The 70,334-nt window shown below is 53.6% G+C and overlaps 1 protein-coding gene across 3 annotated transcripts; it reads right to left on the bottom strand.

The window, feature by feature from the left end:
* Positions 1–21,591: 21,591 nt before the first annotated feature.
* STK35 (serine/threonine kinase 35) lies at positions 21,592–65,903 on the bottom strand. Of its 3 annotated transcripts, none has more exons than XM_047068344.1 (4): positions 65,581–65,903; positions 64,393–64,990; positions 51,340–52,089; positions 21,592–26,167 (listed from the first exon to the last, which is right to left on the bottom strand). In XM_047068344.1, exons 1-3 carry the CDS (start codon positions 65,884–65,886, stop codon positions 51,377–51,379), a joined length of 1,617 nt encoding a protein of 538 aa, XP_046924300.1. In that variant the 5' UTR covers positions 65,887–65,903; the 3' UTR covers positions 21,592–26,167; positions 51,340–51,376. The 3 variants fall into 3 exon arrangements, with proteins under 3 accessions (XP_046924300.1, XP_046924302.1, XP_046924301.1); XM_047068346.1 differs by lacking the exon at positions 65,581–65,903 and adding an exon at positions 65,066–65,094; XM_047068345.1 differs by lacking the exon at positions 21,592–26,167 and adding an exon at positions 50,172–51,170.
* Positions 65,904–70,334: the final 4,431 nt, after the last annotated feature.

Here is a 70,334-nt window from a genome sequence, read left to right as displayed (position 1 = left end):
GTAGAGGGGAGACAAATCAAAAAAGCAGGCAAATAACTAGAGTGACGTCAGAGGGCGATAAAGGTCTCGGGTGAAGGGTAGGGATGCGTTTGGACCAGGAGGTCAGAGGGCGCCCCTCCAAGGAGGTGGCGTTGGAGCTGAGACCAGAAGGACGAGGAGGAGGAATCGGGTTGAGCAAAGCTGTGAGAGACAGTTCCCAGCAGAGGGAGCCAAGAGGGCCCAAGGGCTGGCTGGTACGAGTCTGAGTTTGAAGAGTTTGGATTGTAGTCTAACATAGAAAGTCCTCAGAGTTCAAATACAGGAGTGATATGATGTTTGGGTTACAGTTTTTAAAACTCTCTGGCCAGTGAGTGGAAGATGATTTGGAACTGAGCAGGGTAGACAGTAAAGAGGCTACTGCAATAGTCCAGGCAAGAGCTACAGCAGCTGGGCCCCTGGACCGCGGTGGAGCTGACCAGAAGGACACAGACTCACGCACTTTGGATGGGGCGCTCGCTGACCGCGGGGCAAGAGGAGGAAGCAGGGGCACCCCTGGGCTCTCGGCCTGGACTGGCCCGGACCCCTGAGTGGGGGGCAGCTGTGGCAGGGGCAGCTTTGCATTTTATTTTATTTTATTTTATTTTATTTTATTTTATTTATTTTATTTTATTTTATTTTATTTTATTTATTTTATTTATTTTATTTATTTTATTTTATTTTATTTTATTTTATTTTATTTTATTTTATTTTATTTTATTTTATTTTATTTTTAAATATAAGTTACTGTCACATTGGTTTCCATACAGCAGCTTTGCATTTTAAAGGCTTGCTTCTGGGGCGCCTGGGTGGCTCCGTTCGGTTAAGCGTCTGACTCCGGCTCAGGTCATGATCTCGCGGTTCGTGAGTTCGAGCCCCGCGTCGGGCTCTGTGCTGACAGCTCAGAGGCTGGAGCCTGCTTCAGATTCTGTATCCCCTCTCTCTCTGTCCCTCCACCGTGCTCTCTCTCTCTCTCAAAAATAAATACACATTTAAAAATTAAAAATAAATAAATAAAGGCGTGTTTCTGCCTGGGGTCTCGCTCCCTGGCTCCTCTGACCAGCTCAGACCTCCAGGGGCCGGTCCCTCCTCCAGGCCCTCCTCCCGCCTCTGCCTCTGCGAGAGAGACTTCCTGGGGCTGGAGGTTCGGGGCTGGAACATTCTGCTTGGATCCTGCTGGGGGTCATCAGCTCCAGGCAGCTCCCCCCTCCCAGTATTTCCGGCTCCTTCAGTCCCTCCTTGGGGGGGGGGGAACAACACGGGCCTTGGAGACAGACTCACGAGACTTGACTCTCGGAACCCCCGGCCCCGTGTCGTGGGGAAGCCCGGGCCCCACGGCGAGCCGCTCGGCCCAAGTCACCGCTAACACCCCACGCGCGGGTGGAGAAGGCAGATTCCAGCCCCAGCCCCCAAGCTCCCCCAGCTAACACCGACAGGAGGGGGGACGCTGGTCTCCGTGGCATCCTGGCTACCTCCCACACGCCTGCACGCAGTGAGTGTTGCTGTTTTAAGTCACCGCGGTCGCGCGGCAACAGGTTGCTGAGACGAGTAACCTTGTGTCCCGGCTCAGCCCACCTCTGCCACCAAAGCTGCGCTGAAACCCCGTCTTGGCCTCTGGCCCTTCTGCCCCTTCCCCTCCTCGGGCCACAGTCCAGGGGCTGTCCGCTGACCCGCTCCCGGGCAAGACACGTGGCCGGGCTGGGTCTCGCTTTCCTTGCCTTCCTTGTACAGAAGGGATGACAGTCCCTATTTGCCGAGGGTCTTGGCAGGATGAAAGGTAGTAAGGACTCCACGGTCGTACCTGGGTGCTTCTAGGAGATGCTAGAAGGTTGGGGGCGGGGAGGACCTCACGGAAATACCCCTGCAGGGGGGAAGCCTGGCTTCGGAGCCTCCGAGGACACGCTGCCGGCCTCGTCCCACACCCCGGGGGCCGAGCTGGTCTGGGCTGGTGACGTGGGCCACAGCCAGAACCCCTTGCCACCCACGGTGTGTGAACGGTGCCTGTTGCTAGGCAACAAGCCTCAGTTCCGGCCCTGAGTCCCGAGGTCAGCCGCCCACCAGCTGGTCTGCTATTTCTGGGCCGTGGGGGCTGCCAGGGGCCTTCCAGATTTCTCTCCTCCATCGGGCCGGGAGGGAGGAGGGGGCAGGCTGTGCTTTGGGGACTCCGTAAAGCCGTCATGCCCCTGGAGAGGCAGACCCGGGAGAGGCGGGGATGAGGACTCCCAGTCTGCCATCGGGTTTGGGGACCAGTGAAAGGAGGGGGCTGGGGGCTTGCCAAGGCACAGAGCGAGGCAGCAAGGGGGCCCAGGCCCTGGAAACCCAGGTCTACCTTCTACTTCCCATCCTTACTGCAGAGATGATACAGATGGGACAGAGAGGTCAGAGGACCGACCCAAGACCGCACAGCAAACAAGGGGCAAAGTGAGAATTCCAGTCCCATGTTTCTCTTCCGAGGCATCGTTTCTGCTGCTTCTGTTTTGCAGGCGGGTCTCCTTGGAGCCTCAGGTGTCTGCACGGCGGCGTCTCCGGGGCCTCGGAGGGGAGGCCGCAGAGCAGCTGGGCTCACCAGTGGGACTCTGAGACTCCCCCTGCCCCTTTCATCCATTTTATTTGGCTCTCGCGCGGAACAAAGGGAGCCTAAACCGTTTCGGAAAAATCCCCGACCGCTTCCAGCACCTCAATCACATCAGCAAGAAAGCCGAGGCCCAGAGAGGGGAAGGGGCTCACTCCGGGAGCCCAGCAAGGGCAGGGTTCCTGCCCCCCAGCCAGAAGGCCGGCCCCGGGGGGGCGGAGACTAGGTCCACCTCGCCTCTGTCTCTGTCCCCGCACACAGCGCGGGGCGACGGCATCAGGAAGGATGATGTCGGGTCCTCACAACATCCCCAAAGGGGGCATCTATCGGTTTTGGCCCAGTACCTGTCCCCCCTCCCTAACAGTGCCCCTATCCCCTCTGGGGGATTACCTTTCCCACAACACATGGAGTCTTAGTCATGTGACAGATCCCTCAGGATGACTTTTGCAGTTCTCGTCTCCCACTGCAGCACGCAGAATATAATGATGATGATAATAATAATAATAATACGAATTAACTTATCAAGGACCTTCTGAATGCCAGGTGCTGTTCTCAGGGCTTGACATGCATCAGGTCATTGCATCTTTGCAGTTAACCCAGCTCGTTTCCGGAGGGCCAAAGCAAGTTCAAAGACTAACGTGCTCCTGGGGAGCAGACTGGGATTTGAGCGGAGGGAGGCTGGCTCCGGGGGCCTCATGCTTTATCTCTGCCCTGTGGCTGTCTTTTCCTTGGGCTTCTCACTGTGACGCTACAGCCCAGGCCCGACACGTGACCTCCTTCCGCCCTATGGGATTGTGACTCTGAGGATGGGGGGGATGCAGGGGTGGAGGGACGGTGGACCTGCTCATGCTGTACTCAGGGCCCTGACAAATCTTCTAGCAACCGTTCCGGTTCCTGCTCAGACCAAGCCTGGTTCTCCGGGCTTCCCCTCAATTCTGTGATCCTCAGTAATCTCCCAGTGAATTCTCCTTCTACCCCCGAACCAAAGGACCTACCAGATACGGGACCAACAGCTGATGTAGCAGTGAGCTGCTGCTGTGGAACAAAACAGCCCCTGAAAAATCAGTGGATGCAACAGCCGGCAATTATTTCTCACAATCCTATAGGTTATTGGGAAGTTCTTCTGGTCTGGACCAGCTCATCTGAGACTAGATGGTTCGCTTGGTCCCCTGCACCTGCCTGGCAGTTGACGGGCTGGTTGGTCTGGGGGCTCGAGGCTGGGACGGCTCATGTGTCTCGTGCGGCCTCCCATCCTCCAGCAGGGCTGGCTCAGGCTCGATCACGTGGTGGCCTTGGAGTTCTAAAGAGGAGCGCGCGCTCTGCAAGCCTCTGCGTGTGTCACATTTGCTGTTGTTCCATTGGCCAAAGCAAGTGACGAGGCCATGCCCGGAGTCAGGCGAGGGAGGACTGCAAAAGGGCACGGACGGGAGGGCGGGGATATGTGTGTGGCCATTTGCACCATCTACCAGCGGCGGGAATGCTCTTCAGAGGCGGGTGCTGTGACTGTGACGATCGCTTTTGCACAGACGAGGCACTGAGGGCAGAGGGGACCGTGGCTGTCCCGGGGGCACACCGTGGGGTAGCGGCAGAGGCGGGATTTTCCAGACCCTCTGGAATCCCTCACCTCAGCCTCCCTGGTGAAGGCAGGGGCCAGGTTTACCTTCCTGATGTGAAACAAGCTGATTTAATAATCCTTCTCGCAGTAAGGAAAAGCTACAGTGAAACATTTGTTGTGTAAAATTAGCGGGTCCCATTTCCCGTGTGGAGTGCTGACCTGGGATAATTGCCTTTATGCACAGAAAAATAAGAAAGGAACCTGAAAGCGCTTTCCAGAGCCCAGAAAGGTCGCCTTCTTTAAGAAAATCAATTACCTATTCCCACTTCAGAGAAAACACTTCACACACACATTTTACATTCTAAGTAGAATTCAGCGCTCCCGGCTGAAATCTACCTGAAAATTCTTTTCAGGGACCGAGCGGCCAGACAGAGGACCCCAATTACCTTGGCTATCGACGTTTCAGGTGGCAAAACGCAGTGGCCGTCTCCATAATGAACTGCTTTTTTCATCCAGAAGAAAACCCCGAAGTGTAAAAGAAGCCTTGGGTTGGGATCCTCCGCCCTCCGCCCGGTCTGCTATCGACCAGGGTTTTCTGTCCCCCTTCCCCCTCCCAGAAACACTCAACCGTCTCCTGTAACAGGCTCGGAAGAAACTGCCTTCTTCTGCGTCTGCACAAGCTCTGACATCGCACAGACCTGCGTTTAAGCCTCGTCTGCCGCTTTCTAATGCCTCCACTGCTCCGGACCTTGGTTTTTCTCATCTGTAAAATGGGTGCAGTCACAGCGCGTCACAGAGTCGGGCACAGCGGTGGGTGTCGTAAGGAGCCATTCCAGGTGGCGGCACTTTGTACAAGGGCAAGGGCAAGGGAGTGGATGCTCGTCAAGCACTTTTCATGTTCCTCGAGTCTTAGCCCCTCCCCAGTCCCGGCTGGCGGACAGTGGAGGGTAAGGTTAGGCTCTGGAGTAGGACTGCCCGCTTCAGAGCCCGCTCACCAGCCAGCGGACTTGAGAGGCAAGCCGGCTCACTTATTTGTGCCTTGGTTTTGTCATCTGTATAACGGGGCCATCCACAAGGTACCTCCTTCCAAGAGTAGATGCAAGGGAGGGGCAGGGTCCTCACCCACCCAGGGATGGGAAGAAGAGTGTGGGTGTGCGTGGGAGAGCAGGTAAGCTCTTTGGAGGTGCCCTTGAGTGGGTGGGTGGGGCTAGGGGAACACCAGGGTGCAGGGCGAGGTGCTGGGCAGGTGGCTGTGGCATTGGTACACAGAAGGCGCACGGAGGTGTCACTAGCCCTGTAATGAGATGGGGGGAGCTCTCTCAGAGCAAAGGGCTGTGAGTGGCCGGAGGGAGAGTGTGCAAGCCCTGGCCTGGGCCACAGCCTCCCAGGAGAGGAAACCTGTTCCGGGGGGTGGGGAACAGAGACCACTCTGCGCCACCCTGCCCCGGGGTTCGTGTCCTCCCCTCTCATGGAGCCCCCGTTTCTCTATCTTTACAATGAGGTCAGCACACAGCTTTCAGGGCACTGTGGCCCTCTGAGATGTTTCCGTAGGTAAGGGCATGCCCGGGAGCGGGGACGAGGTGCCAATAGATGTCATTAGTGCACCTTGTCACCGTCTCGTCTCATCCGCTGATCCCGGGGGCCCTGCTTTCAGGATCGCCCCCGACTCTGACCACTTCTTGGATCTCCTGGGTCCCCCGGCTGCTTCCCCGCCCCCTCCCCGCCGGCCTCTCACCCAAATCTATTACCAGCGTGGAAGCTGAGAGACCCTTTGAAAATGGAAACCGGGTCCTGTCACCTGGCTCAGAGCCCTCCAGAGTCTCCCCGTACCACTGGGAGGAAAAGCCAAAGACCTTGCAATGACCGACAACACGCCCTGCGTGGTCTATCGCGTCCCACCTCATTCCCACACCCGCTTATTCTGCTGCAGCCCCCCCTAGCTCCCGCCCCACCTGGACCTGCCACTCAGGGCCTTTGCACTTGCCGCACCCCTCCCCAGCCGTGGCCTGGCTCACTCCTTCCTTCAGGTAGGCCTTGCCCCCCCCCCCATCCCCTCTGCGGGGAAGCCTGCCCTGCCAGCCCCATGCTTTCTGTCCCGTTGCTCTGATTTCTCTCCTCTTTCTTTTTTTTAACTTTTGAAAATCTTTATTTTTGAGAGACAGAGAGAGAGAGCACGAGCAGGGGAGGGGCAGAGGGAGGCCCAGAACCCGAAACAGGCTCCAGGCTCTGAGCTGTCAGCACAGAGGCCGATGTGGGACTTGAACTCACGTGAGATCACGACCTGAGCTGCAGTCGGTCGCTTAACCGACTGAGCCCCCCAGACGCCCCTGATTTCTCGCCTTTAAAGCGCTTACCGCTCGCTGCATGCTTTTGTTTGTCTCTGTTTCCCTGCTCTGGGCTGTTAAGTGCCGGGAAAGCAGACGCTGAGGGCATGGATGGTTCTGGATCCCCAGCACCTGGTCTGGGCCCGGCCGACTGGCCCCTCTGTGACTGGGACCATACCAGTAGCTCTCACTCGCTGACCTCTGAGGGGGACCCACCGCTTCCTGTAACTCTGTGAGGTCCGTTACCCGCACAACTTCCTGGTAAAAGAGGACGCCGAGGCCCGCAGGGCCACCTGACCTGACCTGGGTCACTCTGTGGGGAAGAAGAGGCCTGGGGCGCTGGGTTGCGCCCCTTGAGGCGGCTCAGGCCTGAGTCCCAATGCAGGAAACGTCAGCGGGCACTTGGGCTGGGTTCCAAGCGAGCACATGGAACCCGGGGCGTGTGTGGGCAGGTGGACAGGTGAGCTGGGTCTTACAGGGTCATCAGTGTCCAGGTGGGGCACACCGGGACCCGAGCTCCTCCCGCGCCCCAGGCATCCGTGCAGGCTCTTTTCAGAGCCAGTGGGCAGGCTGAATGGGCGGTGGGTCCTGTCGGGGCGATTAGAGGGCACAAAGCTGAAGGGTTGGCAGCTTGGGACGTGGCCTGGGAAGCTTCTCTGGGCAGACACAGAATAAAGGCCCTGCGTGCCCCCGTCACCCCTGCCCAGTGCCAGATTATGTAATGTGTTGATGCTGCGAGTGGCATCCACCCAACCCTCTGAGAACTCTGCCCACACCCCAGGAAATGAGTCTCAAGAGACTGACCCAGATGGCTCCCGGCTCACCATCCCCCAGCCCGTCCAGCACACGCACACGCGCGCACACACCACCGTCCGGAGGAGAGGGGAAACCTGGCCTCGGACGCGGTCGCTCGAGAAACCTGTACTGAGCACCTGTCGTGACAGCAGGCCTTCTCCGGGTGCGGGGAGTACAGGAGTGAACACGACAGACCAAAATGGCTCCCCTCGGGCAACGGGCACTCTAGCGGGGAGACGGCATGACAAACCCCTGGCAGGGTGAGGTGGTGACAGGTGCTCAGGAGAAATATACAAAGAAAGCCAGCAAGAGGGACCAGAGGGGAGGGAGGGAGCTGAGTGGATATCGGCTACGGGAGGGGGAGAATTTCAGGAGAACGAGGAGGTGCAAAGGCCCTGGGGCAGGGGTGTGTGGCTGGGATGTGTGTTCTCAAAACTGATGCAGAAGTGTGGGGGACTGGCGCAGCATGAGGGAGGTGAGGAGAGCACTTGGGCAGGATGGGGACGGGAGCCGACCAAAAGCCTGTCAGTGCCTGTGTGCTGTAGAGAGGACTTTGGTTGTCACCTTCCATGAGACGGAAGCCATCTGGATAGGTTTTAGTGAATGGATCTTGGGGTAAACATAGTCCCGGAAGCAGACGTAATGTCACTCATGTACAAACACAGCTGGTGGCCTGGTACCTCTTGAGGACATCGCAGCCTGCCCTTGTACTGCCCGCCCCTCCCTCCCCCCAACTCACCCACGCTTTATTCTGAGCTCCAGGGAGCTCTCACAGGGAAGAACCCGGCAGGAGGGGATAACCGTCTTGTCCCGCTATCATGGCCTGATAGGACCCAGCAGGGCTGTGGCTGCTATGAGGAGAAAGAGGCCTCCAGGAGGGTGGTAAGTCGGGAGAGGCCCAGGTATGGCCTGGTGCTCAAAGGTCTGAGCCCTAAGCTGTCTCTCCAGCTGGTAAGACCCTCTGGGCTACCTACCCTCACCGGTTCTCCTCCCTTTTTTAAAAAAAGTTTATTTATTTTGAGAGAAAGATTTCGCGCGTGCACGAGCAGGGGAGGAGAAGGGAGAGAGGGAGAGAGAGAATCCCAAGCAGGCTCCGTGCTGTCGGCCGAGAGCCTGACCTGGGGCTCGATCTCACGAACCACGATCTCCTGACCTGAGCCGAAATCAAGAGTCAGACGCTTAACCCACTGAGCCACCCAGGAGCCCCTCTCCTCCCTTTTTTTTAAAAATGTTTATTCATTTTTGAGACACGGAGAGAGACAGAGAGTGAGTGGGGAGGGACAGAGAGAGAGAGGGAGACACAGAATCCGAAGCAGGCTCCAGGCTCCGAGCTGTCCGCACAGAGCCTGACGCGGGGCTCGAACCCATGAACCAGGAGGTCATGGCTGGAGCCAAAGTCTGAGCCCCCCCAGGCACCCCCCTTTTATCCCTCCTATTTTAAACTGTAGTGTTTTCATACCGACAGAAGAGTTTATTAAAAGGCTCGTACAACGAACACCCACACACCCTTGACCCCAGTTGTTTGCACGTGGCCCCATAGGCTCTCCCTCTCCTTCACCCTCCCTTTCTCTGTCTCTGCAGGGGTCAAAGAGAGAGGTACAGCTATCATAGCATTTCATCCCTAGATGCCTCGGCACGTACCCGTTTACCACCTAAAAATAAGGCCATTCTTCTATACAACGAAAACACCGAAATAACCAAAACGTTGACCATTGTCCCAATACGATCGTCACACTCAGTATGCAGTCTGTCATCAGACAGCCCGTATCCGGAGTTCTCCAAATGGCTCGACGATGTCCTCTAGAGCTGTTTTTCAATCTAGGATTCCATCCAGGAGCAGACCCTTCATTTGCTGGTTACATTCTTTTAGTGTCAGATCAAGAATGAATAGTGCCCACTGTACTGCCCACACCGCCTTTTTTTTTCTTTTTTTTTTCTTTCGTGACACGGACATTTTTTAAGAGACAGCCCAGTTGTCTTGAATGACCCTCCATTTGGGCGTATCTGATTGTTTCCTCGTGATTATGTTCGGGCGGAACATTTGGGGCAATAACACAGAGGTGAGGTCACAGCACGCCCCCCCCCCGCCCCCGCCCCCCAGGCCAGGGCGTTACATAAGGAGGCATCATGCCAGCTTGTCCTATCTTTAGTGTTGTTAAATGTGATCATTCGATTAAAGTGGTTCCAACAGATCTCTCCATTGTAAAGTTAATCTTTCCCTTTGTAAATAAGAATCCGTCTGTGTAATGAATTATGATGTCTGAGACTGTGTGAATGTCCTGTGCGAATTCCCCCACAAATTTTCACACCGTGATTTTTAGCAGCTACTGAGACCTTGCCTGAATCCATGAGGGCCTTGGGTGGGGGGGGCTGCAATGTGGAGAATTTTCTAGTTCTATTAACCTTTCTATATTGTTCGGTAAAGGAAAGTCTTCCCCCACCTTCTTGTAGTATTACGATGCACTTAATAGATTCTTTTTTTTTTTAACGTTTATTTATTTTTGAGACAGAGACAGAGCATGAACGGGTGAGGGGCAGAGAGAGAGAGAGGGAGACACAGAATCGGAAGCAGGCTCCAGGCTCTGAGCCGTCAGCCCAGAGCCCGACGCGGGGCTCGGACTCAGGGACCGCGAGATCGTGACCTGAGCTAAAGTCGGACGCTTAACCGACTGAGCCACCCAGGCGCCCCAATAGATTCTTTTATCATCGTTACTATTCAATGGGTTTAAAAATCTGTGATGATCCCTGTTCTTTTTGATGTCCTGAGTTTGGCCGGTGGAAGTCCCTTCAAGCTGACTCTTTATGTCCCCCAACAATTTTTTTACGAACAACTTTATTGAGGCATAGCTGACATAGAATAGATTGCATGTATTTAAAGTGTACAATTAATACGTTTTGACATATGTCTACACCCATGAAATCATGACCGTGTTCAAGGGAGCGAACACTCCAAATGCTTCCTCGTGCCTTTCCGTCTTCATCTGGTCACCTTCCCCTCCAGCCCTTCACCGTCCCCAGGCCACCACTGATCTGCTTTCAGTCATGTCAATGAGCTTGCAGTTTCTAGAGCATTCTAGAAATGGAAGCACCCTTCTGTGCTCCTTCACGTTAGTTCCTTCCACTCAGTGTCATCGCCGGGCTCCTTCCCTGTTCCCGTGGGTCCCCAGACTTCATCCCTTGTGTGGCATCCGTTCCGTCGGATGGATATATCGCAATGTGCCCACGTGTCGCTATGGTGATCGACATTCTAGCGGTTTCCAGCTGGGGACTCTTACAAATAAAGCTGCTATGAACATTCGTGTAAATCTTTGCAAAAGCATATACTTCTCTTCCTCTTGCATAAACACCTAGGAGTGGGATGGCTTGATCATCTGGGAGGTGTGCATTTAATCTTGAAGAAACCATCAACGTGTTCCCAAGGTGGTCCTACCATTTCGTATTCCTGCCAAGCAGTGTCTGAGCTCTGGTTCCTGCATATACGTCCCCCCCAGACTGTCGTGGTCAGCGTAAATGAACAGAATTGCAGCCATTCTATTCGGTGTGCAGTGACATCTCACTGCGGTGTTAAGTGTCACGTTCGCATGTTGAAAACTTGAAATACTCCAACTTCCCTCAGCGACCAGGGATGTTGAGCGCCTTTTCACACGCTATTCGCCCTATGTTTGCTCTCGCTTGTTACACGCCTACTCAAATCTTTGGCCAGTTTTGTGCTGGGTTGCTTTCTTGTTCTTCGGTTGTGAGAGTTCTTTAAATATCCCGGATGCGAGTCCTTGATGACATCTGGGTAAAGACTTTCTCCCAGTTTGTGTGCTGTCTTCACGTTCTACGAAGCGTCCCTGGAGCTGCGGGAGTGTCACGTTTGGATGTAGTGCTTCTTCTTCTATGGATTGTGTTTTCGGTGGCAGATCTAAGAGATTCCTGCCCAACCACGGACCACAAAGATTTTCTCCTGCGTCGGTTAAGCGTCCGGCTCAGGGCATGATCTTGCTGTTGGTGAGTTTGAGCCCCGCATGGGGCTTTGCGCTGACAGCACAGAGCCTGCTTGGGATTCCGTCTCCTTCTCTCTCTCTGCCCCTCGCCTGCTTGTTCTCTATCTCTCTCTCTCAAAACAAATTTAAAAAAGGAAAAAAAAAGGCAGTACTTTCTCCACTGCATTGCCTTTGTAACTGTTGAAAATCAGTTGTCTGAATGTGTGAGTCTATTTTTTTTAAGTTTATTTATTTATTTTGAGAGAGAGAGAGAGAGCAGGGAGGGGGAGAGAAGGGGGTGGAGAGAGAATCCCAAGCAGGCTCCACACTGTCAGTGCAGAGCCTGACTCTGGGCTCGAACCCACAAACCATGAGATCATGACCTGAACTGAAATCAAGAGTCAGTCACTTAACCCACAGAGCCACCCAGGCGCTCCTGTGTGGGTCTATTTTTGGACCCTGTTCTGTCTTGTGATCTATATGTCTGCATTTATGTCCTACTGTTGTGATCACTATAACTTCATAATAATTCTTTTTTTTTAAATTTTTTTAACTTTTTTTATTTATTTTTGAGACAGAGAGAGACGAGCATGAACGGGGGAGGGGCAGAGAGAGAGGGAGACACAGAATCAGAAGCAGGCTCCAGGCTCTGAGCCATCAGCCCAGAGCCCGACGCGGGGCTCGAACTCACGGACCGCGAGATCATGACCTGAGCCGAAGTCGGCCGCCTAACCGACTGAGCCACCCAGGCGCCCCTTACTTCATAATAATTCTTAAAAGCCGTCGGTGTTAGTCTTCTAAGTTTTGTTTTTTTTTTTCATATCTGTTTTTTTTTTTTTCAGTTTATTTATTTCAGTAATCTCTGCACCCCGCATGGGGCTTAAACTCACAACCCTGAGATCAAAAGTCACATGTTCTTCTGACTGAGCCAGCCAGGTGCCCCCTTTCAGATCTGTTTTTGACCATTTTAGGTCCTTTTCATTTCCACATGAATTTTAAAATCAGCTTGTCAATGTTTACAGAGAAGCTTGCTGGCATGTTGGTTGGGATTACACTGAATCAATCCATAGATCGATCTGGGGAGAACTGCCATCTTAACATTGAGTTTTCTCATTCCTGAACAGAGTCCGGTGGACTCTCATTATTCACAGTAGTCACGGTCTAAAAAGTCTCCGTGAATGTTGAATTAGTGGATACCGAACCGTGGCTTCCTGGGGAAATATGACGTTAGCTCCCTGGAGCCTCCGGTCCCATTTTTGCCAATTGATCGATAAACAGCCTTGTTTTATGTGTGTTTCTGTCTCAAGGGAACTTAGGTAACATCTGTGGTTGATTTATGACCATCGAACTCACAGCCAACAGCGCTATTGCTCACGCCCGAGTGAAGTTTAACACGCACATTTTCTCAGCAAGGCACGTCACAGCCTTCTTGCACAAAGGACCTTCAGATAGCACTCGGTGGCCGTTTTTAAATCACGAACAAAAAGTACAAACGTGAAGAGCATACCCCTAAAGAGATTACGGAAAGGACCCTGGCTCACTTGCTTATGGTCTGGGAGCAGGGACGAGAAGGCAGAGAGCATTGCCTTGTCTGACCTCAGCTAGGAATGTGCATCGGGCTCCTCAAATGTTTTGCTGCCCTGCGCGTGTCTGGGAGTTCACTGCGACAGCACCGCCATTATTGATTTGGCGGGCACGAGTACGTCTTCGCGAGCGCGTGAATTCGCAAACGTGGAATCTGCGAATAATGAGCACTGACTTATGTCCCTCCGCTTATTTAGGCTTTCCTTCATTTCCCTTGACAGTGCTTTGTCGTTTTCACTGCCCAAGTCTTTCGTATCCTTTGTCAGATCGATCCCTAAGTAGTTCGGACTTTCTGATGATACTGTAAATGCTATTTTTTTTTTTTTGTTCCTGTTTCAATCCTCGATTATTCATCGCTGGCATGTACAAATACAGTTGACTGTTGTGTATTGATCTCGTGTCCCGGAACCCCGCCAAACTCGATCAGCTCTAGCGGGTTTTTTTTCATGGATTCCCTCAGATGTGCTCCAGAGATGGTGATGTCGTGTGCTGATCGTGACATGGTTTTACCTCTTTCTCATCTCGTGCCTCGTCTTGAGTTGTAGTTCTTGTCTGCTGGCACTGGCCGGAAACTCCAGAAAAGGTGGAATGCCAAGAGGGGACGTCCCTTCTTGTTCCTGATGTAAGAGGGAAAGGATCCCGTCTTTCAACTTGAGGGGTGATGTTGGCTGTAGGTTTTTTTCACAAATGCCCGAGGGAGGATGGCGGGGTTTAGACCTTGTTGGAAAAGGCATAGGGCCATCACCAGGTAGCGGGAACGTGCGATGCCTCACCAGGCTGGAGCCGGTCTGGGATTTCTGGGGGGAAGCCACAGGCCACGCTCCAGAGGGTATGTGTAGGGGGGAGCAGGCCTTCAGCCAACTGCCAAGGACAGCGGGAGACTGGGCGCCGGCCGGGCGGGTGACCTCCAGACTCCCTGGGCCGCACATGGGCTTGGAGAGAGAGCACTGTTGTGTCTGGGAGACTCTCCAGGCCACAGGCGACTGTGTGTGGGTCACGGAGGGGCTTTGGTTACAGGAGGGCTGTAGAAAGGTTATCACCGGGCTGAGGCCGCAAGGGCACAGGCGGGTCACCTTCTGGGTCTATGTCAGGTAAGAATCCACCGCAGGACCCCCAGCCCCACCTCCCAAGCTGAAATTGCAAGAGGCCTTTCTTTTCCTTCTACAACGGCCCCCCGGAGTCCTCTGCTGAGATCTTAAAATCATGCTCACTTTGCAGGAGAAATACTTAAAGGAATTTTGTTGCTCACTGTAGAGTATTTATGGAAGGAGCCATCGGAACCGAGGGGCTGTGAATTAACTGATACGGGTTGCCGGGCGGGGGTGCGCCTGGGTGGCTCGGTGAAGCGTCTGACTCTTAGGTTTCGGCCCAGGCTACGATCTCATGGTTCGTGAGTTCGAGTCCAGGGTTGGGCTCTTGTCCTGACAGTGCGGGGCCTGCCTGGGATTCTGTCCCCCTCCGTCTGTCTCTCTGCCCCTCCCCCCCTTGCTCTCTTGCTCTCTTTCAAAATAAATGACAAGAAACTTAAAAAAAACAACAACAGGGGCGCCTGGGTGGCGCAGTCGGTTAAGCGTCCGACTTCAGCCAGGTCACGATCTCGCGGTCCGTGAGTTCGAGCCCCGCGTCGGGCTCTGGGCTGATGGCTCAGAGCCTGGAGCCTGTTTCCGATTCTGTGTCTCCCTCTCTCTCTGCCCCTCCCCTGTTCATGCTCTGTCTCTCTCTGTCCCCAAAAAAATAAATAAATGTTGAAAAAAAAAATTAAAAAAAAAAAAACAAAAAAAAAAAAACCAAAGCAACAACAAAAACCAAACCTGATATGAGTGGGCAGAACTCATGATCTTCACCACTCTCCCAAGCTGGCTGGGGTGGGAGGGTCTCAGAATAGGCAGGGGTAGGCAAGGGGTCACAGGAACTGTCCCGGGAGGCGAGCTTGGGGCCCTGAGAGCAGAGAACTGGCTGGACTTTGCAGGCATCCAGGGCTAATCACCTTTTGTTCCCTGATTACTGCTCATTCGATGACCCAGGAAAATAAAGGACGACTTTTCTGTGCTGGAATCGGTAGCCTCCTCTCCCAGGCCCTGTCCACAAGGCCCGGCTGGGCTGCCCGTCCAGAGTCACGGGACACAGGCGTCCACAGGCGGCGCCCCACCAACGGAGCCGGGGCCAGACCCCGGGTCTCCTAGGTCCGTGTCTGAGCCAGGGTGCCCACCGTATGCCCTCTGCGGGTCCTGCCCCGACGCCACACCTCTGCCCCGTTCCCTTCGGGATGGTCTGCTTGTGACACGGAGCTTGGCACACCGTAGGGGCTCAGGAAACATCCCTGTGGCGAAGGAATACGGACAGGTCTGGATGCATCTCATCTCTGAATCTCCAGGGAGCAGCCGAGAACGTGCTCGGTGAATGGTCAGTGAGGGCAGGAAGGAAGTGGAGAAGGTATGGACAGGCTTGCTGGGTCCATTGAAGAGATCGGAGGGATTTTTTTGGCAGGGTTCCAAGCCTTTTATTTGTATTCATTCCTTTAGCTCTCCGAATCACCCTGTGATGGTGTTTCTCGTCTTCTCCATCTTAAAGGTGAAGACGACAAAGCCCAGAGAGGTTAAGGACATTGTCCAGCAACACACAGGAAGTGGCAGACGTGGGACTCTAACCCAGGCCCTGGATTTCAGAGCCCGCTCTCCATCGCCTTTAAAAGAAACACTGGCGGGGCGCCTGGGTGGCGCAGTCGGTTAAGCGTCCGACTTCAGCCAGGTCACGATCTCGCGGTCTGTGAGTTCGAGCCCCGCGTCGGGCTCTGGGCTGATGGCTCAGAGCCTGGAGCCTGTTTCCGACTCTGTGACTCCCTCTCTCTCTGCCCCTCCCCCGTTCATGCTCTGTCTCTCTCTGTCCCAAAAATAAATAAAAAACGTTGAAAAAAAAAATTAAAAAAAAAAAAAAAAGAAACACTGGCTCTCCGCCCGTCTCCCCTGGGTCCCCAGCCCTAGAGGGTGGCGCTCCATACACATGCGCTGAAGAAATGACAGGCCGGCAGACAAGAACGCAAGGCTACAGCTTTCCGCATCGGGCAGTTGTGCTGGTGGCACCACATGGCCGTCACCCCAGCTCTGCCTGAGCCTCCCTAGACGCCCGCTGGCTAATTTGGTTATCTCTTTTCTTTTGAACCCAGGTCCGCAGAATGGTAATACTTGACCTTCCTTAGCATCAGCCTCCCTCAACCTCAGTAACAAGACGGCGGCCGCCTCTGTTTCCCAGCCTCCTTGGCACCGGAGGTGGGCATGCTAAGCTCCAGCCAGTGCAGTTCAAGCAGAAGGGGGGGTGGTGTGGGACTTCAGGGAAGTTTCCACGGAAGGAGGGGGCAAGCTCTCTTCCTCCCTCCCTCCTTGACGTTGCCCGGGATGAGAACAGGACGCTCCCGCAGCCATCTTGGGCTGGGAAGTGACCTTGAGGGTGAGCCACTTGCTGAAGAGGTCAGGACGGGAAGGCAGGAGGAGAGGGGATCCCCCGTGACTTCACCGCGTGGCCAGCGCGACAGCGCTTGGATTGCCGCCTCACCCTTTCCTTCACGGGAGAGAGAGACCCAGCTTCTCTCCTGCTTTGGCGGCTGCTGCTTGGGGTCACCTGTTGAGGCAGGCACACCGAGTCCTCACAGCCACGGTGTGGTTACGACGCCCGCTTTTCATAGGAGGAAACTGAGTCCTGAAGAGGTAAAGCAACTTGACCCCAGGCGGTCTCACTGGGGGGCCTGCGGGCGTATCCCCCAAACTGCAGGTGCCTCCCAGCGGAGTGCTAGATCTGTGCTGGATCAACACTGGCCGCAGAGTGCCTGGGCTCCGGCCAGACGGGCACCAGGAGCGAGAGGGCTTTGGCAGTGGCCCGGTCTGCTGGCTGGGGCCACTGCTCTCTGTGTTCTCACCACATTCGAGCCGTCCGGGCCAGGGCCCTACAGCATTTTGGCAGGGGGCCCGGACCGTGGTTATTAAATTCCTCATACTCCGATCTGCCCTCAAGGAACCAGCAGACCAAGCAGAGGCAATTATTGGAGGCTTTTGCAGAGGGAAGTCACTCCCGCCCCATGGGAAACCGGATGGGGTGGCTAAAGTCCCCTGATGGGGAATTAGGATCTGAGAGCTGCAGAAATGGTCTTGTTTAGCTCTCCAGAACCCTGACGTCAGGAGACGTTAGTAGGTGTTCGATGTGGGGGCATCGGCGAAGCTTGAGAAGCTGGGCTCATACGGACCTTCTCAGGGCCTTTAGTGGGCACTGGGACATGGAGGGGGTATGAGACACACAACATTCCTTAACAATATCTGTACTCTGAGTGCTTTCTTTCTTTGGAGAAGCACCTTAAAAAGGATGTTTTTTTGCCCCTCCAAAAAATATTATCAAGGGGCGCCTGGGTGGCTCAGCCGGTTAGGCGTCTGACTTCAGCTCAGGTCACCATCTCGCAGTTCTTGAGCTCGAGCCCACAGGGGGGGCTCTCTGCTGTCATCGCAGAGCCCGCTTCAGATCCTCTGTCTCCTTCTCTCTCGCTCTCTCCCTGCCCCTCCTTCAAGGCTCGCGCACGTTCTCTCAAAAGTAAAGAACAGTAAAAAATAGTATCGATAGATACCATTTACGGATCATTTATTTCACGTCAGGCACCACGCTATGGATGACATACGCATTATCTCATTAATTCTCAGAAACACCTATCAAGTGGGTACAGGTGTCGCTGCCATCTTCTAGGTAAGAACAGGCTCAGAGAGTAACACGCCAAGGTCGCGAGCCTGTACGTGTTAAAGCAGTGATCCAGACCCTTCTGTCCGATTCCTAGCATCTACCGTACCATTCGGCCCCGGAGAGGAGAACTTGCCACACCCCACACAGCCGGCAGGAGACCTTGCTGGGTCTGGATCCAGGGACACAGCCCTGAACTGGTTCCATCGGTTATAGGCCATGCTGTCCACCGTCGGCCCTGCTCACAGACGCTCGCCCCCACCCTGTAGGCGCCCAAGCAGGTTCCTTCCCCTGGGGCTGTGTTCGTACTGATGCAATCTGATCTCATCCATCTACCTACTAAATATGTATTGAAGGCCTACTATGGGCCGTGTCAGGCACTGTTTAAGGAGAGATTATTTACATATACACACACACTTGCATGGGTGATGCATATATGCATGCTATACGAAAGCTTCCTCCTAGTGACAGGGCTACCCAGAAACAGAGAGCATGTTAAAGAGATGGTGACAGTGGTGAGGTGTTTCTTTAAATAAGGAGGCCAGGGAAGGTCTCTCAGGTGTGTAAGCAGAGACCGATATGAAGCGAGGAGGTAATAATGTACTGCAGGCAGAGGGGAGAGCAGGTGCAAAGGCCCTGAGGTGGAAATGTCCCGTGTGTGTGTGTGTGTGTGTGTGTGTGCGCTTAAAGGACAGCAATCAAGCCCAGCCCGCCAGAGGGTAGAGCCTGGGGGTGGGAGGTGCTGGGCAGCAAGCAGGTCTGAGGAGTAAGGGGAGGAGGTGGAGAAGCGCCTTATATAGGCCAAGGAGAGGGTCTGGGCAATATCCTACGGGCAATGGAGAACTACAGAGAGTTTTGCGTGTTGGCCCGTTTTGAAGCTTTAAAAGGAAATCTGTGGTGTTGGGGGCTGGGTTGAGGGCTCGGTCTCAAATGCCATAGACCCTCCTTGGGCTCCTCTGGGTGGGACGTGGTGCAGGGACCTCCCAAGCCAGGGAGGTGCTGCAACTCTTCAAGCGGAAAGACCAGTGAAGGGCGAGGGTGCCGTGCCGCTGCGGTGGGTTTGTCCGGGCCTCGCAGGCTCAGGGCCCAGGCCGGGCAGGTCGGACGAGCGTGGCCTCCTGCCTTCAGTGGGTCTCCGTGGCCTGGCTCCACGGCCCCCGGAGCTCCCCTCTTTCCCGGTCCGGCTTCTCTGTGCCCTGCTTCCTCTGGCCCTGGAGCGCCTTGCCGGCAGGGCCCATCAGGTTCAGGTCTGGAGGGGGAGGTCAGTGAGGCCCCGCGGGGGAACTGGGGGGGACACGCCTCTCTCTGCTCGTGTGGCCAGTGACGCAGACACACTGGGAGCCCCGGGAGCCTCTTCGTTTGTGAGCCCTGCCCTAGTTAGCCCCGGTGCCGGGGACACAGGGCCAAGGAGGCGCCCTGAGGAGTGCCCACCATGTAGCTTGCTGGACAAAACTTTAGTCTTGCCAACTACCCTATGCAGGGGATAGTTACTCCTCTGCAGAAAGGTCATCTGCCTCAAGGTCAAGGGAGCCAGTAAACAGAGTCAGCCTGCGTTCTTTGAACTCTGCTAGGCACCTCGTATTCGCTGGGTCAGGACCGAACTACCTATTTGCTCTTCTCCCCTTGTCTGCCGTCAACAAATCGCACAAGGGCGTAGACGTCTTTACCACGCTAGGAGAAGCACAATAAAAAAAGGAGGGTTACGAGTGGGGGCCAGGGTATGGGGAGAGCAGAACCCTTGTGCGTCCTTGGAGGGAACGTAAGATAGTGCAGCCTCTTTGGAAAACAGTTTGGCAGTTCCTCAACAATTGCACAGGCCCCACAGGCCCCACCAGTTCTGCGAGATACGCGTGTGCCCAGGGGAATTAAAACCTTGGGTCTGCACAAAGCCTTGTCCACGAACGTTCACGGCAGCAGTATTCTTAAGAGCCCCCGGACGGAAGCAATCCGATGGCCATCGAGGACGAAGGGGTACATTCTAGAACGCGACGTTTCCCCGACCACAGAACACGATTCCACAGTAAGCGGGGATGAAGCCCGGATGCACGCTAGGACACGGGCGGGCCCTGCAAACACTGGGAAGTGACAGGAGCCAGGCACAAAAGGCCACCGGGTGTCTGATACCACTCACACGGAATGTCCAGAATAGGCAAATTCACCGACGAAAGGTAGATCAGCGGTTGCCCAGGGCTGGGGGCTCGCGTTTGGGACGGGGCATGAGAAGTGATTGCTAACGGGTGTGATGTCTTTCCTGAGGTGATGACAACGTTCCGGAATCGGCCGTTGCGAAAGTTGCGCAGCTCTGGATATATGAGAAGCCACGGGCTCGTGCGCTTCAGAAGGGTGAATTATCTCGACCAAAGTTATTAGAGAGAACTTGTGGGTCGTCCTTCTCCGAAGCTTGCAGGCTAAGCACGGAAGGATCCTTTGCAGGAAGCTCTGTCCCCCCCCACCCGCAGCCTCTCAGACACCAAAGCCTGGGCCTGGAATGCAGTGTGCCCACTCTCAGATCAGGCAGGAAGCCTGACTTATCTGTTCCTCTAGCGCACATTCCAGAAGCCTGACTCAGCCTCCAGCACTTTTAGTATTCCTGGGTCAACAAGGTCCCTCCGTCCCGAGTCGGAGGCCGAGTCGTGGGCCCCACGAACACCACCACCGGCCCGTACGGATTGATAAGCTTTCCGGAGGCCGCATGGTACCTTATCAGTTGGCCGACTCCGGGAAAATCCCAAACCTGTCTCCCTGGGAAGAGGGAACTATAGAAGCATTTGCTGGGAGCCTAAGTGCCGGGCCCAGTACGAGGTTCCTATTTAGTCTCGGGTGCCCTGGAGGTAGCGATCATCACCTCCATATTGCTTGCGGACCTCACTTGTGCGGCCAGACGAAATCACCCGTTCCTGCCCGCCAAGTGGCATTAGTTCCCTTCTTCCCCGGTGCGCCAGGCACTCAGCCAGCAGTCTGGATTATTCTGGGCCTCAGTGTCCTCGTCAGCAGAGGGGCACACACCCCGAATCTGCCACCAAGGTGGCGACTGAAGCACCTGCCTTTTTTTTTTTTTTAAATGTTTATTTACTTTTGAGAGAGTGTGAGTAGGGGGAGGGGCAGAGAGAGGGAGACACAGAATCGGAAGCGGGCTCCAGGCGCTGAGCTGTCAGCCCAGAGCCCGACGCGGGGCTCGAACTCGCGAACCTCGAGATCATGACCTGGGCGGAAGTCGGACGCTCAACCGACTGAGCCACCCAGGCGCCCCGAAGCACCTGGCTTTTAATTAACGCCAGTCCCGTGGAATTAACTGGCTGCTGTTGGCCAGGCAAAGGGAGAGCGGCTCTATGGCCAACCAGTGCGGCCTAGCTCGGAGAGAGCCCTCTGCTCTCCGGACGTGTGTGGTACCCCCTCAGCTCGCAGAGGTGTTCTGTGCTCCTCTGTCAGCACACCTCCCCCCCCACCCCCCCAGAGCTTTTCAAGGACAGTCCCCTGTCCCCTTCCCCCTGCAAGACCCTCCTTATCTCTACATTAAAAATCCTGAGGGCCGGAGTACCTGGGTGGCTCAGTCGGTTCAGCGTCCGACTTCGGCTCAGGTCATGACCTCACGGCTCAGAGGAGTTCGAGCCCCACACCGGGCTCTGTGCTGACAGCTCAGAGCCTGGAGCCTGCTTCGGATTCTGTCTCCCTCTCTCTCTGCCCCTCCCCTGCTCAAGCTCAGTCTCTCTCCCGCTCTCTCAAAAAGAAACATTAAAAAAAAAGGAAATCCCGAGGACAGAACTTTGTGGAAGCAGTGTTGGGGGCTGGAAGGGCGTTTGAGGGCCTGGTAACACTGGTCGCGGCCCTGGAATCCCCTGGAACCCCTGTGGCGGGCTGGCCAGGCTGGATGGGGTGGGGTGGGAAGCCCGCTCACAGGCCACCAGGGAGATTTCTCACCCAGCGGCCAAGGTCTTCTTTCTTGTCTGGTGCTGTGCCCCGCCCCCCACACCCACCCCGACCCCGGGCCCGGGGAGCCACCGCACAGGCTGGCCTCTCCCTCCCCCAAACAGGTGGCAACAAAACCACAAAGCACTCGTTTCCAAATCACGTATGGCTTCTTTGACCCCATCAAATAACTTTATTCACACAAACGTCCCTTAATTTACAAAGCCTCAGTCATTCATACACATTAGGGGGATCCACAGTGTTCAAGGAACTTAAATATAATGTATCATACCAACCCGAGTAAACCAAGTACAAAAAATAGTCATATAAAGTTGTTCACACGTAGGTCCTAGATTACCAGCTTCTGTGCAAAACAAGAAAATAAAGAAAAATAGATTTATCAACTAGTATTCGAAGCTAACTTTGTGCCTGGGCTACTTCGTGCCTCCCTCACCCCCAAGTCAGCCCCACATGAATGTGAAATCGCCCGCAAATGCTCCCCTGCTCTGCTGAAAGACGTCCCTGGGGCACGAAGGATTTCTTTACAATGTTCCTGAACATTCCTTTCCTCTTGTGGCCTCTCGCGGAAAGTGGGGACCCCCTCCCCCCTGGGGCAACCGACGGCAGCTGGATTCACTTCTCCATGGGTGGCCGTGGAGGAAACCCTCATATCCCTCCTGCTTTCCCTTCTGAGGGCATCGCTCTAGACAGGAGTCGAGTCCCTGCCCACCAAGCCCGGCGGGCAGGAGCAGAGACCGGCCCAGCGTCCCAAAGGCCTGGCCTCAGCCCCAAGCTTGGCTGTGGTCAGGCTGACCGGTTCCTAGGTGGCTCCAGTAGTGCTGTGTCTGTCTGGGGGCCACCGGACAGGCCAAAGAAGGGGAGAGGAGTTGGGGGAAGCAATCGCCCAGGAGCCCCTGGATGTGTTTTTGGGGGAAGGGGGGGGCGCGAGCAGGATCGAAGGTGAGAGGCGCACTTCGGGGGCAGGGCCGGAAGCCCAGGCAGCAAGGGGCAAGCTGAGGGCAGAGAGTTGGGGGGTCCCCTCCTTACGGGGTAGAGGCCCAACTCCTGCGGTTCCAACTTTCCACAAGAGACTCTGAGGCTGAAACCCAGACATCCAGCCTATTAAGATCCGTCTTCTAAAAAGGTGAACTGCGACAGCATAGAAAGAACGTTCCCACCATGCCAGCTCTACCTTTTCTTAGACTCAAGCAAAAAATAACCTAACACTGGTTTTCTAGGAGCCAGCTGATATGTCAAGGAGCAGAGAACCTTGGAGGAAGGGAATGGTCGAGGTGGGGAATGTCCAGGGGGCAAGAAGGCTGCGAGGAAGGTGGTGAGTGGGTAGTCTTAGCACCGCGGGGTCAGGGTGCGCGCCCGGCCGTCTCTGCCCTCATTTGCTCTGGGACCACCCCTGGCAGTGCCGTAAAGGAGGCCAGGCCCCGTCAGGAGGCAGATCTCCGCCAGCGTTGGGCACGTTTCTCCTCCAGCTGTAAACAGGGTATTTCTCAAGTAAACATTGAACACACTTCCTCGGAAGGGCAGCCGTCGGGGGCAAGCCACGTCCAGGTGGGAGGAAAGAATTCCCACCCTCCTGTCCTGATGCCTCTGGGAAGAGAGGAGGCTAAGGCCTGGTCCTCAGTCCCCGGTGCCCAGAAAGGGGTCAGACGGAGCCAGTCTTGAGCGAACAGATGGAGGCATCCTCCTGGCTAGAGGTAAGAGGGAGGGGACCTGCTGGGGGGGTGAGAGCCAGAGTCCAGTCGGTGGTTCTTTTGTCCTCAGCTAAAGGACACCCTATGCCTGGCCGCAACCCTCGGGGTGGGATGGGGCGAGGGGGCAGGGGGACCCTTCCTTCGTGGCTCTCTGTGGGCAGGAATGAGAGTGTGACAGACGGGCACGACATGGACACGGACAGGGAGAGGGATGCCGCGGGCTTCAGGCGGAGCCTGCAGGTCTGGTCAAGGGAGGGCAGTGGAATAAGGCACTATGATCTGTCTTGCTGAGTCCTCGAGCCGAGGGGGGAACTGAGCCCCACACCCACAGGGCTCAGGCCCAGAAGCTCCGTCCTCCGGGCTAACCTTTTCACAGATCCAAGAAGAGAATGACTGCTATTTTAAGGTCTGGAAACTCCTAGAAGTTGGACGGGCCTTCCGAAGGCGGTGGCATGGAGAATGAGGTGCCCCTGAGCTGCTGCGCAGGTGGAGAGGATGAAAAGGCAGGAAGCTGACGGGTGGGGGAGGGGGGAAGAGGGGGAGGTGGCCGAGGAAGAGGATGGGGCTCCTCGGGTCCAACCCTAAGCTGGTCCACTGGCCGCGGGCAGAGCCGGCGCTCTCTTCGGGGTGGAGAGGCAGGCACTTGGGGCTAACGAGCGGGCCATCCTGAGCCAGGGAAGGAGGCCCCGCCACCAAGCAAGGATCAGCTGAGTTCTGCGAGGGAAGGGCACGCAGAAGCCGGCTATCCCTACCAGGCCACCCGCCTTGTCCAAGGGCACAGACACCCTGGGACCTACAGGGGCTACTCTGATGCCAAGAGAAGTAACAAAGGGGGACCGCGGCAGCTCCGAGACCTCGCCCAGATGGAGGGAAGGGACCTGGGGAGAGAGGGGGAAAAGTCGAGCAAAAGGTAAATACCTTGTTAGGCCTGAGCCTTCCCAGGGACTTGAGGGCAGGGGCCGCAGGCAGGGAGGGCAGGGGCCGCAGGCAGGGAGGGCTGGGGTCGAGTTCGGGGACTGTTTTTCCCATCCGTTCACATACAGAGACAGCAGCCCCCCGAGGGGAAGTGGGGGCTGGGCGACAGGCAGAGAAGGGGAGTGTGCTGTAATTAGGGACACTGCGCTGCTCAACCCCGAGGCGCCCGAGAGGAGGAGACAGGAGGCAGGTGGGCACAACGGGTCTCACCAGGAAGGGAAGGGCCCGGCTCGCACCTGCAGCCCTGCTCCCAGCTGCCAACCACCTGCTCGGGGCGGGGGGGGGGGGGGGCCGTGGGGAGCAGTACGAAATGTGTTGCGGGTTGCAGTCTGGGGGGTGGCGTCGTGTGGGTCTCTCCCAAACTCCTGGGGCCAAAGGATGGCTGCTTTGGGGTCGGGGGGGACCCCCACCTTGGTCACACACCAACCCGAATGCCCTCCAACTACCTCCCCCTATCGATCCTATGCTGGTTTAGAGAGAACAGAAAACAAACGTGAGACAATTCCTTTCCCCTTCCCCCAACACCCTTTCCTGCTTGGCCGTTAGGGGGTGAAAAGCCTCTGAAGTGGCCCCAGCAGCTTCTGGGTGACAGGGACCACACAAGGCCAGTCCCCGTGCCCCTGCCAGGGTTCAGAAGCCCGAGAGGAGGGAGCTGCGAGAGCACTGCCAGAGAGCATGGGCGGCCAGACAGACCACAGCCCGAGCAGACACTGGTGGTGAGGTCCACGGGGTGGCGCTGGGGAAGCTTTAAGGTGGCAGGTCACAAACGGGCACCTGACAGCTGCAGGGGGTCTACCCTGTCCCCTTCTCTGCTCTCGGCAGGTCCCTTCTTTCCTCACCAGACACGCTTACGCTGAGTGGGGACACCTAACAGTAAGTCCCTAGGGGTGAGGAAGACGGCACCTGACCCTGTCTCCGGCCGTGATACCACAGGCCCACACGCGGGGCACACCCTTCACGGGGAGAGGACAGTGGCAGGCAGTTCAGGACACCCTGTTCTTATGGCAATGGTCACAACGGGATCTCAGGGACTCAGGCAGTCTCTGTGACAACGGGGACGTTTGGCGGGCACATGTGGGAAGGGGGGACGATCCAGGAGGCAGGAGGTGACGGGCGCTGACCTCACAGGAATGACAGCTGCCTGCGGAAGACCCGGCCGTGTCCCAGGTAGAGGTTTGGCACAATAGTTTTTTCCTGGGGGGGGTGGAGGGGGGGTCTTCCTCAGGGAGGGAGACCCGATAACAGAAAGGTAGGCTTGTCGAGCTGGGCGGGGCTGACACTCAACCACTAGGAAGCTGGGGGAGGGAGGAGAGGGGGGGAGTTACCTCCATCCCCCCACCTGCCCCCGCCGCCCGCGGACTCCCACCACTGCGTGTCCTGCGTGGCCCAGAGTTTCCAGAAGCCGAAAGAGAACAAACCCGCAGTTTGGACTTTCTTGAGTTCTCCTGGCCAAACCCTGTCTTCCTCTTCCAGGTGGTTCTTCGCCTCTGATCATTTCTAAGGCCCGAGGGCGAGCGAGGAGCAGCACGGCAGTGCCCGCGTCTGGTGGGGGACACGGAAGGACAGCCCGCAGGCCGCCTCCTGTCTTCACGCCCCCGTGGTGGGACCGACCCCCCGCCCCGCTCTGAGGAAGTGAGGTGTTGGAAGCAGAACCGGGGGGATGGGTAAAACCAAGAAGACAGAGGGAAAATAAAGGAACAAAACAAAATAGCTCCCTAACCCCTTATAAAAATTAAAAATGAAATTTACACATATGCTTTGTCCGTGTCGTTTCTCCACAGCATTAGTTTCTTGCTCTTCTGAAGTCTTAATCGTTTAAATTAAAAAAAAAAAAGAAAAAAAGAAAAAAGAAAAAAAAGGACAAAAAATGAAATAAGATTAAAAAAAAAAAAAATGAAGCGAAACTAAAAGGAGGGGGGAAATCCCAAACAAAAGCTTCACATTGTCGGAGATCCAGCTGTTGGGAGATCGCCAACCGACCAAGCCGCCGCCTGCATGCTCTGCCGTCCTCTGTGTGAGACGTGATGAGACTGTGGGTCCCGAGGATCAACCTGGAGGACAGAAGGCAGGGGATGAGTGGACCCAAGGCTGGGGATTTAGGCTCCAGCATCCGACCACAGGACGGCAGGACCTGTCATGTGCTGGGGGGCCGGGGAGGTTCCTATATTCTCCCCCTGCTAGGGAGTAAATCTAGTTATGCTATAAACCCGCCCTGCTGTAGGGACACATTATTCTTTCTTTTTAATTTTTTTTAAATGTTTATTTATTTTTGAGACCGAGAACGAGTGGGGGAGGGGCAGAGATGGGGAGACACAGAATCCGAAGCAGGCTCCAGGCTCTGAGCTGTCAGCACAGGGCCCGATGCGGGGCTCGAATTCGTCAACTGCGAGATCATGACCTGAGCCCAAGTCAGACGCTCAACCCGCTGAGCCACCCCGGCGCCCCGAGACACATTATTCTTTCTCACAGAGGGAAAATGAGGCACAGGTTAAATTACATGACTGACATCATGCACTGACCGAGGGGCAGGCCCTGGCCGGGAACCTAGGCTTGTGGGCTGCAGCTACAACTCCGATCACGAACTCCTTCCCTATGCTATTAGGAAGAGTTGCCACGGGACCCCAGCTGTCTGTCCCTGCAGGCCCTGGCCCACTGTCCTCCTCGCCCTGATTGTGCCTCGTGGCCATGCTCTCGAGTTGACTTACCCTATCTCACAGACAAGTGAGGTTCGGGTCCCTGAGAACCTGTATGAGGTCTGAGAACCTGTAGCGAAGCTCTCAGGTCTCCAGAGGATACAGCATCCCACAGCCACGGACGAACAGGGGTGACTCGGGGCCGTGGTTTAAGAATGAGGCTCTGGAGCCAGAACCTGCAGTGGTGAACAGGTCCTGCCACTTGACCATGGGGTAGATTTACGTCCTCCGCCCTGTGGTCCCATCGCCTGTACCAAATCGCAGGCTATGATGAGGACCAAATGAACGAATACACGTGACATTAGAAACAGTGCCTGGGGCGCCTGGGTGGCTCAGTCGGTTGAGTGTCCGACTTCGGCTCAGGTCATGATCTCGTGGTTTGTGGGTTTGGGCCCCGCGTCGGGTTCTGTGCTGACAGCTCGGAGCCCGGAGCCTGCTTCGGGTTCTGTCTCTCCCTCTCTCTCTGCGTCCCCTCTCTCTCCTTCAAAAATAAACATTAAAAAAGAAAAGAAAGAAAGAAACTGCGCCTGGCCCTATTATGATTAGCTGTTGTTTGGGAACGGCCTTGGTGCCAGGTCTCGGGAGCAAAACCAGCCACCAGCCTTTCAGGGACCTGTTTTCTTGGAGGCTGAGAACACAAGAGCCTACGGAGATTAGCCTTGGGCCAGCCCCTGGCTCCAGCCCGGCTGTCCCCGTCTGAGCTAAGCAGAACCCTGTCCTAGGCAGGCCGGGCACCCAGGGCAGCAACGCTCCATCTGTGTGGCACACGGCCTCATCTCGGGGTTTTGGAGTGCCTGCTCTCACCCTGAACAACTGAATCACACAAGTCTTCCACAACACGCTTGAAATCCCTCCAAATCCCCCCCCCACGGGCCTCACTGTTGGATACGCTCCGTCCGGCCTGAAAGGTCTGCCCTCCCCGCCCAGCGCCCTGCCCACCGTCTCTCGCTGCCCGTGCAGCCCGACCACACAGGCCTGTCGTCCTCAGGTCCCGGGGAGATGCCTGGTTAGTCCTCACGAGAGGCCGTGGGGTCCGGCAGTTTTAGACAATTTGCTTCCTGTCAGCCTGTTTCCTCCTGGGCAAAATGGGGGTGGGGGGGTGCTTCTTTAAGGTCTGACTTGAGTAATGACTGAAAACTACCTTGCCCACGGTGGGAACTGACTTACTCCGTGAACCTGTCCTCGTCGCTGGCCAGAAATCGCGAATGTGTGAGATCTGAGCAGGCTGTAGTCCTGTGACCACCAGAACTGCTCCTAGCTGTGGGTGAGGGGAGCAGGGGAGTCCCTGCTGGAGAAGTGCACCGGCGCCTTCTGGAAAGCCATCTGGCCACGTGTTCTCAGAGCTTCAGATGGGTGTAAGACCTCTAGACCCCAAAATTCCACTTCTAGACCTAGTTTAACGGATCATCTTAAAACATGAAAAGGGCTTTACGAATAAAGATGTTCACTGGAGTGTTATTTAAGTTTTGACGCAACAACACACAAATCCAAAAATGAAAGATTGAAGCCAATGATCCATCTACTCAGTGATATAATTACAAAGGAAATGAGGCTGCGTGGTGTTTTGAACATACTTCCCAGGGTTAAGAAAGAAGCAGGTTACGAAGTTCCGTGGCAGACGGTACGGCCATCGCTGTGCAACAACCAAAAACCTCCAAGTGGATGGAAATTGGCACGAAATACGTCGAAACGTGGTACTTGTCACAGGTGTGTTTTCTTCTACCCCCACGTAGGAGAGAGGACACGTCGCGTTTTCACGCTTTACTTTGTGATGGGAAAAATCTCGCACTCTAACGGATAAGAAAAGCGGGCAGCCCCCAAGGAAGGTTGGGGAGGAGCAGCCCAAGACGCCAGACCCAGGCTCTTTTCTGGGCTCTTCCACACACAGTGCACGGCGAGAAATTGCCACATCTGTCAGGTGCGGTTAGACCGTGCAATTCCTCCTCTAGTTCAAGGCGAGGGAGGGGGCTCCCGGGGTCTGTAGATGAGTCAAGTGGAGAGTGCATTATAAAGGCACTTTTCGGAGGGCTTGGGGGGAATCTCACCATCCAGGACATCCTGAGTCCTTGTAAAATAGGACAAGAAAAGCCCGGGAAATTGTAGGCTCGTGTGTGATCTCCTAAGATAATCTTTGGGACCAGTGACGACCAGTTTCAACCCTGCCTTCCTCCCTCCCCTGGCAGGACGCAAGCTGAGGACAACCTGCTCGAAGGGATGCCCATCAGCAGAGAGGTGGCCCACGGCAGCAGCAAAGCAGTGGTCGAGGAGGCGGAGAGATTCAGAACCCGGGACTCCCTTGTATACACTGAACGAGCAGAACCAGAGTGTGCCCATGGAAGGTCAAACCAACAGCACAGCTCTCCGCAAGCGCTCCCGAGACACCAGCGTGTAATGACCGCTGTGATCACCGGGTCCCCTGCCAGGAAGCCAGGCGGACATTTCCCACCGGCTCCTCCCCCCTCCCCCTGCTTTGGCACTGGGTCTGGTCCTCCCGGTAGGAGGTCCCAGGACGGCCTAGAGGTCAGGGTCTGCTTCTTCTCTGGGGTGGCGGTGGGGAGGTGGGGCGGGGGCAGGGACAATGAAAGTAAGAGGGCTGTCTTCCAGGAAGAGGACCTTGGTTTTGGGTTTCTCTCCCATCTCCCATGACAGAAGGTCCTCCGACCCTCTTATGGAGCCAATGGCAGCGGCCACATCAGAACACAGGATCTGCAGTCACGAGTGGGAACGGCTCAGACCACCCAGTTCCGGGTTAAAGCAGCAGCGGACCCTCCCGGGCACCTGCTGGAACAACGAATGGGCCCCCGGGCTTCATCCCAGCAGACGTCAGACCCAGATCCCTGACTGCCCCTTCCGTTCTCAGCTTCACCCAGGGGCTGCCTCATCCCTCCCAGTGGAAAGCTTACCTCTGACCACAGAGCCCTCTTGGGAGGAGGCTGGGGCACAACGAAGAGTCGTGTGTGATTAACCTACAGATGACATCAGCAGCACACTGCGCTGTTCGCCTCCCTGGCCATCTCATTCGGTGAGGATGACTGCCCCATTTTAACAAGGGAACAGGCCCAGAGAGAGGCCACAGTTCACCCCCCGCCACAGAGCTGCTGAGCAGCAGACGCGGCACCGAATCCAAACTTCCCCAGTGTCCCTGCCCAGTCTTTCCGCTCTGACGGTCCGCACTTGGTGCTCCCAGAGCTGCCTGGCCGGTGGCTTCCGACAGCCCGAGTCTGCGATGGTCCTGGGTCGGGGGGAGAGGGGCCGGTGATCCGGGAAGGCGTGTTGGCAAATCCTGCGCTTTCTTATTTCGGCTCTCGGATGAGGGCCCCTCAGCACATCCAACCTTATTTCCCTGTACTTATCGTAACAGCAATCACTCACGGGCACTAACATGCACATTCTACGGGTTTTATAGGGAACAACCTATCAAGGGTTCAGCTCTCTTACGCTGTCAGTTCAGCTCTCTTACGCTGCCACCCAGCGTGTCCCCTCGCGGAGCCCTCAGCCAACCACCCGGTGACGCAGGACCTATCGTCACCCGGTTCCAGAGAAGCTCAGAGAACAAGGACTGCACGGCGAGGGGGGCAGGAGGGGAAAGGGTTTGGGCCTAGGTCGCCCCCCCCCCCCCCCCCCGCTCCTGCTCATAGCATGTCACGGTCACGGGAAATCCCTTCCTGGAGCGCTTACGTGGAGCTTAAAACCCATGTAATCCCTTCATTTATGGACACGGTCACCCAGGAAAGGGTTCACGGACGGCCTGGCTCAGGTACCGCCGCACAGGCCTGGGGTCTAGAGCCCATCACGGGATGCGGTGTTCCTCTGCCAGCAAAGCGGTTGTCGGGTCTGATCAAGGAGACCGGGGAGCAAAGTGCTCCCATTAATGCCACCAGCAGTTTGGACAACGGAAGTGGGGGCGGGGGGAGCGTGGTGGCAGCGAGGATGACAGTGCAGGATGGATGGGCTCCCACGTCCCCCCCGCCCTGCCCCCCAGGACGCAGACGCGGAACACCCGGGTGAAGAGGGGCCTGTCCAGTACTCCAAAGGTGCGGCCTTCCTACTCTGTTGATGTCAAAAGGTCATGTTTTGATGGAACCAGTTGGGACTGGTTGGTGATCCCCCAACTCCTATACTCCACCTCCTCCTTTCAAACTGCATGGGGGTCCTTCAAAATGCGCAGGTCTGGGAGCCGCAGGATTTAAAAGCCTCCAGGAGCCACGCCTACGTTTTAACTCTGTATTTTCACTCAAATGCTCTATCGGGGAAACAGCACAGGCTGAGGTGGGCGGTCCTGGGTTCAAATCCTGCCTCTGCCGCTTACCAGCCATTTTTAATCATCTGAGCCTCCTTTTTCCTTACTGGCTGATGGGGTTTACCCTTTCAGGGTCTGCCGCGAGGATTCAAGGGAACTGCCCGTCCCAGCACTCGCCATCGGGCGGGACACCAGGACAGGCTACCGTGTTGTTAGCTGTGTTAACAGTCACTGCGGTTCTCAGACCCAACTGTACAGCTTATCCAGAGATGGGGCTTAATTCAGGAACTTTCTGCCCCATAAGTTCCATATGGAGATGTAACATGAAGGCAGCGGATGGAGTAGTGGAGGAGAGGGGCGCTTTCCAAGCACCTTCTCTGAAAGCGAGCCCCTGCCTCAAGGAGTGTCAGCGGGCAAAGGTACCCTTGGCACCCTTCAACCTGCTCAGGCCTCAAGATGGAGTTTTAATGTTTATTTTTTGAGAGAGAGAGAGAGAGAGAGAGAGAGAGAGACAGAGAGACAGACACACAGAGCGCGAGTGGGCGAGGGGCAGAGAGAGAGAGGGAGACACAGAACCTGAAGCAGGCTCCGGGCTCTGAGTTGTCAGCACTGAGCCCAAAGCGGGGCTCGAACCCACGGACCGTGAGATTGGACACTTAACCGACTGAGCCACCCAGGCGCCCCTCCTCTCATCTGTTCAACAGAAAAGGAAACCATCTGGTTGGCAGGCCCATACACTAAACACAGCACAAACTCAAGTTGCAGTGTTAAGAACTCAACTCTTACCCAAGCTCTCCACGCAGTCCGGGGTGGTGGTGTCACCATGGAGTTAATGATGCCTCTGACAGCTACACACCACGCAAGGCCTCATCAGTAATGTTTCCTTTGCCCCCAGCGAGGGGCCGTGTAGGAACCGTCTCCACTTTACAGATGGGCAAACCAAGGCTCAGGGATTCGTTTTCAGCCTATCATATGCCGCGGAGGCACCAGAGGCAAGAGGACGGCAGGGTCACAGAGGGGCAGTCCCCTCCCAAGTAGGATCAGCTTCAAACCAAGTCATTCCTCACTTGTTTAATACACCAGAGCCGCTGGCTTTTCTCCTATTCAGCAATCGACATGCCCGCCCCACTTCAGCGGCCACGGCAACACCGTCTGTCCCCTCACTGGCAGAGGGACCGAGGCCAGGAGCGAAGCTTTCTGACGTACCATTTATCTAAGGCTTTGTTAGCAACCGTGGGGCTCGGAGCGGGGCTGTTCCACTAGGGAAAACCTTGCCACGAGCGGCCCATGGCACAGCACACGGGAGGGGTCCTGGCATGCGTTACGGTCTCTGAGCCCCGACCCGGAGGCCCAACGGAGGCGCCAAGTTTAGAAGCAGGTGCCGAACGTGGGGAGAAGATAGACCATTCGTGGAGCATACTGTTACAGAGTGGCAAAGGGCTGGTGCTGTGTCGAGGGTCTGGGCTTCGAGGGAGAAGATCTAAAATGGACACCCCACCTTTTCCCATTACTAGTCGGGGCCCCGGAGCCTCGGTTTTCTCAACTTAAAACGTGGACGTGCCCGCATGGGTACACGGGCACGGTGGGGGGTGCGGGAGGTCACGGACGTGCGGGGATGGCCGCGTGAGACCACACCCCAAACCAAAACCTCACGGCACCACCAGCTGAGGCAAAAATGCCTGGCAAGGCGACTTGGCTTTAAGTCAGCCCTCTCTCGAGGGGACAGCCTCCTTTCTGCTTGGGGCCTCAGCAAGTGCTGGTCTGGCTGCGTCTTCCCCTGGCCCTCGACCTGCCCCCTCGCTGTCCCGAGACCACACTCACCCTTCCAGGCCTTTTCCACATGCTTCCTCCCGGAGGCCCCAGTCCCTGCACTCCGGCGAGCAGACACAGAGGGACCACAGACCCCCACGAGCCAAGCCGTTGTGCTCCCCTCTTTCCACCGCTAACCCCAAGCTGCCTTAAAGGACAGGACCGTCCTGTGCTTCTCCTGAGCCTCTCGGGCTGCCAAGCCCAGAAGGAGTCCAATCCTGGCTGACGGACAGGAACTGGGAGTTCACACGAGGCAGTAAGAGAATTAATTTACAAACTCCACAGAATCATTCAGCGTGACAAGATCTTAACGTGAAAATATGGTTCTGAAATCCCTGCCTGTAGTGGGGGTCCCACTGAATGTCCCCCACCAAGCTGGGTCAAGAGAGATGCTCGCCTTCACCTTGGAAAACCGGGCCACTTGTCCAGGCTCCAGCAGGTGGCAAGGCAGGAGCTGGGATGCTGCTTGTGCAAGCGGGCCACACCATGCCGCCCCCACATACCTTCCGAGCTGGGTGGAGAGACCAGGCGCACGGGGATGAAGGGTTTCCCCGACATGACATCGCCTACCCCTTACAGGACCGGGGGGCTCCCCGGCCGATTTCGGCCCTCTCCCCCATCCCCTCCCTTACTGCCCTTCTGTTCAGTCTAGAGAGGGAAGCCTGAAATCCAGGGGTGGCCACCTGGAAAATGCAACAATGCTCAACGACGCGCCTTAGCCGGCCAGGGAGGGGGTGGCGGTGAGCCGGCCGGGGTCCTGTCGGGCAGGGCGGACACCCACACTCTACACTCGAAGCACGCGGGTTGTTGCAACAGGTGGTGGCAGGGCGGAGAGGGGCAGGGCAGCCTCCCCCCCTCCCGAGGAACCAAACACCAGCTCTCCTGCAGCCAGCGGCCCACCTCTGTCTCAGAGGCCACCTGCCCTGTCTTCGGCATCCTCTTTACCCACTCATGCATGTCGGGAGGAAGCAGCCCCAGGAATTCTGAAAGGCAAACCGTCACCCAGGCTGTAACGGGCACAAACCCAACTACAGGAATTTACTCCTGTGCTGCAATCCGCTAAGAGACACTAAGGTAAAATGTGGAAAAATGATACAGGACCTCGCCTGGCCTTGGGAACCCGTTTCCGGTCATCTAGCTTTTCCTGCTCTTTGCTGAGGACCTCATTTCTTCCTGGGCCACCAGGGCGCTTGGGAGCAGGGCAGGGGTTCTAAATCTGGGGTCCTCGGAACTCCAAGGATGCACGGGGACTGTAAATGCCCTGAAGCCACATGAAGTATCACAGTGCGTGTCGGTCCTGGGCCTTTTTCTGGAGGGACAGCTCCAACACTCAGATTCAGAGAAGGGCCCGCGACGCAAGGAATCTTGAGAACCATGGGCACCTCTGCGGGCTCCCTATCTATCAGAGCAAAACTCTGAGCAGAAAGCAATGCTGGAGGGCTTACTGGGGTTCCCCACCGCACAGGTGAGCACGACAAGCCAGGCTGGGGCTCAGGGCTGCGGGGCGCGCTGCTGGGGGGCAGGCTCCGGCTTTACTGGGCCAGAGCCCTTCCTCCAGGTGGGCTGGGGAAGATCCCCTCCCTGCAGATGTTCAAGGCAAACCACAGACTCCTCTTTTTTAAATTTTCTTAATGTTTATTTATAATTGAGAGACAGACAGAGACAGAGCACGAGCATGGGAGGGGCAGAGAGAGGAGACACAGAATCCGAAGCCGGCTCCAGGCTCCGAGCTGTCAGCACAGAGCCCGACGCGGGGCTTGAACCCACCAACCGCGAGATCATGACCTGAGCCGAAAAGTCAGTCGCTTACCCGACTGAGCCACCCAGGAGCCCCAAACCTGAGACTCTTAGAGCGGACAAAGGCCGTGGGGAGGAGACAGGCTCTGTGCCGAGTCAGCTGAGCTCGATCGGTGGCCCACTTACCACAGTGAGGACACACACTGTCGCAGCAACAGCTGGCAGGGCCTGGTCTGCTGAGCGAAAGGGGAGCGGGCAGAGCTTGGAGCCAAGATGGCGAGCGGCTGCAAACAGATGGCAGCCTCATCCCCAGGATGTCAGCCAGGTCGTCCAGGGCAGGGAGCGTTTCTGCATACGACGCAGCCAGCAGGTACCACGGAAGCTTGCAGACTCCGAGCCCGGGACGGATTACAGCAGTGTTCCTGTCGTCACCGCTGTGGACTTGCCTAATAGTGTTTTAAACCTTCCCATTCCTCCAAGTGCATGGCCCCAAAGCTTGCCAGATGCCCAAAAGGAAGTATTTTAATTTTTTAAAAATATTTTATTTATTTTTGAGACAGAGACAGAGCATGAGCAGGGGAGGGACAGAGAGAGGGAGACACAGAATCCAAAGAAGGCTCCAGGCTCTTAGCTGTCAGCACAGAACCCGACGCGGGGCTCGAACTCACAAACCACGAGATCATGACCTGAGCCGAAGTTGGACGCTCAACCAACTGAGCCACCCAGGCGCCCCCCTCAAAAGGAAGTACTGGCAAGACCCAAGAGTCGGACATCTGGAAGGTTCTCTGGTGACCAGCAACCACAGGACTGTACCCCGCATCACCCCCACCTGGGTCCAATCTGAGGATGCAGACCCACTTAAAGCCGGTCTTCCTGGCCTTGGGAAGTCACCTCGGGAGACCCTCAGGAGCCGGGGAGCACGTGACCTGGTAGACAGGTACCGGCTGGCGCTCCAGATGAACTAAGGGGGAACTTTCTGTCTGCAGAAACAGCCCTGGTAATTGGCAGTCGGCTACAGGGACACCCTGACTAATTCCCCTCCTCAACTGATTAAGCGTGGGGATGAAACGATCGCTGCCAAGGGCCTCAATCGGTCCCCGAAGAGACTGAGGTGCAGCTGTGGCTGCTGTGATGAACAGACAAAGGGCTCCGGGGAGAATTCTCCTCGCTGGCCCCCTGCCAGGAGGAGATCTAAGGTGCGGGCACAGCTAAAGGGAAGAGGTGGTTCTTCCATATGGTGATGGGACAGTTGGTGGTTATAAAAGGCAAGACTCCGACGAGGTCATGCCCACAGTGGTCTGGGCAAAAGGAGACCATATGGATTTCTGGCTACAGCCACCAGGTGGAACGAGGCCCGGCGTGCCCAGGGGAACTCACTGGGGCCACTTGCTAAGGGGCCTGGCGCTCTCTCAGCGAAAAGAAGAACCCTGCGGATCGCTAGCGGAAAGCCACGTGAAAACGAATGATTAGCCCGTACGGATTTGGCGAAAACAAACAGGCGGATCGAAGGCCAACGCACCGAGCTGCCGGTTAACCGAGCTCTCCCCGTGTGCTACGACTTGCGTCGGGCCCTTCCTGCTTCTCGTGCATGGAGTCTTCGCAACAGCGGACGGTGAACGGCCGTGTCCAACGGGTACCACTGAGCAGATGGGAAGTGGGGACCCAGAGAAGTTAGGGGGCTTGACCAAAGTCACCCAGCTAGGAAGCGGGAGGGCTGCAATTCAAACCTAGATTTATCAGCATACCAGATCCCCAAGCAGGTGCCTTCCTGGCACCAGTGTGGAAGCACCGGGCTCCCGATGGCTTCCCCGGGTGTGGCCCCATCGCCCTTCACGGGCTCAGGAAAGGGCTGTGCCATCTCGCACCTTCTGGAGGCTGGCACGGTCGGGTGTGGCATCTCCTCCCTCCCCCTGTGCGGACTGGCTCATCTGCTGAGAATAATACAGCCTTGTATACAACCACTGCCACCCACCCCCACCTTTTCTCCAGGGCGAAGGTCACCCTCCTTAGGTTGACATTCAAGGCTCTCGGCAACTTCACGCTATTTCGCTCTCCCACTGCACCGCTGTGTGAACCAACCCAAAGACCCGCTCTTGACACAGATTCTCAATGTTCTCATGCGGTGTCCCTTGCTGAGAACACCCGTCGGCCCTCCTTTCTTCAATGGCTACCTTAAGTCACAGGTCCCACGTGTTGCCATTACCCACTTTCTCAACCAAAAGCCAGTGCTACCTCTGCTGAGCTCCCAGGAGCACTGAGCACCGGGCCGCTAGACTTGCTAACGTGACCTGTCTTCAGAAGCGGGTGGAAAAGAGCAGGGACACCTCTAGCCCTGGAGGTGGCATTTGCTAGCCACGTGGCCAGTGGGGCAAGTCACTTCCTGTCTCTGGAGTGGAAAGGACGCCATACCCAGGACGCACGTGAGGTTTTAACAAGATAATAAACATAGTGGGAGAGTACGAAGTTTGGCCAACGGCATGTGCTCAGTAAGCGAGTGAGTGAGTGAGACAGAAAGAGAGAGAGAGAGACAGAAAGAGAGAGAGAGAGACAGAGCCCCCCATCCCCTGCCCTCACGCCTTACAATAATAATAAAGACTCCAGGCTGTACCAGGCCTGTTCCTACGCAGAAACAAATACAGCAAATGCAAGGCCACCAGCTAGCTGCAAAAGCTCTCAGGAAGCATCTGTAAAGGAGTAAAGAAACGGACGGTTCCAGGGAAAGAGATGTGAACAGGCAGGGCCAGCTTCTACCCTGTGCCCCACATGCCTTGAAAACCAAGGCGTCTGGGGACAGCTGAAGGACTGACTTTGAAGCCCCTTTCCCCGTGTCAAGTTCAGGCCATGGGGCCGCCCCGCAGCTCTTGGTTCTTGCACAGACATGCCCAAAGGCAACCAAGAGCAGAGGACTCCCCCGCACCTTCTCCCCCTGTACTCCTGTCCTTAACCCAAAATAGAAAGTAGTTCCCAGTTTACAAATTAAAGTAGCTCTCAAAATCAATTTTATAGCCAGCAATCATGGTCCTGATGTTATATAACCACACACACACACACACACACACACACACACACACACACACAAACCCACAAAGAGCGAGATGCCAGCGCTAGAAAGCTGCTCTCTGGCAGAACCAGCAGCCTGCCCATGTGACAGGACGCTGCACAGGTTTTCAGCTCTGAAAAAGCAAAAGTAAATACAAAAAACAACAAAACGCTATGTTCTTGGGACATAATTATAGCAGAGTGCATATGCAAATCAAGACAGAAGAGCCAGACACATCAGTCACCTAATGAGAAGCTGATTACAAAAGAACAGATCACAGGAAGGCACGGTAATCAAACGAGGGCTGCGAAGGCAGCCTCGGGTCTCAGGGGGGCTCTTGGGGCTCAAGAAGGTATCCCGTGTTTAGCCCCAAATTTGGGATCCAATGGCACCTCAAAAAAGACCCAGAAAATCACATACAACTTACCAGTTGCCTGTCTAGAGGAGAGAGGATGGGTTTATGGCCACAGCTCCAAGATATATCTGTGTATTTTCCACCCCCCAGAGCCCCTCTCCTCCTGCAGGGTTCATGGTCTCGTACATGGCTCTGACCCCCAGCCCAGAGATTCACGGAGCCACCCCTACCTTCGTCTCCCTCATTCGGTCCACCTGCAAGCCTCCGGCGATTTCCAAATGCACCCCGAATTCACTCTTCCCCGTCCCATGCACCATCCACCCTAACCTGGGAAACTCGACTTCCCAGTTGCCCACCCTGTCCCACCCGGGTCTGGGCTTGCCCTCTCCAACCCTGGCCACAGAGCCACAGTGCTCCTGTAAACACGGAAACCGATGGTTACTGGTGCAGGGACTTACCACCTCCAGAGCCTCACAGATCAGGCTCCTGTCTCCTCCACCTGCCCCTACCGATTCATTGCCCCCCTGCCCGGCAGACACCTCATTCCTCAGGTCTCAGTTTCAATGTCACCTCCTCTACAAGACTTTCTCAGACCGCCTCGGGCAGGTCCCCTATCTTCTGCTATTTCCTCTACCCGTACATGCTTGAAATCGTAGCTCTAGTTTTCCCTTAGGACCTGACCTGTCTCTCAAACCATGGTCCAAGTACCTGGAGGGCGGGGACCAGATCTGAGCTGTCCCCAATATACTGCAACACCTACAGGCTATCAAGAAATTTAACGGGGGGGCGCCTGGGTGGCTCAGTTGGTTGAGCGTCTGACTCTTGACTTCGACTCAGGTCATGATCTCACGGTTTGTGAGATCGAGCCCCCACATCGAGCCCATGCGCTGACAGCACGGGGCCTGCTGGGGATTCTCGCTCTCTCTGCCCCCCCCCCCCACCTCTCTCTCCCTCTCAAAATAAGCAAACTTAAAAGAAATTAAAGAGCCCCTCTGGGGTGTGTGTTTTCTTTTTATTGGTGGGCGCAGGTGGGAAGCACATGAACGCACACACATTCTGAGACTGCTTCTAGCTGTTACCGGCGTGGCCAAGAATTAGTATGGAAAGACAACAGAACCCAACAGCTATGGAGTGGCTAACGCATGCCTAGCATTCCTAGGCTAGCTGTATATTAATTTTCCTTTTAATCCACATGCAAACCCTATAGGGGACGTGCTAGCAGGCCATCTTATAAATGAGGGCTCCAAGGCTCAGAGAGGTGCCGGAGGTTTAGCCGGACTGAGGTCAGGGATTAGCTTCATCTCCATGGCCCAAGCTGGGCACAGAGCAGGGGCTCCATGCGCGCCTGGGGGATGAACAAGTGAAGGTTTCGAGTCCGGATTCAAAGCCACGTCTAAGACTCCACTTAGACATCTAAGCCCCACCTGCATATTGTTGCTCCCCCATTCCCTCGGTCCAGCTGCCTCTCAAACTCCCCCCCTTTCTGGAAGGGCGATCGCCCGTCCTACCACAGAGACCTCACAGGGCGCCGTATTCCCCTGGCGGTACTTGCTGGGGATCCTCCCAAGAGGCCCACTGTATTATTATGGCTCAGCAGTCTAGTCTCCCAGGGCCACGGAAGCCCATGGAGAAGTTCAATTATTTCCTTTCTCCTCCCAGGAGCAGGTGGCTGCAGGAACTCAACCTCATCTTAAGGACACTTGCACAGAGGGAGAAACCGACAAAGAATCGGGAGTCTTGAGTCCTGGAAACTCCTCCACCTTGGAGCCCACGAGTGCGCCAGGGCTGAGGGAGCGGGAGAGGGGGGCCGCCAGCGGTCCTTCAGCTGCCCTGGTTTTCTGGATGAGGAAACCATGGCCCACAGAGAAGTGACTTGCCTGAAGTCCCAATGCTAGGTAATTATGGAAGGCAGAGACGGGATCAGGACCCGGTGGGGTCCCTCCTCCTAGTGCATAAGCCTAAATCTAAGCTTTTTGAGGGCAAAAGGTTAAGAGGCAAGGTGCGACAGACGGCAAGGTAGGCAGGCCGTGCCGTAGCCCTCTTTTGTGCGGCCCGCTCGCAATCCTGAGCGGGCATCAACTTCACCCAGAGGGCTTGCCCAATACCGCTCCCTGGCTTCCAGCTCCATAGGACCGAAGTGGGGCCAGAGATCTGCATTCTAACAAGTTCCCAGGGGATCCCGCCAGCCTCGGGACCACACTTTGAGAAGACTGGTCACTAATGCCGTGTGTGCTGGGGCGTGGGAGCTCGTGAGGGGAGGGGGGGAGGAGTGTGGCAACAGCTTGTCAATATCTTCAAGTCCACGGGATAGAATCTCGATCTATCAAGTAGGAGACTTCTTACTTAGGTCATTCACAGTTCCTGCCACTGCTACAATGGAAGCAATCTTTCGGACCCTCGTTAAAGCCTACCCAAGGCCACATAATCAGGCTGGAGACCCTGAAGACTCACATCTGGGTCTGCCTACAACACCACCAGCTTACGCCCAACTCCAGGACACTCTAAGAGTGGGCAGGACGCCAGAGTTCCAGAACAGCTGTCCTACCGCCACAGGGCTTCCAAAACACTGGGCTGGAGCGAGGTGCTCTGCCGAGGTTCCTCGTGCTACACCTGGTTGGTGCCCCTGCCCTGAGCATCTGAGGGGCAGGGGAGAGGGGTGGATGTCTGGATCCCATCAGCGGGGACATCTGGATTTCAGCTTAGGCAACTGGCCTAACCTCCCAAACAATTTTTTTTTTTTTCTAGAAGGTAAAAGCCACTCTGTTGTTTGTCTGGGGTGTGGTATACTCACCCTCATTTCTGTTGCCCCATGCGAACCAAGGGTTCCTTCCAAACATTCGTCAAACCGAGTATGCAATCTGGTTACTAACAACAAATGAGTCTTTACTTGTGACTTCCAGTTCTCCTTATGTCTGCGCGAGGCTGGGCTGGGCCGCGAAGGCCCACGTACTCTGCCAAGATCTGACTGCATCGTACTTCCAGCCCAGGCCTCAGATGTGCCCTAGACCAGAGCCTTCTGGAAGGACATGTCTGAGACATGTCTGAAAAAAGCAGAAAGGAAAAGACAACAACAACAGCAACAACAAAACCTAAAGGGTGCTGTCCGTGAGATTTCGGGGTTTCCTTTTTCCAGAAGGATGGACGTAAACGCAGAACAAGTCCACTGGAACGAGTCCATCGCTGTGACTTTCCCGTTGGAGCAGCTGGCCGATGCCAAAATCCCACATCATATACCAAAGCTGACCTGCTCTCCATCGCTGCTACAGTACCGACCAGGCCTTGGAATGACGAAGAGCCAAGGTTTACCACGCGGGAGGTTACCTGCTCAGGTGCCTTCCAGGCTCCTTTTTTTTGCAGCCTGGAAAAATAGAGGCATTTTCATCTTCCTCACTATGCCCTATGGTGTGCCTGGGTGGCTCTAATCCATTCCTCCCGAGTCCCTAGACATCATTTTCTTTTACAAAGAAACAAAACATAGAAATCTGACCTGTGTATGATGCAGGCTGAGTTATAGCTTTCCCCTGGCACCTCTAACTGAAAGTGAAATTCCTTTAAAGTTGGGAAATTCATTGCAGTATTTTATGGTATTGATTTATTTTAAACTTGGCTGGCAGTTTTAAGGCCTGCCATGCCTCTGAATCCCAGAAATGCTGGAGGAGGTCTCCATTTCCTTTGATTCGGTAATACCACAGAGGACTCACTAGTGGAAATGAAAGGAAGGGCTGCGATACTGTATGTTGCTGCCCTAGTTTATCAAGACAGCACCCTGGGCGTTCTCCCCAGGTCCTGGGTCCACAGCGCATCTCTGGTTGGGGTTTCGCTACCAGAACCGTATCCTCTCTCCTCGCCAGCTGGGTCCTGTACCCAACAAAGCCTCGGTAAAGCTAAGGCGAGTTTCTGGCAAGCCCTGAGCTGTGACCTACTCGCTTATCACCTCGTTTACAAGATGCCTCTGAACTTGCCTTCGGGAACTAGCTCAAGGTACCACCTCCTCCGGGAAGCCCTCCCTCCACTCTCTCCAGGCTTCCTGTAGCTCTCCGGAGCCACAGCGACCACAACTAAGCACCCGTGTCTCATCCGCACTGCCACATGGGTCAACCGCCAGGGGGCAACACTGGAGGCCATACGATCAACACCAAATGTGACGAGGCCCCATTGAGAGGCACCAAATGATGACATCCTCTGCTTTAGTCAAGATTTACTAAATGCACTGGAAGTTTCGTCGGGGAGAAACCCAACAACTACTGCCATTTTGCTTTGGGTCCAGAGCCTCAACTGCCCAGGCTACTTCCGCTTTTACTTGGGACGGGTTTCCACCAGGATACCTGGCAGATGGAACGGGCAACAGGTTGCTTCGGGTCACGTCAGAGCCCCTTCAGCACACTGGTGCCACAGACGGTTCCGGCACTCCCTCAGCGCAAGCGCCCTCCTGGCGGCCATCAGCGGCAGTGGGCTTCGGGTCTCCCACGGTCCAACCTTTGGCTAATTCTCACTTCTGCCCGCTCATGTGGCCTCTGCCTCCCGCTCCCCGACCCCTGGTTAGGTGGGTGCCTCCCGTCTCCCAGCCTCGCCTCCCCCTGCCCACGTTGGAGGCCGTGGCGGTGTGACACAGGAGGAATCCGCACACAGGTGAGGTCACCCGAAGGGGCGGGTGGCGGCCGAGATCGGCTTTCAGACTGAACGCTGCCCACGGGCGGCACCGTGCACGAATGCCTTAGGGGTCACCGGTGCGGTGCTGCTTGGAGAGGGACCCTGTCATCTGCCTGAAAACGTCAACCCGCCGAAAGCCGCTTTTGAAGAGGCTACAGGAAGCCGAATGGAGCAGGGAAACCTCCGGTCGGACACCCTGCTTCAAATCCTGGCTCTCAGCACTTAGTAAAAGTGGTTCTCTGCTTCCTCAACTGCAGAAGGACGGCCACCCCGGGACAGGTACGCAGGTGCTATGGGCCGATTATATACGGAGTGTCCACCAAACAAAAGACGTGGAAAGTATTTAATTCCGAGGTGAGGAGAAAGGACAAAACCTCTGCTCAACACCAGTCAGGGGCCCCTCAGAGCAGGTTTTGATAACCAGGGGCTACGATCGTGGGTAGGAGTGCCTGTGTCCTGGAGTGCGGGGCTGGGGGGGGGGGGCAGGAAATGGGACTTGGAAGGACCCCAACCATCAGGCAGGCCCGCTTACAGCTGGATGATTACAAAAGCGATTTTGCTGTGCGCTGCCCAAAGGGATGCCGTCTGGGCTCAGAGGAGCCAAGGATGCCAGGGAGGAGCAGAATGTGAGGAACAACAGCCCTGGGGCAGGCCTGTCCCCTCACTGAGGCTTTGATGTCCTGAGGAGCTTCAAGGGACAGATTATCCCTGGGGGCCACCAGCCCCATTACATAACCCACGGCTCAGCTTAGCTTCCTCCCGTTGATACAGCTGGAGCCGGAGCAGGGATGGCGACAGCAGGGGCAGAAGCCAGCCCCTCCCAGGGAACTGTCTGGTCTCACAAACACCAGCCTTTGTGACCCGGGGGAGCCTCCAGAAAACATGAGTGGACGGACCAGGCCCTGCGGCCTCCCTGTAAGCCGGTACCCAGGGCTGCCAGGTCCTCACAGTGAAGGCTGAGCTTTAATTTCCAGGGGAAAGGAGAAGCGAACCTTCTGGATCTTTGCTCCCGACCCCTGCACTCTTATGCAGCCCCGCAGTCCCGTGGAGTGCGAGCGGGGAGATTTCCATTTTACAGACGGGGACTCAAGAGGGGCTCAAGACTACAGATCTCCTTGGATCAAAGGATTGATAAACACCCACTCAATCTATTCCCCTTCCAGTGAGCTCTCAATTTTAATGTTTTTATTTTTTTTTTATTTTTGAGACAGAGAGAGACAGAGCATGAGCAGGGGAGGGGTAGAGAGAGAGAGGGAGACACAGACTCCGAAGCAGGCTCCAGGTCCTGAGCTGTCAGCACAGAGTCTGACGCGAGGCTCGAACTCCCAGACCGTGAGATCATGACCTGAGCTGAAGTCGGACGCTTAACCGACTGAGCCACCCAGGCGCCCCTGAGCTCTCAATTTTAAATAAGACCCCCCACTCTTTAAGGATCTAGGTCATCTACTTAGGGCAAGGATGGCGTTTCCCTCCTCCCACCCTCTCTTTGGAAGGGTCAAGGCTCCACCAGAGACTAAGTGGGATGAGCCTCTGGGGTGGGAGGAATCAAACGGACTCCAGTCCTCTCAGCAGCTAAGGCTTCACGGACAAAGTGTCCTTCTTATCCCTCTTTGGGCTACCTAGCTGTTCACCAGCACGCAGTGCTTTCCTGGAGAAGAAACTAGCTCCCAACTAGAAACCTACTAGGTGCTCCTGGAGTACCAATATTACTCGTCTCAGCCTTCACTTGGTGCTCAACCGTTTGCCGAACACAATTACAAAGACCCATGATTTCAGGGCGCCTGGGTGGCTCAGCTGGTTAAGCATCCGGCTTCGGCTCAGGTCACGATCTCGCCATTTGTGAGTTCGAGCCCTGTGTCTGGCTCTGTGCTGACAGCTCAGAGCCTGGAGCCTGCTTCCGATTCTGTGTCTCCCTCTCTCTCTGCCCCTCCCTCACTTGCATTGTCTCTCTCTCAAAAATAAACATTAAAAAAAAGAAAAATGCAAAGACCCATGATTTCCATAGATGATTCAATGAGGCAATACCCCATATCGGCTGACACCAGGGACTTAGACCTGGGTTTAAGTCTAGACTCAGCTCCAGACCAGCTGTGACCTTTGGGAAGTCACATGAAAAGAAATAAATGAAATAATGGTCAAAAACACTTGGGGGGCGCCTGGGTGGCGCAGTCGGTTAAGCGTCCGACTTCAGCTCAGGTCACGATCTCGCGCTCCGTGAGTTCGAGCCCCGCGTCGGGCTCTGGGCTGATGGCTTGGAGCCTGGAGCCTGTTTCCGGTTCTGTGTCTCCCTCTCTCTCTGCCCCTCGCCCGTTCATGCTCTGTCTCTCTGTCTCAAAAATAAAATAAACGTTAAAAAAAAAAAAAATTAAAAAAAAGAAATTAAAAAAAAACAACAACAACAACAACAAAAAAACACTTGGCCCACGGATGGCCAGTGACTACCCCCATCCTGGCCACCTTCGGAACTGTCGCCCTCCTTCAAAACCTACTCCTTTAACCTTAACCTCACATGCACAGGGTCTCCAGGTGGGGGTCCCATGGCCGGGAAGCTCAGTTTCATGTGTGTGCTTCCCACAGGGCCTGCAGTCCTGTGAGGGAAGGGCAGGGCTTATGTGCTCCTGGATTCACAGCTGGGGCAGGAAGTCACCCTCAACTGAGAGGGGACCCAAATGCCTATCTGTCCCAGGTTCCCAATTTCCCCGACAACCTGTGTTTTAATTTACCCTCCAGGGATCCTGTTCTGGAAATTCAGCTGTTTAAAACGAACCACGTTAAGCATTTCTTTCCCATCTTTTAGTCTCCAGCATCACTTTTGATTAACTGGACACTCAGAATGGGACACAATTTGGGTAGGATTCTGCCAAAAGCAAACAAATGATCTGAAGAGATTTCTATAGCTCCGATGCGAACGAACATGCTGTTGCCTGTTAGATGATCTGGAAAAGGTTGGGAATCTGCAGAAAACCGTGAGGGGCCCCGCCAGAAGTTGGGGGACCGTCCTCTCAAATCTCACAAAACAAGAAAAATCTGAAGCCCGGGTCAAGGGGTCAACTCAGGTCATCCAGCATGCGAGCCCAGAGCCACGTCTTTGGACCACAGGCCAAGGATAAATATATCCTTTATTACTTCAACAATAACTTAAGCCGGATTCTTTTTTCTCCGATGTTAGGCAGCTACCAAGCTCACATATGGAACAAAGAGTATTTTCTATGACCCTTCAGGTCACAGCAACATCTGATTTCCTTCAGCAGGCCTGAGCCACCCGCTCCAAGTAAATGTCACTCAAGGGCCCTGGCTTCGTCCGGCCCTAGTAACCGAGGCTTGTATAGGAGACAGCAAACTTGGACACGAATGTGGATTCCCTCATCTTGCAGCACCCTCCCTTGGTAACATGGGCGGTGGCACGCAGAACACCAGTCTGGCTTACCCACTTTGGGTAAGGTTTGTGGCCAGCTGGGAGGAAACATTAGGAATTATTAAACATCTTTAAAAAATGACAAATAAGAGAGCGATAAGACCCACCATTGAGTAATCTTTAAAAATAGAGAAGTTTTCTGGAACAAGCAATTGGACAGAGTTGCCTCTGAGCCCAGCTTTGTTTTAAAAAAAAAAAAAAAAAAGAAAGAAAAAGCAATCTGGTAATCCTCTGAGGCGAGGCTACTAAAAACCATGGTCTTCGGAGAGGAACAGAATACAATACTTTCGCCTCGAGCCAAAGTGTGTATCTAAAATTTAGCATTGCACTTACACAGTTTACACAGGGTGCTTGCACAACCTCTTGTGATTCCAGCCACCTCAACAAGAAATATCTATCTCATTTTATGGACAGTAAAACCTCAATAAGGTAATTATGATCTACCCCATTTAATGGAGGATAAAATCCAGAGAGGTAAAATAACTTGCCTGAGGTCCCACAGCCAGGCAACCACAAAAACAGAACCACTTGGTCCCGGATGGTCCACCAGGCTCTTTTCAGAGGAGCCCTGTGTTGTCAACCCCAAGTGCATGCGTTCAGTGCTGCAGAGAGCTAGAGCCAGGGGGACCCTGACTTGGACATTACTCTGAAATCTACAACCCCAGATTACGGAGGCGGTTCTCCATCATGCCGGTACCAGGGACAAGAGTGTTGCCTACACGTGGTGGGAGTTTGACACACGACAACAGGTCTAATGGGAAAGCTGGCAAGGACTAAGGACACACAAGTTCCCTGTCTTCATTTGGGACCTTGAATAATTCCTTCTTTCTAGGTCTCCAGCTGCCCTCCACACAAAATTCCTCAGGGAGAGACATCTACACCCCTGGTTCTCCAAAGTGTGGTCTGGAGTGCGGGACTCCATGAAGCCAACCCTTTTCTTAGTAACACCGAGACACGTTTGCCTTTTTACTTTCCTCCTCTCTTGCATGTACTGTGGAGTTTTCTGGAGGTTATGTGATGAGGGACGTGGCACCAGGTTAAACATCAGAAGCAGACAGGAGAACCCAGCTGACTGTTGAGGCAGATGGTAAAAAGACTTGCAAGAATAGATAGAAAGCACGGCCACTCTACTAAATTTTTTTTTTGAAAATATTTTTCATCAACTATGATGCTTACATTAAAGCGTAGCTGATTTTTATTCATTTGAAAAGAACGCTTAAAACGCTTCTCAGTTTTAATTGTTAATTCTGCCAGCATCCATAGATAGAACCCAAACCAGGACCTCTTTGGAGTCCTCAATTTCATGAGTATAACCGAGCTTTTAAACCAAAAACTTGGGAGAATCAATGGTCTATTCTCTCACTGTCTCCAACTCCTCTCCTTTCATTTCCTCTCAAACCCACCCTCATCTGGGGTTCTCCCCATTATGCGCCACCAAAATTGCTGGTGAGCGCTAATGTCTTCCTGATCGCTGAAGCCCAAGGTCAATCCTCGGTCCTCCTCTCCCTCAACCCACCGCCACAAGGACCACAGCTGATTACTTCCCCCTCCTGATGTCTCGTCTTCATCCAGCTTCCAGGACACCAGACCCAGGTCTCCTCTCTGGCTCCTTTCCTTCTCCCCAACCTCACTGTGGGATGGCCCAGAGCTCAGTCCCTCTTGGAAATCACTATGCCCGCTGCGGTGCCTTGGCAGTCTCTAAATTTGTTATCTCTAGACCAGATCTCACCCGTGAACCCCAGACTCCTCTAGCTGCCTGTCCCACCTCTGTGCCTGGATTCCACTTAGGCATTCCAAACTTTCACACGACAGCAAAGCCTAACTTTCCCCAGCCAAACCTGTTCCTCTCGATGCCCCTCCCATCTCATTTGGTGGCAACTCCATCCTTCCAAAGGCTTCCAAGACCAGAAACCTCTAAGTCATCCTGGATCCCTTTCTCTCGTACCATTCGCTCCAGCAGGAAATTGTTGGCTGACTCCAAAACTCATCCCCAATCCAATCTCCCCTCCCTGGCTCCATGGTTCCAAGCCACCATTCCCTCTCACAGCTGGGTTGCTACAGTAGCCTCTTATCTTATCCCCTATCCTTTTAGGGCAGCAGCCACAATGATCCTTTCAAAAGATCAGTTCTCACACAGCTGAAGGACATACCCAGGACTTCCCATCTTACCCAGGCACAAAACCCCAAATCCTTACAATGGCCTCCAAGGCCTACCCTAGTTGACTCCCAGTCACCTTTCTTGCTTCTTTTCATACATTCCCCTCCCTGTTCTGACCAGCTTCTGAGCCTTTATACTGACTGCTCCCTGTCTGGGATGCTTCCCCCCCCCCCCCCCCCCAGAAATCCTCATGACTCACTCCCTCCACTCCTAACCTTTACTCAAATGTCACTGTCTTGAGAGACCCACCCCGATCTCTTCCACTGAAAAGTACACCTCCGCCCTCCACCTCTCAGTAGTCTGATGTCCCTTGTCCTGCTCTAAGGCCCCCAGAGTACTGAGTATTTTCGAACATATCACTTATAAGTCCATCTCCCCAACAGAATATAAGCTCCACGACTGCCGAGAATATTTGTCTAGTTTATCTACTGACGTATCTTTGGTGCCAAAGAGTTCCGGGCAAATAGTTTCCCAATAGTATGTTGAATATGTGGAATTAGCTTCTCTGTCTATAAAACTTAAGTGGGGAGCAGGGGGAGGCTGCACAATAGTTCATCCCAACTCAAGCCTCCGATCCCTGAACTGGCCAGATACAGCTCACAACTATTGTCCTCACTAGCAGTCAGAGCCTGGGGCACTTTGCAGGGCTACATGCCCCATCTTATCTTATGTCAAGGTCATCTATTTCTACCTGAAGGAATCACCCCTATAGGAGCTAAAACTGTGCCCTGCAAAATAGCACAAATCCCAACCGTGGCTGTGCAAATGGAGACCCGATCTCAATCAGTTGCGACAACCCCACGATTCTAACCCACATTCAGGTCTCTCTTCCAATGACAACCGTCATCTTACTCCAGGGCAAACTTGAATTCTAAGAGCTTTTTCATAAGCGGAAGGGAGGAGATGTGAAATGGCGTGAAATACAACGAAACCTGGTCTAGCCAACCCTTTCTGGGCTCTGACCCGGCACTGTCTCCTACTGAGCTTTAGGGAGCACTCTTTCTCGGTGGGCAGTGGGGATGAACTGGCCTGGCATCTGGAAAGTGCTCAGGGGTTTTGGAAAGGATTAACCTGGTGACTCAATCCAGAAGTTCACGGAGAACACTACAGATGTGACCAGGCTCAACTCGGCACTCACCGCCACCAACTAGCACTCTGAGGGTGATGAAGGGGAAGGAAGGGACTAAGAACCAACCCGGGTGACCGACGGCTCTGTGCCCAATGTGACCCCTGGGATTAGCACCACCCCTCATCGCCTCATCTCAAGGACTCAGAGAATTTAAGAGGAGCTCGTTTCCAACCTGCCCTCGTAAGAAAAAGAAGGTAGGAGGGAGGGAGAAATACACCTGCAACTTAAATTAGGACGGTGGAGAAATGACTTAACCCCCTGCGGAGTCGCAAAGGTGAAGCAAAATGCTACTGTGTCCCCCTGGCATATCTGGCGGTGGACGTTCTTTTCCCTTCCTACAAAACTAGGCTGGACGAAGTGAGCTTAATTCACATCTGACCAATCCACCAGCCAGCACTTGTGTCTGCTGCCACGAATCTCCCCAAATTTAGGAGCTCCTTGTGCTTCCACATCCGGCCAGCTGTCCTGCCAACCGCCTGCCCTGAAGACCCAGGCACCGTTCCATCCTCACGGCTACTCAATTTCAGGTTCAACGACATCCCTCATGGTGGGAATAAACTAATTGGTCCGTCTGGTCTCCCAGGCCCCAGTTCAGCTCAACTCGCACGTGCCGGAAGTTCTTCAACGTTTATTTATTTTTGGGACAGAGAGCGACAGAGCATGAACGGGGGAGGGGCAGAGAGAGAGGGAGACACAGAATCGGAAACAGGCTCCAGGCTCCGAGCCATCAGCCCAGAGCCCGACGCGGGGCTCGAACTCCCGGACCGCGAGATCGTGACCTGGCTGAAGTCGGACGCTTAACCGACTGCGCCACCCAGGCGCCCCCGTGCCGGAAGTTCTTAATTGCTGCGCTGCTCTGCTCCGCGAGTGGCTCCCAGATGCCTACTAAGTCAAGGCCAAATTCCAGGGTCCCTGGTGCCACCTGATTTCTGATTTCATTTCCCTCGCTCACACCTCAGACTCTGGTCCAGGTGAACTCCCACTGCCACTGCTGGTACTCTGGGATTTGCCACCTCAGCTCTGTCTGCTCTCCTGGCAGGTCACGGTCTCTCTGGTTACCACCGGTCTGCTGTCTCTGTGACCCCAAACCAGGGGAGGTACTCAAAGGCGCAAGGCTGCCTGTCTTCAGGTCCTCTGCAGAGGCTAGTCCTTTTCCCTGCAATGCTCCCTTGACCCCCAATTCCCCAACTCCCCTAAAAGGCTCATTACCCTTCCTATCAGTTCTCCTTTGTGGGAAATCAACTACCGATCAATGTTTCTCTCCCCAACTAAGCTGCAGAATTCATGGGGATGGGGCCATTTTCTGAATTTGCTGACCACTGCTACCCCAGGGCCCAGCACAGCACTCAAACGAAAGCCCGAATCAATCGCCTTAAATAAGCAAAGACTTCCGCATAAGACTATTCACTCGCACGTCATTTACAGTATCTAAAATGGAGAAAACCCATCAGATGTCTAAAGCAGGAGAAAGGTTACGTTATGGCACATGTAACGGAATGCCAATGTTGGAAAACTGTACTTTCAAAGGATCACATGGGGAAATGCTCAGATTAGCACCGAAAGGGCAGGAAACAAAGCGGTGCCTAAATATAGCACGCTCTAAACCGTGCAGAATTGCACGTGTGACCAGGAGGGATACCATCAGGGGTAGCGTGTATTCTCTGAAAAAAACTGTCCGTACCTCTTTTGTACATTTATTGATCAATGGATGAGGAAAAGGGATTTCTAAAAACCTCGAGACGCCGTGCAAATGCAACGTCCACTCGGAAAACCTCGCTAGACTTTCGGGCTCTTTCTTCCTCCACCCCACAGATCTCCTCCTCGTGACCTGTGGGGGGTGGGGGCAGGGGGGGGGTCTCTGATCACAAGCACTTTGTGGTCTTTCACCCTACAATCTGCCCCTCCCCCCCCCCCAACTCCACGGGGCTCCCTCAAGGGCCCAGGATGAAGGATCCAGTCCAGGAAGCGTGCATGCAGAGCAAAAAGAGTACACTCACCTAGTTTCAAAACACTCAAGATGCTTTGCCCTGAATTTTAAGCAGCACATGTGACCTGGTCCATTCTGGTTTCAAGTTCAAAGGCATCAGGCCGGTCCTGTGGGTTAGCAGCTAACATATCTTTCAAGAGCTGCTTGATCCCCTCAGACATGGAAGTCCTGCGTTTCTGGGGGATGTGCAACTCCATCTTTGGGTTTTCTAGCAGCGCCTCGCCAACAGGGACGATTTCGGTCCCCTGTTTGATATAGGTCCCCAGGAGCTCCTTCTTGGTCTCAGAGTCAATAAAAGTGATTCTTTCTATCATTGCCCAGATGATAATGCCCAGGGCAAAGATGTCGGCCTTGGCTGTGTAGTGTCCCTCCCAGACTTCGGGGGCCATGTAGAAGTCGGAGCCGCAGGCTGAGGACAGCCAGTATTTATTCACATTCACATTTTTGTGGTCTTGATGGCCCTCTTTTCCTCGGGGGGCTAACCCAGCACAGACCTTGCTTAGTCCAAAGTCTGCCACCTTGAGGATGGGGGTGCCAGACCGCTCCGTGATGAGGATGTTGTCTGGCTTTAGGTCCCTGTGCACGATGTGGTTTTTGTGCAGGAAGGCAATGGCGCTCGTGAGCTGTAGCATGAAGCTTTTGTTGGTAGCTGGGTCCGGCCTCCGGGACAGGACGTACTGATTCAGGTCTCCACCTTCACAGAACTCCATGACAAACCAGAGATAGCAGGGCTCCTCAGCATAACCCAGGATCCTTTCTCCTAAATCAAAGAAGACCGGAAAGAACTTGAGTGCCATGGACACATTCGCGTCACCAGTAAGGCGACAGGCACGCGGCTCGGGAAGGGAAGAGTGACACGGGTGACAACGCTCCGGTCCAGGAGGACCCGCCAAACTGGCACTGAGCCAACACCGCACAAGCAGGCCCATCTCTAAGCACGCAGGAGGAAATCAGGGTCAACAAGGTAGGAGCGGCACGGGCTGCAGGGGCGGGTGTTAGACACCTGGCTCTGGAATCACCCGGCGCCTGGGTACCAAGGGGCTTACTGCTGGCTGGTTGGATGAATAACCAGGAGGCAACTGCCCTCGGTCCACTTGTCCAAGTTTGCTTCCGCTGCTTCACCTGTAAACGGCCACATGTAATCACTCGCAGAATACCTATACCGGCACCTGCCATTCAATTCGGTATTTACCACTGCCCAGGAGGTGGGAGGAAACAGCCCCATCTTACAAGATGAAGAATCTGAGGCTCACAGAGACTTAAGAGTCCAGGGACTCAAATGCGTGACTAGGAAGCCATGGTATCTCATTACCGTGCCTCCAGACAGCAGCACGCCTCCACAGCTTGTGGGGCTGCGGGCCAGACAAGGGCAAGTGTGCACGGAGGCCATCAACGGTCTGTTCATCCACTCCAAGCGAAGGACCTTTCCCCCCACCCCGCTCTCCTATAACCAGTGAGTCTCTTGTCAATGCACTTAGAATGGCACCACAATTTTATTTCAGAGGCATACTCCAACCAGAGTTTCCTGCTCACCCACATCTGCCCAGCACAAGCTAGTTATATAACAGGCCCCTGTCTCCATAAAGTTTAGCTTCAGGGACATAACAGGTATCTAGGACGGCAAGTATCTTAAGCATCTGCATTGAAGTCAACTTTTACGAACAGGGAAGGGTGGGTGGGAGTTGCCAGACCTGGGAGTCAGGAGGGAGGTGGAAGACTGGAGTTACACCTAAAGGACAGGCAGATCAGTGGGGATAAGCAAGAGAATTCTAGGCTGCGAGATGGGATGGATAATGGAACACAGGAACAAACGGACCAGAGGCGTAAACAGGAAGTCTGGAGGAACAGTGGGGTCCAAAGTAGACGAAGGGGTTAGAATCAAACTGTGTCGGCCGGAAACTCCGGCTCTGCCTTTCCAGAAGTCTTTCCTTTGGACCCAAAGAAACTCCAGGAAAGTTGGTGATTGGCATCTACCGACAAATCCCAATGTTCTTTATAAAGCAATTAATGGTCCATGGAGTCCTTTGGTGGAAGTTACTTGAGGACTGGAACTGCCCCCAGAGTCTAAAGAGGCAGATGGCTTATGTTGCTGATGAAAAGGCTGGGCCCACCGGGGGTGGGCATATGGGTCATTCATGATTGAGCCAATGCCCGAAGACAGTCCTCAGATCCCTACCAGTGTCCCCACTCCCCCGGAAAGCAAGAGTCACACCTCTTCACGCAGTCTCCACCAAGGCAGAGTCCTCCAGAAGCCGCCACTCTGGGCGCTCTAGGGTGAGGCAAGACCGATAGATGAACAAGGCAAAAGCTCTAGGTTTTTGACCACGATCTGTCAGACCACACTTCCCCTTAATTATATAATTTGTTTAGATTACTCACAATCAAAGGAATACAGGTAGAACCAGTTTAGGGCAGATGGGTGTTGTTGTTATTATTATTTTTTTTTAATTAGCTTGTTCCCACCTCCTCATCCTCTTTCTAGGTCACTGGCTCTGATGGGCTGAGGTTCTTTATCTGAAAACACTGCAAGATGATGCAGTGATCTGAAGCCCAAATCAATCCAGACTCCAGAGTAAAGACTCATAAAAAGGAGGGCAAGAGAGGTTTACTGGTGGTACAGCCAGAAAGGAAGCGATTAAAAAGCCATCAAATTCCCTCGGCAAGGGCGACCATCAGAAAACAGTGAAACTTTTTCACTGAAAGTGGGGAAATAGAGGGTGGGGAATGGTGATTACTTTATATACAAAGTTGGTAACCACGGCAACTAAAGGCAAAAGAAAACAAGTCGGCAAAACAGACTACACTGTAGGTCCAGGTTGGAAGAACCCGGGGGGGGGGGGGGGGGGGGGAGAAGAAGGGTACGTTAAGTGCCCTAAGCAGGGAATGGGGGGGAGGGGGGTAGACGGGCCCCAGGACTGAAGAGCTAGCACTGGGGGAATGATCGAAGCCCAGAAGGTGCTACAGGGGGGGGGGCTGCTGGATGAGAGGTCAGGACGAAGCAGTCTCAGAATCAGACACAGACAGCATCAGCGAGCATGACAGAATGGAAAACTGGGGAAGGCGGCTACTCGTCCCAGACGCAAGAAGCCATTTCCCTGCACAGGCACGGGGCCGTGGGCTCCTTTCGTAAGAAAACCACAGCATGTGTTTTCACGCAGGAATCCCCAGCTACCTACTCATAAACATAAGAGAGGCATGTGAGAATTCCAGTCCTTTCCTCCGGGAAGACTGCCTACCTGAGCCCCTACCTACCTCACAGCAAGAGGGAGGAGGGAGGGCACAGGGCACTTGATGCATTTTTGTGGAGATGCAAGGCCGGGCAAAGAAACGGGAAGGGTTAGGAGGGGAGACTTAGAAGATGAGGAGTCTGGTTTAGACACCAGCTCTGCCCACTGGTTAACTAGGTGGTTCATTAGTTCAATGGAAAACAAGGAGGGCCGGAGATACCATGGAAAGATGGCTAGAACCGTGGGCAAAGGTTGGGAGAGATGGCCGAACCCCTCTGAGCCTCTGCCTCGTCTGCCAAACGAGAGGGACACCTACACCACATATTCCTGGGAGTTAAGTCTCAGGCAAAAAATATACTTCGCGGAGCCTAAGATACTTTGGGGAAAGGACATCCTAACCATCAGTAACATCCCTCCTGGGCCTCAGCCAAGTCCGAGGAAGCCACCGATTCCAATAACCCCGGTGCTGTAGACCAGAGTGAAGCTCCCACATGTTAGGACCCTGGAATCAGAAAATGAAAAGTGGAAGATTCTGTCGTGTTGCTCAGGTTCTTACGAGCCAAACCCACGTTCTAGCCAGACCAGACGGTTTTGAGGTGCTCTCTCCCTATAAGACCTCCCCTGTTCCCAGATCTCTGCAGGTGCATCTGAATGCGTACCTTTGGGTCCTGCCTGAATGCCAACCGACTGGATGCCTGCCTGATCCCCCAGTAACTTCCTTCTTCCCACCGGCCACCGCCCTAGCCTTGTAATTTACCAGCCCTAGCCTTGTAATTTACCAAGGTGACTGCACACCGGGAAGGAAAAAGGCTCAAACCTCCAGGGATTACCAAGCACGGATTCCCGGAGACACATTGCTGGGGTCCACCAGTCAGCAGGGGGCTCATGAAGGTCAGGTGATCCAAGGGAGCTTCGGTGCCCGTCCATCTCCCGGCGGGCCCAGCGGTCACCAAGCCACCCCATGCTTATCCCCAATTTCAAGATGTATAAGTGGAATACACATGCGCCGTCTAGTAGAAACCCCACATGAAGCTTACAGCTCTTTGAATGGATAGAAACGAAAGCAAATTTTATAATTCCTTTGGTGCAGCCTGACAGTTCTGTAAGGTGAGGAGTTAAAAATTTAGCTTCCCCAAGGCGGGAGAAAAGACTGGTACCTGGAACTGTTCAGGACTTGGGAGAGGCCACTGGCCTCTGGGTCCCAGGCACCATTTAAACGTCAACGTGGGAGCAGTCTCATCTCTCCGGACACTGTTTTATAAGGTGGGGAAACTAAGAGGAAGGTTAAGTAACTTGCCCAAGATCCCCGAAATGACTGGTTGGGTAAGATGTGAACCTCCATTGCCAACTCCTTCCACCACCCAAGGCTGTCGCCTGGGTCCCAAGAAATGCAGCTTGATTAAAGCGAGACAGGCCCACTTTCAGGGTAGTTTGGTTACCTTCCCCTCAAGGCCAACAGCCAGGAGACCACCACATAAACTCTACGTCAAAACGTATGCTAAGCCACAGCTCACAGGAAGACAGAGAAAATGGGAGGGGAAAAAAAGTCAAGCAGGTGTCTCCTATCTCATTACTCAGGGGGATAGGTACTATTGGCATCTCCCAACAAAAATGGGGCCTGCTTTGTTCAGAGACTTGAGGCCAGTAGGCTCAGCATGAGGGTAAGTCAGCGTGAGCTTTGGGACAGCAGCAACCTCCTAGAAAGGGATACAAAATCCCCAGGGATTTAGAAGCCTCTACCCAAAGCTGCCTCCAGAAGTTGGATCTCCTTGCTCTAGTCCATTCCATTTAAACATTTCCTGGGCACACACTGCTGGTCAGACACCGGCCCCGAGATAACCAGTGGTCTCTACCCTCGCAAGGGATTCTGGTCTTTCGATGCGGAATGACCAACCGCAGCTAAGAGAGCAAGGAATAGGCCACAGTTGTGCCCGAGGAAGCGAAGCGGGAAGGGTGGTTAGGAGAGAAGAAAAGCAGGCTGCAATCACTCAAGAGCGACCTCTGAGCTGGGTCTCCAAGGATGCAGAACGAACACACCACACAGGGCGGGTGTGAGCTTGCAGCGAGGGACCCAAGGAATCTGGGGGTCAACGCAGAAAACGGAGGAGGAGGTGGGCAGCAATGAGGCTGGGAAGGATGCCTGAGTTGGGTCCGAAGAACCGGTGTCTGGCCGACTGAAGGATTTGAACTTCGGCTCTAAGAAACAGGCAATAAAGGGGCGCCTGGGTGGCTCAGTCGGTTGGGCAACCGACTTCGGCTCAGGTCATGCTCTCATAGTCCGTGAGTTCGAGCCCCGTGTCAGGCTCTGTGCTGACAGCTCGGAGCCTGGAGCCTGCTTTGGATTCTGTGTCTCCTTCTCTCTCTGCCCCTCCCCTGTTCATGCTCTGTCTCAAAAATAAATAAAAACATTAAAAAAAAAAAAAAAAAGAAACAGGCCATAAAAGTTGTTGGCATATTTTAGAAGGATATACTGCTTCCTGAATCTTAAGTCACTGATTTGGAGACATACCGTTTACGTTAAGACATACAGGCTGCTGACAACCCTACCACACGCGACTGTTGAAGCTGGGTTCTGACCGCCAAGATGGCAGGGGAGGGGAGAGAAGGGCACGGAGGGGGAGAGGGGGAGGTCTCGGGAGGTTTAGAATCAACAGAACTTAGGAACATCACCCGTCCTCTGTGATGGAAAGGAAGAACTGAGAGAGAGCCCTGGCCAACCCTCTTCTTACTCCAAACCCCTATCTACTTAGACCATAACTGTATCCCCATTTCTGAGTGAGGACACTAAGGCTCACGATTACATTACTTGCCTGTGGTCTCACAGCTAGTAAGAGGCAGGGCCCAGTCTCTACAGCCTGGATTCCTTTTTAAGTTCAGTTTTGAGGGAGAGAGAAAGAGTACGCGTGGGGGAGGGGCAGAGAGAGAAAGAGAGAAAGAGAGAGACAGACAGACACAGAATCCGAAGCAGGCTCCGGAGTCCGAGCTGAATGGAACCCCTAGCCGTTCTACACCCCCTGTGGCGCAAGGTCCCTGTTAAGTTCAGGAACGTATGCCCCCAAGGAGTTTAACGTTCACCAAGTCCCTAGTGTTGATAGACCAACCACGCAATTTTCAGCGGAGCACTAATTAGGATTTTGACAAGTCTTCAAGATGCTCCATCCATGTGACATAAAAAAATCGTGATCACTCTAGGAATTTATTCTAAGAATACCAAAAAGACAAAAAAAAAAAAAAAAAAATCCTATGGCCGACAGCAACAAGAAGGGCACAGCAAGCGCCCAAAGCACCAGAACTGGTATTTGATACAACAAAGTAAAAGTGAAGGACTGGATGGGGCGCCAGGGGTGGCCCAGCCGGTTGCGTGCGCCCCACTTCGGTTCAGGGCGTGATCTCGCGATCCGTGGGTTCGAGCCCCACTTTGAGCTCTGTGCTGACAGCTCAGAGCCTGGAGCCTGCTTCGGATTCTGTGTCCCCCCCCCCCACCTCCTCCCCCCCGCCCCCACATCTCTCAAAAAATGAATAAACGTTAAAAAAAAAAAAGTGAACGACTGGAAACAAGAGCCCAAGAAGGGTTAGTGGATAATTATGGTATTGCCGCTTGGCTGAATGCTTTCAAGGGTCGTGTTATACTTCTAATTTACTTAAATAAGTCAAAAGAGGAGGTCACATACCACGTCGGATGCCAAGTTTAATACAAAATTTTAAAAATAAAAAGTTATAATTTTTTCTAAGAAAAAGGGTTAGGAAAAAAAAAAAAATCAAGAAAGATGAACTCCCAGTCTCAATGACCTTGGGCTGTGTCAGGTTACTATAAGGAGGCTGGGTCCAGTATCAACACACAGGGTGTGTTCAAAGTACTTCACAAGATTAGTCAAATGTCATTGTGCTCTGGACAATCAACCCCTGATGGTGGCTGCCAAGACAAGACACAGCATCCTACAGAGGCCAAGAGGCCAAGAACCCAAGAAGCCGCAGGCCTAACAGAAAAGGACAAGGGCTGTGGAGCCAGCCAGGCCCAGGGTCGACGCCCCCACTCTTCCACTTACATGGCTATGTGACCTCTGGGCGAGTGTTGTAAGACCCTATGAGTTGGTTTCATTTCCATCAACTGGGAGACCTCTACCTCCTGAGGCTATTGGAAGGCTTAACTGTGACACAGGAAGCATTCTGCACGGTACCCGGATGCCAGAACAGACAACTACTGGGCGTTAATTATGTTCCTGTGTCTGGACACCACTGGTGGCCCTCTGACAGTCATAAGGCAGCGTGTCAAGGATGCGGAGATTGGAAAGAGCATCTGGATGTAAATCTACAGCTGACCCTTCGCTGATAGTACTGGACGAGTTACTTGACCTTCACAGATCCGGATCTTTCCACGTAGGAGACCCGGCTACAAACACACACACACTTGCAAGTGGGAGGATTAAAGGAGACAAGGAGCATGAAAATACTGAGGCCGGCTCTTAGTTCTAGAACATTAGAGGGGTCTTGTTAGAATGCAGACTCCACCAGCCAGGCAGGGAGTGGGAAATAACCCTTGGCGGCCAACTCCTTCCTCTCTCCACCCGTGAGGGCCTTACCGCTTCCCCACGCCTCACCTCTTGCCAAGATTGCTTCTGTTTACCCTTTCACAGCTCCTCCTTCCCTCCCCTAAACACAGTCCACCTTCCTGGCCGCCACTCATCTAGAGCCCCTCTCACAGGCCATCCTGAGGTAACCTCTGCTGTGCTCTGTTTATCTCCTCCATTAGACTGGGCACTCAAGGCAGAAGGAAACCAAGTCTCTGGCCTCCTCACGGTGTGCCTCACACACAGTAGGTGCTCAGTAATTGGGCGAAATGAAGCCAGATGAGAACTGTGAGAGGCTTACAACAACAGCAAGGAAAGTTCCAGTAGGAAGCATGCAGAATATGTACATTAAAGACAACTAGGTAAGGGTCCAGAATTCTGGAGTCGCTAAGGACTCTACCAAAGGCCAAATCGGAGTTGAAAGTGAACGGATGTTTTATAGGGGGTTGAGCAATTCTTAGGAATTTCCACTATAAAAAGCCTACCCAGTGCAACTCAATTAGCCAAAACTCTCGATTAAGCAAGGGCTGTTCCCGTCTCCCGAGGCCGATATCTACAATTCCCAGTGCACACAGAAGGCAGTCAGTAGTGAGAGAAGTCTGCGTGGTTGTCTCCGGACGTTCACGAGCAGACCAGAAGGGAGGTAACAGGGTCCCCGGCAGCTGAGACACAGGGGAGGCCCCAGAAGTCAGCAGTGCCAAGTACTGATTAGTACATAATTAAAAACAAACAGTAGCCATTAGCTTCAGAGTAAAATGTGATTATGCCCATTTAACCACCAAGAAAAACAGAAGCGCACCCAGAACTTAAGCCACCTGTCCCAAGAGCGCGGCACAGCTGGTCGGGAGAATGGAGTCGAGCCCTAACGCCCGTGCTTGGTTATTTGCTTGGCTGCTTTACACCGCGCAAGTTCACAAACTTCAGTCTCCCCACTGGTAAAACAGGGGTAACTGCAGGACTCACTTCTACAGTAGAGAATTCAGAGTTGCTTTCTAGGGGTCTGGCCTAAGGTTTTCCTAGGCACTCAAAAGGCTGGGGCGGAGGCAGCTAAGACCCTGGTTTCCCATCCCACAGGAACTCTGGCCTCAACTTACTTACTCTAGTCTACCTTCTCTGTTTCCCCCGTGTCTCCCCACTCCAGAGGGAACCTCTGCCGTTTGCTAGGCTACCCATCACTCACGACCTTGAACTGCGGTCACTTGGGCCTGTGTCTTCTGCACGCCCCGTGGAGGGAACTTTGCAAAGCCTCTCCCAATGCAGTGCCTGACTCACCGTCACCACTGGGCATAGATGCACAGACAAGACTTCCCAAGGACCTAGATTCCCACCCCTGTGAAGCCACCTAAAGATCTCTTGATACAGTAAACATGAAAGTTGGTGAAGCAGAACTTGTGTCTTACCAAGATGGCATAAGCCAGACCCCCAGCTTTTCCAAACTTACTTGGTTTAACAAGCCTTGGGTTCGTCCTGGAGATTATATATTATATATATAAATATATATATATAAATTTATTTATCTATAAATATAAATTTATTTACATATATAAATTATATATATTAAATTTATATATAAATATATTTATTTACATGTTATATATATAAATATATTTATTTACATATGTTATATATATAAATATATTTATTTACATATGTTATATATATATAAACTTATATATATAAATATATTTATATATACATCACTTGTTGCTGTTTGTCAGAAGAATCAGCATGTGCATTAGAGTGTGCCAGAATTTGAGTTTAGGTTGACAGTGAGTCTTAAGTCTTAGACTTGTCTGCCGTCTCCTAAGGGGCAGCCACCTTGAACTTAGTTTTAGGTGCATTTGGGACAGGGTCCTTTGGCAATGGAAACAGGGGATAAAAGCAAGCTGTTGATGTTTTAACTCCTGTTTTTTGTGAAAAGTACTAAAAAAGCTAAACAAAGACATCAACTCATCAGCCAAATAATTTACAGGATTGTTAATCTGGTTTAAAAAAGCCTGGGAGGCTGGTTTGAATGCTACCACTAACTCTGTAGGGGGGCAAATCCTCATTTCTAGGCTTGTTTCCGTCCACGGACTCTGAAACTTCTGTTCTCTACTTAACACAGAGACTTGTTTGGTCCATGTTCAGAGAGAAGGGAACAACATAAGACACAGAAGCTACCAAAAAAAGTTGGACAGAACCAAGAACTACATTAAGTTTCTCTTTTCGACATTGAATTTATAGGTCAAATGATTAAGACTGTAGAGATGCCTACCGTGTATTCACTAGACAGCAGATACTGAAGGGGGAAAAAACCCAAACTATTCTCTATTTGGCCCAACTGTGAAATAAATACCCTTTCTTTACCTATCTACACGGTCCTACGCATCCTTCTTTCAAGCCTACCTTCTCAGCCAACTCCTGGCTAACTCTAGATTATCATTCCTGTTAATCCTGTGCAACACTCTGTAGAAAGCCCTCGTTAACCAACTTACCTTTTCCTCAGGTGACCCTGATTAGCACTTAAAGTCTTCTACAGGTCCTCAAACTTTCCCAATTTAGGTTGCTTTGGGGGCAAAGATTGTCCTTCCTCCACCCCCCCCCCCCCCCCGCAATCCCCAGAAATGCTACTATGGGGACTAAGTAAAATTATGTAGATTTGGTTCAATTGAGGCTTTAAAATCAGATTAACACTTTTTTGGCCTATTTCAAAATTAGTCTAAATTGCAGGAGACTGGGCAAAAGGTGACCGCAGAAGAGTTTGTTTAATGACAGGGTTGAACCAGATTATCTGTAAGATTCCTTCCAGCTCGGACATTTCTGAGTGATAACAGCATACTGCAGCGCCCCAGGGCAGTTTAAGACTGCAAATTTTGGAAGCTGAAGGCAAGGAAAGCTTAACCTAGAGTAAAGTGGGCCTTTTTGTTCTTTACTTTAATACTAATAGCAGAAAACAATGCCTATTTACAGCTTGCTAAATTTACATTTGACATGTAAATGTCAATGTTAGTTTCAACAGCTAGGTTGTCTACATTTCCTTTATTGCTGAGCCCAGAGGGTTACCCGACCCACAGTAGAGGCTCCCACACTTTATAGAAGACTCCCTACAACTGAAAGGGACAATTAAAGTGTGTGCCCTAAAGCAAAATTAATTTCCTTTCTCTAGACCGGTTTTAATTCACACAAAGAGGTAGAAAATACCAGTTTTTCCCTCCACCTGGTGTTATGGACGAGGCAGACAACAGGATGGGTTCCATGGTCAGACAAGTTTTTCAGAAACTTGAACCTGAACACAGTGAATCTCAAGAGGGATGATGACAGAGAATTCAAAGTGTGGACTGAACTTGCTGAGGCTGCTAGTTCCTCCTGACCTGAGCACTTAGGGACATTCCCAGAGTGCACCGCAAGCTTCAGGACATAGGCACGCTTATCTTACTATGGATAGAGGAATGCTCCCCACAGGTTTTAAACAACTTGTTGTAGGTCTCATGTAGTGAGTTCAGACAAGCCAGGACTGAAAGCGAGCCTAACGCCAAAGCCTATGGTATTAACCACCAGACTAGGCTGCGGCCGTTTACCATGGAGTTTTGACAAATCCGACATGCGAGAGAATTCGAACAGTATCTATAGGCAAGGAGAGGAAGTCAAGACTCCACACCCAGGTGGAAACTTCGAGATTGGCGTCGCGGAACTGAGGGTAGAAGGGGACCACTGGCAAAGTGTGAAATCCCACATCCCAAGGCAGTCCTGTAATCACGGAAATCCAGACTATCCAGGGGAGAAGACAGCCTCAGAACGGAAGCGAAGAGGGAGCAGAACACAGGTGAGCTCAAATCTCCTGGAAAGTCTTTTCAAAACAAATGTCTTTACCCTGGGGAGACAGGGTGGGCTTTTTAAGGTGGGAGGCAGGGCTGGGCATAAAAAGTGAAAACCTGTTTTGAAAAATAGGACCCCAGGTGATACGGATCATGTCCCTCAACCCACTGTCAAACAACTGAAATGGGACAGAGTTCTCTTGGGATGGGCTGTAGGAGATTAAAATCAGGCAAAAGCTTCAAATAAAATGCCCTATCCAGCCCCACCCCAAATCCTACCCATTCTTAAAGGTCACTTCCACCTTTTTCTCTGGGGGAGTGAGGGCATCTTTACCCATTTCAAAGAATCTAGGCCTTGAATCAAGACACATCTGGGTTCACTGTCACTTAAGCTCTGAAAAACTGTGAAGAAACCCAACTTTCCTGTACAAGCTGATTAACCTCATCAACTTCTATTTGTTCACCTCTAATCCTTAGTTTCTTCATTTATAGAAAGAGGAAAGGGTTTACCTTTAAAATTACCCAAAGTCTAGGACCTAGTAGCTAGGACTCAGATTGGTGACCTCTCCCTTGAGAAGGTCTCCTAAGACCTTTCTAGCCCAGCTGCCCTCTCCTCTGAAGAGATCCTTGGCTACTTGTAGTCTGAACCTGAACACTCAGCATGAACTCACGCCCTAACAGCAGCTAAAACCCAAAAATTAGGATTAGCCCTCCCATGACTGCAAAGTTCCCTTGCCGCCCTGGGGCCCCATCTTCACTATGAAGAAAAATACCCAAGACAGCCAGTCTTAGGGAGTTAAGAAAAAGATTAAGTATGTAAAACAGAGGAAAGGAAGAAAAAGGTGTTACAAGTTAGGTGACAGCTCTAGGCCCTCCAAGGGGGTTATTATTCTGCAGGACCCAGAGGACTTAGCCACGGAAACCCACCAGTGTGTTTGATTGTCCTGGGATGGGCTGGGGGGTCCCCAAGGAAAATGGAACACTAGAAAGTTAAGAGTTTGGGGGTGGAGCTGGAGGGTGTCAGGACATTTGGAACCAGACAGGGAGGAGGTGTGGGTGGGTCCAGTAAAGTTCTTTTTGTTTGCTTTGGGAGGGAAAGAGAAGAGGCCCTAGAGAGGGGGCTGTGAAGTTCTTGCACCAACTCTGAACCCAATCCCCTTCTGGCCCTGTGGAACTTCCAAGTGCTATAAGTTTAATAACAGTTCGCCTTTATTGAGCACTAAGATAATAGTTAGCACTTAAGGGGCCCTTTTTACGACAATACCAGCTAACGTGTGCACCAGGGGCTGATCCCGGGTCCTGAGAGGAGAAGAGGGCCCAAATGCCTGGGCCCTGGGAAGGAGGGTGTGTCTGGGCCCAGGGTGACAGGACCAGGATCAGGGCCTACGGGTCTAGGGGTCAGCCGGGGCCGAGCCATCCAGGGGAGCGGGTCCAGGCCCCATGGGGGCGGGACAGCCGGCGGCGCTCCTACCTTTGAGCGAGGTCTCCACCAGGCGCAGGTAAAGCTGCGAGCTCTTGTTGCCGTGGCTCATGCGCTGGGCTAGCCCGTTGCGCTGCAGGACGCACTCCTCAAACTGCACGACGTTCTGGTGGCGCCGTTTGAGGCTGGTCAGGGCCCAGAATTCGGCCAGCGCCAGCTCCACGTTCTCGGGGGCGTCGCAGCGGATCTTCTTGACCGCCACCCGGGCCCCGCTGCGCCCGGCCACTGCCTCGTAAACCACGCCGTAGCTGCCGCGCCCGATCTCTGCCAACAGGCTGTACCGCGGCCGCGCCGACCCGCCGCCGCCCTCTGGCCGCCGCCGCGCCAGGTAGGCCTCGCCCGGGGCCTCGGCTGCCACCGGATCCATGGCCTGGGCCGCTGCCGGCCTCAGCTTCGCGCTGGGCGCCCGCGGCACAGGGCTTCGCCTTTTCCGCTCGGGGCTTTGTGTACCTCTGCGGGCGCCGTCCTCCTCCCCCGTTTCCATGGCTGCGGGCGGCGGGGGGAGCAGCAACGGCGCTGCCCGGGTCCCCCCTGCCTCATCCCTCCGTCCGGCCCCGGGACGTAGAGGAGCGGGACCTTGGATTGTGACCTGCGGACGAAAGGATTGGTTAACCAACTAGGCCGAAGCAGGGAGGCTAGGAGCGCAGGCCGCAGGGCGTCCCACCTCCTCCTTCTCCTCCTCCGGCCGCCGCGGCCCCTTTAAGACGGAAGCTGCCGCTGATGACTGAACAGGGGAGGGGAGGGGAAAGCGGGAAAGACGAAACCACTAGACTGTGGCTCAGAGGGGGAACCGGAAAGAAAAGCAAAACATCCCCGTCTTCTCAGCTAAACTGTCGCCTAAAAACAGAAAAAACAAGGACCAGCAGTCTTTACAATTTAAGAAAATTGCCTTAAGAAGCAATTCTGACTGTGGAAATCTTCTTCCCTGCCTGGTCTCCTCTGGGATACCCCTCCCCGCATCCCGCTTTAGGTTCTCCCGGGTGTAAACAGTCCATTGAATTAAGCCAGAGCTGAGCCCGGCGGACCGACCCAAGTCCCCTAGGGCGGCGGGTTGGGTTAAAAATTCCGCGTCCCTGAGCCCGCCAAACTGGGGGCCCGATTGCCCTCCCCAAGCGCCCTAGGTGATGGGGGTGGCTCCAGCCTCGGCGCCTGCTGTGACTCCGCAGACTGCGCCCTTACCTGGCCGGCGCCCCTCCACTTCCGGGCGGCCCGTTTCCCCCCTGGCGTCCCGGGCTGGGGATGGTCCGCTCCCGGCCAGGGCTGCCTCCTGTACAGAGCGGCGCCAGAGGCGGCGGCCCGGGCCGAGTGTGCTCCGAAGCCTGCTGCCGCGCGGGGGGTGGCAGCGGCGCTGGCGGGGGAGAACCGGGTGTCCGGGCTCCCGCGGCTCTCCACGTGTTCGCGCCAGCTGAGCCCTTTACATAACCTGTTTATATAAGCCGCACCTCCCGCCCGTACTCGGGCCAGCGGGGGCTCTTGGTGGCCCATCCCCCGGGAGGCCGGTCGAGTACCGCGTCGCCTGGGTCTTGCCAAGGTCGACAGAGCAGCCGCAGCCAGGCGCACCGGGCACGCCGCGCCGGGGCCCAATCACAGGCGAGAACACCCAGCCGACAAAAAATAGGCGCCAAATTCCGCGATCCGCTGCGTCCTCCTGGCCTCCGCGGCCGACTGCGCGCCGCAGCCCCCTCCCTCCTCGCCCTCGCTTGGTGAAGTGGGGCTGCGCGCAGTAGGCGCCTAATAAATACTGATTGGTTGATTGGATTGGTCGGTTTGATTGATTCATAGGTAGTGCCTGGGAACCGCCCGGCCTGGGTTGGAATCCACACCCTGCCCCCCATAGCCCCTTGATTCTGGGTAAATCATGGGCCCGTTCCGTGCCTCAGTTTTCTGTTCTGCAAAATGGGTGATTGGACCTTACCTTGCCAGTGTTGATAGCGCCAAATGAAATATATATAAGTTAAATGCATATATTAAGAGTAGCAAAATATATATAAGGTGGCTAATAGGATGCAAGGCTGAAAGTGCTAGTTTGTTCACTGGTTTGTACTCCAGTGCCTAGTAGGTGCTCGTTATTTTTAAGCTGAACCTGTACTAATTAAACTCCTGTAATGTGCTAGGCACTGTTGTAAGTCGCTGCGGAAAGAGCAGTGAACAAGTCAATCTCTACCTTAGTTGAGGTTCTAGGCCCCTGGAGGAGACAAACGATATGGGTGACCTTGTGCAAGTTAATTAACTTTCTTGTGTCTTTAGTTCTCATCTGTAAGATGGGAGGAACCGTAGTTGGAGGAATCACTGTAGTTATACAGTTAAAACAACAGGACAGGGCCTTACACGCAGTAAATGTTAGATATTATTAACTAAACAATAGAATAATTTTTGACATTGGTAAGTATGATGGAGAATGTGAAAGAGTGCCTTGGGTTTGGGAATAGGCCACTTCTGATAATGTGGGCATCCATCGAAAAGACTAATTGTGTGTGTGTGGGGGGGGGGATTTCAAATTTACATGTAAATTGCAAGAATAGTAAAGAATTCTCATATACTTTTAACCAGAATAACAAATTGTTATATTTTGCTACATTTGCATTACCATATTCTCTCCTGTGTATGTGTGTATAATATGCACATACACTTTTTTTCCCCACAAATCATTTTAGAGTGGGTTTCAGACATTATGCCTCTTTCTCCCACATACTTCTGTGTATATTTCCTAGAAACATGGACATTCTCTTGCGTAATCTCTGTATAATTATCAAAATCAGGAATTTCAACAATGGTATGATTCTTTTAACACCCCTTTAATATTTAAATTTTGCCAACTGGCCCAATAATGTAGCCATTCCCCCAGATCCAATTCAGGATCACAGGTTTCCTTTAGTTGTCCCCTCTTTCTAGTTTCCTTTAATCTGGAGAAGCAGTCAATTATTCAGCCTTTCTTTGTCTTTCATGACTTTGACATTTTTGAAGAGTACGGAGTTGTTTTGTAGATGTCCTTAATTTGTATTTGTCTGATATGTTCTCATGATTAGATTCAGATTATGCATTTTTTGGCAGGAATGCCACTGAAAGAAAGTTGTGTCCTGAGTGTGTCACATCAGAAGGCACAGGACATTGGTTTGTCGCAATATTAGTGATATTAGTATCAACTAATATCAAAGTTCAACGTATGAATTTAGGGGGCAGACCTGAAGTCAGCCATGCTAAAAACTAGTGGTAAGGCATTTAAGGAAGAAGGAAAAAGTATAGAAGCCCAAAGACAGGAAGGAACAAGCTTGATGTTCAACTTTAGCCAGTTGGTGAGTGTGTAAAGTGGTACGACCACTTTGGGGGAAAAAAAGTTTGGCAATTTCTTAGGAAGTTGAATACAGATCTACCCGATGGCCCAGCAACTTCATGCCTAGGCATTTACCCAAGATACACGAGAGTTTATGTTCACAAATGCACTTTCATAAAAATGTTTATAGTGGCTTTTGCCATAAGAGTCCCAAACTAGAAAACACTCTAATGTTCATCAGTAAGTGAATGGATAACTAGACTGTGGTCTTCCTATACCATGAGATGCTGCTGGGGGTGGGGGTGGGGCAGTGGGGAGGCCTGAAGTATTGATATAAGAACATGCATGAATTAGAGTAATTATGCTGAATGAAAGATGCCAGGCACGAAAGAATACATACTGCATGATTCTGTATACGGTTCTTGAAAATGCAAACTAATATACAGTGACAGCAGATTAGTAGTTGGGGTGGGGAGGGAGGTACACGAGGAAACTTTTGGGGGTGATGGATATGTTTATTATCTTGAAATTATCTTGTGGTAGAGGCACCTGGGTGGCTCAGTTGGTTAACTTTTCCACTTCAGCTCGGGTTATGATCTCGCTGTCTGTGAGTTCGAGCCCCGCGTCAGGCTCTGTATTGTCAGTTCAGAGCCTGGAGCCTGCTTCGGATTCTGTGTGTCCCTCTCTCTCTGCCCCTCCCCCACTCACGCTCTGTCTCTATCAAAAAATGAATAAATGGGGGCGCCTGGGTGGCTCAGTCGGTTAAGCATCCGACCTCAGCTCAGGTCATGATCTTGCGGTTTGTGAGTTTGAGCCCCGCGTCGGGCTCTGTGCTGACAGCTCAGAGCCTGGAGCCTGCTTCAGATTCTGTCTCCCTGTCTCTCAGCCCCTCCCCTGCTCATGCTCTGTCTCTGTCTCTCAATAATAAATAAACGTTAAAAAAAAAAGTTAAGAAAATTTAAAAAAATGAATAAACGTTTTAAAAAATAAATAAACATTAAAAAATTAAAAAAAGAAGTTATCTGGTGGTAGTTTCAGGGGAGGGATATGTTAACATCACTTCAAATTGTACACTTTGAATAAGTGCGGTTTTTTGTACATCAGTTTTACAGCTTAACCTCATTAAAGCCGTAAAAAAAAATGAGTTAAAAAGAGTACACTAGATGATTCCATTAAATATACGGGCAAGCAACGCTGATCCACTGCAGCAGAAAACCTATCGGTGGTTATCCTCGGGGTGGGAGTTGGACTGCTGAGGGACGCAAGGGAATTTTCTGGGTGATGGACTTTTATGGGATGTAAATTGTATGGCAATGAAATTGGTTTAAAAGGTGAATACACAAACCCAAATCCCGCCAGGCCATGAACACCAGTGTCCTTACTTAGCACTTCTCAGGACCGAAGGCTGTGTAGTGCTGAGGCAGGGCTGGCCCTGTTCGTGCTGTTCCTGGCCCCAGAAGCTGAACAAGGCCAATGGAGTCTTTCTTCCAGCTAGTTTCCCAACTGAGCCTTTTTATTTTTGTTTGTTTATTTGAATGTTTTATTTATTTTTGAGAGCGGAAGAGAGAGAGAGTGCAAGCAGGGGAGGGACAGAGAAAGAGGGAGACAACCCAAGGCAGGCTCCAGGCTCCGAGCTGTCAGCACAGAGCCCGATGCAGGGCTCGAACCCATGAACCGGGAGATCATGACCTGAGCCGAAGTCAGAGGCTCAACCGGCTGAGCTACCCAGGCGCCCCAAGCAGGTGCTATTTTCGAATGGCGGCTTGGGAAACCCTCTCTAAGGAGGTGACGGTTGAGCAGAGACCTGATAGAATCCACCAAATGCGTATCTATTGGAAGAGCATTTGTGTCCGAGGGAAACAGCGGGTGCAAAGGAGGCCGGCGTGGCTGGAGCGCGGGGAACCGGAGACGCCGGAAATGGAAAGAGAGAGATGTGGTAGGTGGGTCGTGAGGCAGGGATGCATGGGCCCTATGAGGACTTGGGATTTATTGAGCCTTTGTGATATACGGAACCTCAAGGAAAGCGAGGGAGCGGGAGGGGAGAGCTGAGGCTCTCACAGATGGTTACTCTCACAGATGGTCACAGATGTCCAGGGGGAGGAGGCAGAGTGCTGATGCTCCTGCCCATCCTGTAGTATTTCAGGGGGAGGAGAACGCCCCAGGGGCCACCCTAGGGGTGACTCCCTGGGACAGTGGAGAGCTCTGGACCTGGAGGGGAGAGTTGGGTGGAGTGGAGGGGTGTGGAAGGAATGGTGGGGAAGGGGGAGAGCTGGCTCTGGTGGGCTAGGAGGGAAGGGGGAAGCGGAGGGAGGGTAGGGCTCAGGTCATGATCTCACAGTTCGTGAGTTCAAGCCCCACATGGGGTTCTGTGCTAACAAAAGCACGGAGCCTGTTTGGGATTCTCTCTCTCTCTCTCTCTCTCTCTCTCTCTCTCTCTCTCTCTCTGCCCCTCCCTGCTTGCGCTCCATCTCAAAAGGAAAAAAGCAATGCTGAAGCCGGTTATGCTGCCCAGCTATGTGGGAGGGACGCTTTGTCCCCATTTTATGGATGGGAAGATTGGGCCCTGGAAGCTGTTCCATCACAAACGGGTGCAATAGTTGGGATCCGAACCCCAGTGGCCTTGGGTTTGGGTATCCGAACTCGTAACCATTGTCCTGGTGCT

Source organism: Lynx rufus, unplaced genomic scaffold, assembly GCF_022079265.1.
Source record: "Lynx rufus isolate CCGP_SWC_20201006 ecotype Redwood Valley unplaced genomic scaffold, mLynRuf1.p SCAF_8, whole genome shotgun sequence".
Taxonomy (NCBI): Eukaryota; Metazoa; Chordata; class Mammalia; order Carnivora; family Felidae; genus Lynx; species Lynx rufus.
The sequence above is the reverse complement of the archived record's forward strand: the minus strand, read 5'-3'. Positions and strand labels throughout refer to the sequence as shown.

Bases quoted from the DNA above. Each gene is read 5' to 3' on its own strand.
- STK35 (XM_047068344.1), bottom strand. From the start codon at position 65,886: ATGGGCCACCAAGAGCCCCCGCTGGCCCGAGTACGGGCGGGAGGTGCG. The intron at 64,991-65,580 runs GTAAGGGCGCAG...TTTCGTCCGCAG, and splicing joins AGTGGAGGGGCGCCGGCCAG to GTCACAATCCAAGGTCCCGC. The intron at 52,090-64,392 runs GTAGGAGCGCCG...TCTTTGATTTAG, and splicing joins GGTGGAGACCTCGCTCAAAG to GAGAAAGGATCCTGGGTTAT.